This window comes from Bidens hawaiensis, unplaced genomic scaffold, assembly GCF_021521415.1.
Source record: "Bidens hawaiensis isolate Kalapana, Puna unplaced genomic scaffold, B.hawaiensis_p1.1 tig00052241_1, whole genome shotgun sequence".
In the NCBI taxonomy this organism is placed as follows: domain Eukaryota; kingdom Viridiplantae; phylum Streptophyta; class Magnoliopsida; order Asterales; family Asteraceae; genus Bidens; species Bidens hawaiensis.
The window spans coordinates 1-63,614 of record NW_027506213.1 but is presented as its reverse complement, the minus strand read 5'-3'; the positions used below and the strand labels follow the sequence as shown (position 1 = coordinate 63,614).

The window sequence follows — 63,614 nt, the reverse complement described above, 5'->3', positions numbered from 1 at the left end:
AGCTGTAACTCCTCCTAGGTCATTGGGAGGGGTACCAGCTGATGTTACTACATTTCTCGTACCCACTGGAACAACGTCTGCCAGTGGGGTAAAATGCGTTCGAGTTGATGAACCACCCAAAGTAAAACCTCCGGGTGTCACAACATCATCTTGCTCATCGGGAGTAAGGTTCTGAGCGAACAATGACGTTTCTCTCTCACGTGTTTCTAGGTTAGTAACATGTGGGGTTTGTTCTGAGGTCCCCGTCGGCCCTTTAGGAATTTGATTCATATGGTAACTTCGAAAACAAAAATTGTTGTTCTAACAAAAAATACGGATGGCGCCAATGAAGAAACACGGATCCTCTCCCCACTAATGGGTCCTGGATCCAATGAGTCAACAGGGTAGGATACGGTTAACTTTCAACACGATATGAACCCAATTGCCTAAAGTCCAATGACAAGCACCTGCAAAACATACACCGTGAGCTCGCTACGGGAAGGACAAGAGGGGGGGCTTCCCGTAACCACCCTCCGGGCTCCGGCGTGAGAATAAGTACTGTTCTGTAGAAGATAAGCACTTAAGTAACTTGAGAGAATACAGTGGGAGTGAATGAATACCTCATGATGATTGAGAGGGTATTTATAGCCGAAGGGTGTGGGAAGGTGATTGGGCCAGCTGTCCCTTAAGAAGATACATGCATAACCATCCGGACACGTGTCCTTATGTGATAGGTTCAGCTTATACGTTGCATGTGCATGTATAACAACCTGGACACGTGTTACTTTCTCATTGGTTAATGGGAGAATATTGGCCATGTGCACGGTTATAACGTCCTTGCCAGGTGTTACTGGCTGATTGGCCGAAGGATCACGTATTGCCCAAGAAAGCATCTTAGTAAATCTTCTAGAAGTTAATTGGTTATTGACAGCTGCCCCGGAGCACTACTTTGTGGTCATCTACGCGGAAGGATATCTTCTTGCGTATGACCTTTGAGGGTGCTATGATGCTTCCGCACGCGCTATGAAGGTGTTTCTTCCTCAACTGATTATGCGGATGGTTTATATGTCCCGCGGGTGCCTTATGAGGGACTTCTGATTGACCCGCGGTCATTACTTAAAGGTAATTGGGTCTTTTTGGTACCCTACCTCTATACCGTTATTTTAGAATCGTCCATGGTTTAATGAGTTTTAAATGAGGTAGTGTAGTGTACGTATGATGTATGATTTATTATGTGTGATGAGTTATATATGATGTATAACGACATATGTTAATAGCTTGTGTAGAAACAAGAAACCACGTACCAAAAACTTTTATCACTCAATTTATGTATAAGTTAATAAAAATAAAAATAAATACAACGGAAACAAGAAAACAACAGCACAAACAAGCGAAAACCATAAGCGTTTGCTCACCTCGTGAAGTTGTAAACTTGTGATCGAAGTAATCTACTACTACGTATTAGGTATTGTTTGATATGCATGAATGAGAGGCGGAATAAAATGAACCATTACGATGGAATAAAAAAAGATTCGTTTGGTTAGTCGATAGAATGGAATCACCCATTACCATGTCTATTACATTCCCCTAAAACACCTCAAATTCATTCCATCCACCCCCCTTGTTTTTTTCATTACATCCATCTTTCACACTATATCACATCCACCACCCTCCCACCACCACTACCATTGCCCTCTCACCACCACCGCATGTACTGCTGCCACCACCCACTGCCCGCCTACGCCGCCGGCCACCACCATCACCCCCTCCTCCGCCGACCACCACCACCAACTGCTTCCGCCGCCTGCCACCACCATCACCCACCTCCGCCGCCTCCACCAACCACCCCCCACCACCTATAAGCGCCTCCCACTACCACCACCACCAACTAACCATCACCGCCCACCACCCGTCGCTTACCACCGCCACCGCCACCACCACCCACTATCACCACTACCTACCACTACCAACAATCGCCACCGCCACCCACCGCCACAATTACTGTTTGTCGCCCACCACCACCATCTCACCGCCAATCACTACCATTTTTATTTTATTCCGGTATTTTCAAGCTTACCAAAAAATAAAAAATAAACTAATAATTTATTTCATTCCCACATGGTAACCAAAATATGTCAATGGAATGGTAATGAATCATTCCATTACCTAGTCCATTCCTCCGCTCATTCCATCCCATAGCCCATTCCATTACTTCATTCCATTCCATTCCATTATTTCAATCATCTTCGATTGAAAGTGAGCCCAACTCAAAGCTAATTGCAATTGAAGTTAAGCGAAGCAGATGCGGTCGAAGAAACCCCCACCCATTGAATGGCTATTTCCATTCCACTCTTGGTGACACTTCCATGTGCTAGCCCTATAATCACCATCAATTTCTCGAATTTTCACATGGATTCAAATTCGAATGATGTTCCGTCATCGCTACAATTTAGTTATATTTCGTCAATGGTGGACAGTGGTTCTTCACCTAGGTTTAATTTCCATCAGGGTTCAGTTATAACCAAATTGTTCTTACAATCGCCACAATTGTTACTCACAATCCGGGAGGTTGTTCGGTGGTTCTTTTTCCTCAATGGTGCTATATTCATATGGGTTCGATTGTAATTGATTTGGTTACTCGCGATCATCATAAAATTTATGTTCACCGTATGGCTAGGACTATCCAAGAGGTCATTAATATATTTTTGTTTATTGGTTTTTCCAAGTCTACTGTTGTTGATTTTTGTCTTCATCTATTTGATTGATTATTGATTCCATATGATTATTAGTTTTGTGGCTAAATGGTTTTGTTTGGTTAATTAAAACTATTGGTTGCTACTCACATAAAATAGTTAGTTTATATAAACTATATCATAGTAAGGGGGTGTTTGGAAATTGGGATTTCTTATTTTACTTTTTTATAATTTTTTATTAAGTTAATATGTTACAAAAGTGTAACTTATGAATTTTTTCTCTCACAATATAAGCAATCCCAAACACCCAATTACTTCTCAAAAAGTTTATAAATTATAAGTTGACGAAAATAAGCAATCCCAACCCCCCCCCCCCCCTCCCCTAAACTTCTCAATAATAATTTCAAAATAACTAATTGACATATGATAGTTTGTTACTTTATAATTTTTTGTATGTGATTGTATTTATATAAAGGTTTTATAAAACATGTGAAAATGCATATCTACCTATTTTAATAAAAGAAATTAATTTAGAACACATTTAACTTGGATATTCATTTCTAGACTAAATATCCCACTCAAATTATTCTTCTATTTTTTATGAAAACATATTTATATCAGTGCAATCAGAACATAAATTCATCATTTAATTAAATAATTAATTAACTAAATTATAAGGATTAACAATATGCGAGTATTTATGCCAATATAATCAAATTTTTTATATCTTTATCGAAATTAGATCTCTTTTTCAAGTTTTGTAAGTTTCTTGATTATTGATTTCTTGAATACCCCCTTTCATTAGCGTGCCTATTTGTTCTTTTTGGATTTTTATTATTTTTAGTTTCGTATGTTTTTCTTTGCACCAATTTGGATAGTTGAAATTCAACTCAATTCACAATTAGCATCAGCCAAGTTAGCTTGCCACAATTGGGTGAGGAGAGTCTTGTATTTGCTTAATTTCTTCTTAATTATATTTATTTGCCGTTCGTCATTTTTCATGGTAACATATGATATTATGTGGGGGCCCGAGTTATCAAAATAGTTTTCTAGATTCATTAGTTAATAATACATGTGTGAAAGCTAATTTAAATAGAAAATGAGACAAATGATAAAAGTTAACGTGAGAAAGAGAATGAGACGAACAATATGACTAATTATTATTATATATTATAAAGAAGAACTTTGGTGACGCTCTTTAACGATTGGTCCATTTGACAAAGTCTGATTGGGTAAGTAATTATTTTTTTGTTTTTAAAGTTATAACTTTTTTTTTTTTTTTTTAGTTCCGGTAACGTAATGAATGAGAAAGAAACTGGTCAAATTCGCATAAAGTGACTGCTTATTGTTTTAGTTCCAGTACCACCGTAACGAAAACCGACCAACAGTCATTCTTGTTTTAGTTATGGTATAGTAAAAAACCGGCTGAATTCACGTCGACTTATCATCTCAACGCTCGAGACCAACAACGCTTGAGCTTTACCACCACCCAGATTTTACCAACATGCCCGGCGCGTTAAATTCCTAGTTATAATAATAATTAAACAATCTAAATCTTATCATATACCAAGTAATAAAAAAAACCCCTAGTGCCACTTGGCATCTCCTAACACCTCTTTATCATATGTGACATTATATAAGGCTTTCTAATCTCCCACTCTGTCACATGAGAACTAATTAAATACAAATAAATAATAAAAACTCATAATAAATACAAACTAATAATCAATATGGATTAAAAATAATATTATCGTTACTAACATTATTTATATCATCATTATTACTATTTTATAAAAAAAACCATGGCGTGGGAGTGGAGGGAAGCGAAAGGTCGACAGAGGCAAGGAAGGGAGACATCGTTCTTCGTCTCTAATATCCCGGATGGGGTTACTATCAGAGATCTATGGGGGGCGTTCAGGCAGTGTGGTGCCATGTCTGATGCTTATGTGGCAAAGAAGAAGGATATTGGGGGGCATGGGGTTTGGATTCATCAGGTTTAAAGGGGTGACGGATGCAGAGAGATTAGCAGAGGAAGCAACCGGTACTAAAATTCATGGTGCTTCGGTATCTGTTACTGTAGCGATGTATGATAGAAGGGGAGTTGCGGTGGATAATAGGAGGAGTGTGCAACAAGATAGGGAGCTGCCGATTAGAAAGGTGAACAACAATGAGATGACTCAGTCTCTCAAACAAGTTGGAGTTTCTTATAAGTCTATCGTAGAAAATGGGGCGAACACCAAAGAAAGATCTCCAAAAAAGGAGATAGAATTAGAAAACCCTAAAGGTTGTAATCCTAGCCATATTTTGGGCAGGACAGTCCTTGGGGTGGCAAGGAGTCCTCAAGCTGTTTGTGAGGCGAATAAGATGATGATGGAGGCGGGGTTTCATGATGCAGCCTTATCTTATATAGGTGGGTTGAAGATATTTATCGTGTTCAAAAACAACGCACAAGCAAAGGAGTTTTTGTCAAAAAGACTAAGATTTGGGGGGTATTGTTAGTTGAAGCGGAGGTTTGGAAGGGTCAGGAGATAGCATTTGATCTTGTTGCTGGATTAAAAGTGTTGGGGATGCCGGTTTTGCTTCGAGATAGCTCGAACTATGATAAAATTGGAGAGTTGTTTGGATCAAAAGTGTGTCCATCTGAATTTTCTTGGCAGAGATCCGACAATTCCTCGGGGGAGTGTTTCGTGCTAACAAATATTGGAGGTAGGATTGAGGAAGAAGTTGTGGTCAATTGGAGGGGGAAGAAGTACTCGGTTTGGGTTGTTGAAGAATTAAAGACGTGGGTGCCTAATTTTTTTGGGGACTCCTCGTCTGCATAGACAGAAGGGACATCGTCGGATGAGGGAAATTCAGTGGCTAAAGAGGTGGATATGGAGGAAGGGGAGTTTAGACCTCAGTCGCCGGCGACGCTAGTTACTGAACCTTCACCGGGAAAAGGGTCTATGGAGGGTGTAAAGAGGGTAGAGGAAAAGTCAGGGAAAAAAGCGGGGATCATGCATGTCGGGGCGGATGTCGAGATGAGTAATGATGACGTGTGCTCGAAGGATGTTGGGAATGACAGAGATGATAATCAAGCTGACGGATCTCCTATCCTATCTGGTGTGCATAAAAAAGTTAATGGGCTGGATAGTGGGTTAGGTGATGGGCCTGGTTTGGGCCATGGTTTTACACCTGCTTCTAGGAAACGACCTAGGAAGACTAGGAGCCCAAGTTGGGAGAACTCACTAAACTGTGAGGATAAAGAGAATAATAGTCCGGTTTTTATCCCTCCTCCTAATTTTGATGTTGAGATGGGGGAACAACGAGAAGAGGGATCTCTTACAGAGGGTGACGGTATTTCGTCGACGTTGGGAACAGTTGGTAATCAAACGGTGGTGCTCGAGTCTCTTGTTGGGGACGATGTAAGAACTGGTGTGAATAGTAGGGTGGAGCGTGAGGTAGAGGCTACTATCAAAATTGGAGAAGATCTCGGAGTGGAATGGAAGAACCATAGCGATCAGGTGAGAGCGGCTGTTATTGGTGAGGGTGGTTTTGTTGGTTCCTCATGAATCTTTTATCAATCAATGTTAGGGGAGTAGGCGGGGCGGATAAAGCTGATTGGGTTAGGGGTTTGAAGATCTGTAATGGTGTGCACTTTGTAGCTATTCAGGAAACAAAGTCGTGCGGGATCCCGCCGTTTTTGGTAAGCAGATTATGGGGGAGATCTATATGTGAGTTTGACTCTGTGGATGCGGTTGGGAGATCGGGTGGTATCTTGAGCATTTGGGATCCTACCTACTTTCTCAAGACCGGTGGGTTCAAGCAGAGACGGTATTTGGTAACTAGCGGGGTTATAAAACCGCTGGGCTGTGTGTGAATATTATAAATGTCTACGCGCCGAACGATATTAACGAGAGAAAGGCTTTGTGGTAGGAGCTCTTAAGGGTGAGAGGTTCTTTGCAAGGGATGTGTGTGTTCCTTGGGGACTTCAATGAGGTTCGGGGCCCTGAGGAAAGGCGTAACTCGGAGTTCGTGGCGGCAAACGCGGTAGCTTTCAATGATTTTCTTGAATTAGCGGATCTCGAAGAGTACCAAATGGGAGGGGGGTGCCTTTACATATATCTCGGATAGAGGAGACAAGTATAGCAAACTAGACCGGGTGTTTGTTTGTAAAGAGTTTATGGGTAAATGGCCGCTTGCGTCACTCACGCTTCTTGCGAAGGAGAGCTCGGACCACCGTCCCCTTCTTCTCAACTCGGTTGCTTCAAATTTTGGCCCTGTACCATTTCGTCTTTATAACTCATGGCTAGATCTAACAGGTTTCGAAGGTTTTGTGGTTTTGAAATGTAACAGGTTCAAATTCTCGGGTCCGACGGATTTGGCTTTAACCACCAAACTTAGATGGTTGAAATATCAAATAAAGCAGTGGCTGGCAGACCATAAACAAATGAAATTGAGGCTGTATGAAATGCAAAAGGAGAAGATACAGAAAATTAAGGCCGTGGGGGAGTCACGGGTGCTTTCGGAGTCTGAACTTGAGACTAGAGCAGAATGTAAAGCATTTGTAAAAGAGTTTGAAAGTTTAAAGTACAAAGATCTGAAACAAAAGTCGAGTATTCGATGGGTGGTGGATGGTGATGAGAATTCGAAATACTTTCATGGTGTAATAAATGCAAATTTGAGCGGTAATCGTCTACATGGGCTGATATGCGATGGCGAGTGGGTGTCGAATCCAAGTCTTTTGAAGGAAGTTACCTTTGACTTCTTCGAAAAGAGGTTTCGGGAACCGAGTCTGAACCGTCCGGGGATACGTCTCCATGGTGTAAACAGACTAAGTGAGGCGGATGCAGTGTCATTAGTGACATCATTCACGATTTTGGAGATAAAAGAGGCTGTTTGGGAGTGTGATGGAGATCGTTCACCGGGGCCGGATGGATATAACTTCAAATTTCTGAAACGATTTTGGAACTGTTTGGAGGGTGACTTCGTGAGGGTATTTGCTGAATTCTTTGATGCTGGGTCGTTTAGTTTCGGTTGTATGGCCTCTTTTATTGCTCTTATACCGAAAGTAAAAGACCCGGTTAGTCTTAACGATTTTAGGCCGATTAGCCTTATTGGGATGTTAAATAAGGTTATCTCAAAAGTTCTCATCCGTAGACTAAAAAAGGTTATTGGGATTCTGATTTCGGAAGAACAATATGCTTTTATTGCCAACAGAAGCATTTTGGATGGCCCCTTGGTATTTAACGAGACCCTCGCGTGGTTAAAAAAGACGAAAAAACAAGGAATGTTCTTTAAAGTTGATATCGAGAAGGCCTATGACTCGTTAAATTGGGTTTTTCTGGATTCAGTTTTAGAACAAATGAATTTTCCGGGTAAGTGGAGGAGGTGGGTGTCGGCAATTTTGTTGGCAAGTCGGGCTTCGGTTTTGGTTAATGGGTCCCCCACTCGGGAATTTCAATGTTACCGAGGTTTGAGGCAGGGAGATCCGTTATCCCCATTTTTATTCGTTATTGCAATGGAAGCTCTTACATGTCTAATGAAGACGGCTCTGGATAAAGGGTTATTTAAGGGGCTTAGGTGTGGGTTAGAAGGCCCGGTGCTCTCTCATTTATTATATGCGGATGATGCGATATTTATCGGTGAATGGGGGTTGTGTAATGTCATAAACTTGAGTAGAATATTAAGATGCTTTTTTCTTGTTTCGGGGCTTAAAGTAAACCTTGCCAAGTGTTGGTTGTTCGGTATTGAAGCTAGTGAAGGGGAGAAAACTTTGGCTGCGGAGATCTTAAAGTGTAAAGTTGGCGAATTACCGTTTATACACTTCGCTCTCCTAGTTGGGGAAAATATGAATGGTATAAAGGCGTGGGGCCCGGTGGTTGAGATTTTTCGCAAGCGGTTAACTCTTTGGAAGGCCAAACATCTCTCTTTTGGGGGTCGCATCACGGTTATTAAGTCTGTTTTAAATTCCCTCCCATCGTACTATTTTTCGTTATTTAAAGCCCCGGAAGGGGTGTTGGAGAAGCTCGAAAAGTTGAGACGGGTCTTTTTTTGGGGAGGGTCGGAGGAAAAGGCAAAACTTAATTGGGTCGCATGGGATAAAATTGTGGCTCCCATTGAGTTTGGGGGGCTTGGTCTTGGTCGCTTAAGAGACGTAAATGTTTCATTACTTGCTAAATGGTGGTGGCGCTTTAAAAATGAAAAGGGTCGGTTGTGGTGGAAGGTGGTGTGGCTAGTCATCACTCCTCAAGGTCTTGGAATGCCATTCCAATGAAACTGACGAGCCCGTGTCCATGGAACCAAATTGTAAAAATAGACTATAGATTGATGGAGGTGGGGTTAGATATCCATAATTGTTTCCAGAATGTGATTAATAATGGCATGGGGACTTGGTTTTGGTTAGATTGGTGGTTAGGCCCGGTTCCGTTGTACTCTCGATTTCCTAAACTGTTTTTGATTGAGAAAAGGAAGGATTGTGTTGTTGCTGATAAATTGTTTATGGTGGATGGCTGGGTGTGTGGCCGGTGGGACTGGACCCGGGATCCAACCGTAGGTGAGGAAGTGGAGGAGTTTCGGGAACTTCTTCAATTATGCCTTGAGGTAAAAATTAATTCAAGGAAGGATAAAATTGTTTGGAAGGTTGGTGATATGGAAGAATTTTCAGTTAAGAGCATTAAAGAATGGATCTCGGCAAATACTTATACGGCCTCGGAAGTTGATTTTGTTTGGAACCGGTTGGTTCCAAAAAAGGTGAGCTTTGTGGCTTGGCGAGCGGCACTTGCTCGACTGCCGACGTTCGATGCTTTGGAAAAAAGAAATATCCCGGTTGTTTCGAAGTTTTGTCCGTTTTGTGGAGATTTTGAAGAGTCGGTTGAGCATATTTTTGTTTCATGTGGGTTGGTTCAAGCCTTATGGTCTATGCTTACTCAATGGTGTAGAGTCTCCGACCTTTTCTTATTTAGTTTCCATGATGTGTTGAATGCCCACAAGTTTTTGGGAGTCTCAAAAGTTAAGGCCATGGTGTTCCAAGCGGTGTGTCTTGCAGCCACGTGGTGCATTTGGAAAAAGAGAAATGATTTGGTCCATAATGGGAGTTCGGTAAGTCTTCCAGGTTTGGCTGAGGAAGTCAAGGTGGTAAGTTACCTTTGGATTAAAAATAGAGGGAAGAAGCGTGACTTAACTTGGGAAGATTGGTTGTAAGGCCCCGAACCCGGTAGCCCTACTTTAGCGTCGGATTTACCCATAAACAAAGTTCTTACAAATCAGAGTTAATTAAAACTTTCGCGGAATATAAAAACTTTCATAAAACATTACAGCAATCCAAAACTTGCCTTAATTAAACATTCTTGTCTTTCAAAATAAACGTCAATTAACATTAAAACATCTTGAGTCTTCAGATGCCAGTCTCCTATTCACCCACCATGTGCCCGCTCAAGCTAGCTGTCTCATTCTACTCACCTGCGTGCATACTAAAAGTCAGCTACGCTGAGTGAGTTCTAGTTAATCGGACGCCATACAATACATACACATACATACATATCCGAAGATACATATCCATACTTAATCTGTTACCCTACTACCATACATACATATCTACAATCACCAACCTCAGTCTACCGAGAGTACGTTCATAGTCCGCCGTCTATACCTGTACTCAAGATCGTGAACACGTATAAGGTCCGCAGTCCTTACCTATGTTCACAAGTTTGGTACGTGCAAGGTCCGCAATCCTTCCCTGTACCATTCTACTATAACAACACGTACAAGGTCCTCATTCCTTCCCTATGTTGCAACCTAAACCATAGCACGTACGAGGTCCACAGTCCTCCCCTATGCTACCACAACACAAATATAGCACGTATAAGGTCCACAGTCCTTTCCTGTGCTACCACAACACAAATATAGCACGTATAAGGTCCACAGTCCTTTCCTGTGCTGACGCCTATTTACAATACGTATACGGTCCGCAGTCCTTATCTACGTTGGCGTCTATACCTATAACACGTATAAGGCCCACTGTCCCTATCTGCGTTTACATCTATCATCTATATCACGTATAAGGCCCACAGTCCTTAACTACGTCATCACCTGCCAAGTCGATGTCCAACAGAAGCTAGAGGGATTTGCCATCCTAACTTACTACGTCAGACGTAGAACTCACGTACCATTCTTGTACCTGCATACACTTACTTCGCATATACAATAAACACATCGTAGCATAAGAACACTCTAGGCGTTCCTCACATCATTCAATTAACAATCATGCTCCTTGTCGGTACGCGCAATATCCGAAGATCGTTCACGCCCCGACAAGCATTCATTTATAACGATCATACATCATCCATATATAACATTCATATCTTCATTTACAACCTGACAGTACGCGCAATATGCGAAGATCGTTCGCGTACCGATAGTCAATCATTAATATCTATCACATATATCATATATGGCATACACTTACCACTTAAGGTAAGTGTATTAACTAAACACATCGAGTATGCACACAGCCCCGAAAACATAACAAGGTGTGGGGCTAGAAACTCACCTGAATGCAGTTCCTTTCTCCGTTTATCGTGGTTCCTCTCTTTAACTGTGCTCTGCTAACTGTATATAGGTTACACGTATCAATACTCGTCCTATCGTATCAGATTATTTCAACTTAGTGCTAAGTTAAACTCAGGTGAAGTTAACCTCAGGTGAAGTTAAGCTTAAGTGAAGTTAACCTCAGGTGAAGTTATCAACAGGTGAAGTTAACCTTAGGGGAAGTTAACCTTAGGCGAAGTTAACCTTAGGTGAAGTTAACCTTAGGTGAAGTTAACCTTAGGCGAAGTTAACCTTAGGCGAAGTTAACCTTAGGTGAAGTTATCAACAGGTGAAGTTAACCTCAGGCGAACTTAGTCAGCTGGCGAACTTGACAACCAGCGAAGTTATCATCAGGCGAACTTAGCTGCAGCGAAGTTGTCCAGATGCAGCTACTGTTCGTTCTTTATCCCCATAATCATCTTCTTTTCTTAACCAAATAACTCGATTTAGGTATCAACGGAATCGTCTAAGCAGCGCCTACAAACTCTAACCATTCAATCGTTCAAAACATCGGGTGTACAGGGTGCGATTTATGTATATACATACGGGTTTTTCATAGTAACGATTACCTATCAATCTGTAATCAATTTCAGTAAGTTTAGCCTCGTTGGATTCGTTTTTTTTACCATAATAAAATAGATCTATGATTTCTAGACTAAATCCGAACATAAACGAACAAGTTCTCGACATAAACGTACCGTAAACGAGTCGAACTACGAACACGAGCTGGTCTTTGATGTTGCTTTGGTCCGTCACGAAGATCTAGCACCAACAAGCTCGGGTTCTCGTCTCCGGATCTTGGTTCGGGTTGTGTGTGTGTTTTGGTGGTGTATGGATTATGTGTGAAATGAATGGAAAATGGGGATTAAGGTTTATATAATTATGGATCATGGGCTTATGCCCATGACCTCTTCCTTCATTCCCAAGTCCATAACCCATATCCATTACCCAACACTAGCCCGAACCATACTAGCTTCTACTCTATTAATTATTTCCCGACTAACCCGAGTAAACTTTCCCACTGATATTAATTTATTTAATTATAATATTCTTAGAAATTTCGGGATGTTACAAGTTTTCCCCCCTTAAAGAGGTTTCGTCCCCGAAACCTAACTTATTCCTCGTGAAATGAACACTTCTTATATTCGCACACTTTATTGATTCGCCCCCGCTTTATGGGTTATCCTTCTTACTCCCGACTTGCAGTCATCGAGCGGTGATCATGTGTTTTAGCTGTTAAGGTAGCTTCTCCATGAGACCCTCAATGTACCAAGACTCATCTCATCCTTCCAAGGGCTTCGTTTAGTACTTTTAACACTATTGTCTAAAACGACATTTTATCATAACATAATAATCATTCATAACCAAACTCAATATATTACACGTCACTGATAAACATAAGTTTTAAACCTTAACACAAAACAAGTTCTTAAGCAAATGTAATTTAAACAAATAAAACCATTGCATGAGCAATTATTCCTTCATCAAGTGTTCCTCTCTGCAGTTTCCCCAAGTCTTTATCCTTTCGCATCTCCCGCCCCTGCTTCCTTGCAATCCCTAGCCATGTGGTCAGCTTTTCCGCATTTGAAGCACTTTGGACGATCAGGGCATTCTCGAGAGTAATGTCCACTCTTTCCACACCGATAGCACCTGTCTGCCCCAGTCTTGCATTCTCCCTGGTGCACTTGCCCACACGTCTTACATGCATCCTTGTTCCCAACCTTGGCCTTCCTCTCATCAGTTGTTGTCACCATCTCGCCAGACCGCTTAGCAGAGGTAGCCCATTTCTTCTCCTTCTTTTCCTCCACCACCACATCGTCCTCAGTCAGGTCAGCATAAACCACTTCTGCAAGCTCAACAGCAGAGTCAAAAGTAGCAGGTTTATTTGCCCTGACTAACATGCGGACCTTTTGTGGCAATCCCCTCACATAACATTTGATTCTCTTGATCTCAGTGTCAACCATATCAGGCACCAACCTAGATAGTCGGTTGAATTCAGTAGTATACTCACGATGCGCCATCATACCGGCCTTTAAATTCAGGAACTTCATCTCCGTTTTTTCAACCTCGGCATCTGCACAAAACTTCTTCATCACCAACTCTTTCAGATCGTCCCATCTCAACGCCTTGATCTCATCCCTAGTCTTTCTCTGCTCCACACTTTCCCACCAATACATAGCTTCTTCTTCAAATGGCTGAGTAGCATAACCCACAGCTTGGTCGGGACGGCATTCGCTAATGCGGATAATCTTGTCCATAGTGGTTATCCATTGGAGAGTAGCGATTGCGTCTCCCAAACCAGTCAGCTTCGACGGGTCGCATCCTTTGAAGGACTTGTAGTTACACCCACCTCGACCTCTCCTTCCATCACCAACCTTGACAGATCCAGCTTCACTCGAGTCACCCTTCCCTCCCTCACCATCCTTCCTACCATTCTCTCCTGATCCTACAGTAGTTCTCCCAGCAGATCCTTCGGGATTCCCAGTCTTCATGGCAGTTGCCACAGCTTGGGCAATGGCAGCTAGAACAGCAGGGTCAAGTTGATGTCCTTCATTGTTGCTCGGGTTTCCTCCAGCTGCGCCTCCTTCGTCTCCGGTGTTGGAAGCTTCTTCTACCGAGGGTTGCCGGACAAGACGAGGCCTGCCACGACGTCCAGTGCGACCTCCAGTTCCAACAATTTCTCCAGCTCTAGCCATTAGTATTCTAAAAGGGAAAACACAAACGTCGTCACTCTAGGAATTATTTAGCACATGATTTGTAAGGTAAGTAGCTAATGACATTGATCAAGTGTAATTAACTATTTGCATTACTCCTCAGGTTCTACATAATTCCTTTTATGATTTCACTTGTGCTAGTTTATACTTTTAAACAGTTAATCCATCAAACAATCAATCAATTAATCCTATCCCTAACATTATCGTTCATTAACTATATACCTTACCATTACTGAGCTTGCTTGAGTGACACATGGCTATCTTGAATTGGCATCTTCTTTCTTGTCTTACTAAAATCTCATTCTCTATTCGAGTCTAAGCATGTAGGATGCTTAAATCTCTCGAACTTATGCTCTGATACCAACTTGCAAGACCCCGAACCAGGTAGCCCTACTTTAGCGTCGGATTTATTCATAAACACAGTTCTTACAAATCAGAGTTAATTAAAACTTTCGCGTAATATAAAAACTTTCATAAAACATTACAGCAATCCAAAACTTGCCTTAATTAAACATTCTTGTCTTTCAAAATAAACGGCAATTAACATTAAAACATCTTGAGTCTTCAGATGCCAGTCTCCTATTCGCCCACCATGTGCCCGCTCAAGCTAGCTGTCTCATTCTACTCACCTGCGTGAATACTAAAAATCAGCTGCGCTGAGTGAGTTCTAGTTAATCGGACGCCATACAATACATACACATACATATATATCCGAAGATACATATCCATACTTAATCCGTTACCCTACTACCATACATACATACATACATATCTACAATCACCAACCTCAGTCTACCGAGAGTACGTTCATAGTCCGCCGTCTATACCTGTACTCAAGATCGTGAACACGTATAAGGTCCGCAGTCCTTACCTATGTTCACAAGTTTTGGTACGTGCAAGGTCCGCAATCCTTCCCTGTACCATTCTACTATAACAACACGTACAAGGTCCTCAGTCCTTCCCTATGTTGCAACCTAAACTATAGCACGTACGAGGTCTACAGTCCTCCCCTATGCTACCACAACACAAATATAGCACGTATAAGGTCCACAGTCCTTTCATGTGCTACCACAACACAAATATAGCACGTATAAGGTCCACAGTCCTTTCCTGTGCTGACGCCTATTTACAACACGTATAAGGTCCGCAGTCCTTATCTACGTTGGCGTCTATACCTATAACACGTATAAGGCCAACTGTCCCTATCTGCGTTTACATCTATCATCTATATCACGTATAAGGCCCACAGTCCTTAACTACGCCATCACCTGCCATATCGATGTCCAACAGAAGCTAGAGGGATTTGCCATCCTAACTTACTACGTCAGACGTAGAACTCACGTACCATTCCTGTACCTGCATACACTTACTTCGCATATACAATAAACACATCGTAGCATAAGAACACTCTAAGCGTTCCTCACATCATTCAATTAACAATCATGCTCCTTGTCGGTACGCGCAATATCCGAAGATCGTTCACGCCCCGACAAGCATTCATTTATAACGATCATACATCATCCATATATAACATTCATATCTTCATTTACAACCTGACAGTACGCGCAATATGCGAAGATCGTTCGCGTACCGATAGTCAATCATTAATATCTATCACATATATCATATATGGCATACAGTTACCGCTTAAGGTAAGTGTATTAACTAAACACATCGAGTATGCACACAGCCCCGAAAACATAACAAGGAGTGGGGCTAGAAACTCACCTGAATGCGGTTCCTTTCTCCGTTTATCATGGTTCCTCTCTTTAACTGTGCTCTGCTAACTGTACATATGTTACACGTATCAATACTCGTCCTATCGTATCAGATTATTTCAACTTAGTGCTAAGTTAAACGCAGGTGAAGTTAACCTCAGGTGAAGTTAAGCTTAGGTGAAGTTAACCTCGGGTGAAGTTATCAACAGGTGAAGTTAACCTTAGGCGAAGTTAACCTTAGGTGAAGTTATCAATAGGTGAAGTTAACCTTAGGTGAAGTTAACCTTAGGCGAAGTTAACCTTATGCGAAGTTAACCTTAAGCGAAGTTAACCTTAGGTGAAGTTATCAACAGGTGAAGTTAACCTCAGGCGAACTTAGTCAGCTAGCGAACTTGACAACCAGTGAAGTTATCATCAGGCGAACTTAGCTGCAGCGAAGTTGTCCAGCTGCAGCTACTGTTCGTTCTTAATCCCCATAATCATCTTCGTTTCTTAACCAAATAACTCGATTTAGGTATCAACGGAATCGTCTAAGCAGCGCCTACAAACCCTAACCATTCAATCGTTCAAAACATCGGGTTTACAGGGTGCGATTTATGTATATACATACGGGTTTTTCATAGTAACGATTACCTATCAATCTGTAATCAATTTCAGTAAGTTTAGCCTCGTTGGATTTGTTTTTTTTACCAGAATAAAACAGATCTATGATTTCTAGACTAAATCCGAACATAAACGAACAAGTTCTCGACATAAACGTACCGTAAATGAGTCGAACTACGAACACGAGCTGGTCTTTGATGTTGCTTTGGTCCGTCACGAGGATCTAGCACCAACAAGCTCGGGTTCTCGTCTCTGGATCTTGGTTCGGGCTGTGTGTGTTTTGGTGGTGTATGGATTATGTGTGAAATGAATGGAAAATGGGGATTAAGGTTTATATAATTATGGATCATGGGCTTAAGCCCATGGCCGCTTCCTTCCTTCCCAAGTCCATAACCCATATCCATTACCCAACACTAGCCCGAACCATACTAGCTTCTACTCTATTAATTATTTCCCGACTAACCCGAGTAAACTTTCCCACTGATATTAATTTATTTAATTATAATATTCTTAGAAATTTCGGGATGTTACATTGATGTTGATTCAATGTGTAATACTATTGTTGTATTTTGGTGTTTCTTTTGTTGTTGGCGTTAGAGGTGCACAAATCGGTTTTTTAAAAAAAACCGGTTCGGTTATTAATCGGACCGGTTTTTTTTTGCCCGAAAAAAAACCGGTTCGGTTAATAACCGGACCGGTTAATAACCGGTTTTTGTATGTCAAAACCCTAACCGGTCTAACCGGTTAGGACCGGTTTAGAAACCGGTTAGAACCGGTTAATAACCGGTTAACCGGTTTTTTTTTTTAAAATAACCGGTTAATAACCGGTTTTTTTCATAATAACCGGTTTTAAAAAAAACCGGTTTTTCCATTAACCGGTTTGTTAACCGGTTTTGGCTCTAAAACTTGTAACCGAAATACGAACCGGCGGTTTGTAAACCGGTCAAACCGGTTTTTAAAAAACCGGTTTTCGTAAAAACCGGTTTCCGGTTTAAACCGGTAAACCGGTTCCCGGACCGGTTTTTTTGACCATCTCTAGTTGGCGTTGTACACTCTTTTCTAGCTACTGGCTAGTGTTTAATATATGTTTTTTTAGTCGTTCAAAAAAAAATTATTACTATTTTATAAGTAGCAGGGCCGGCTTCAAGAAAACGGAAATTTTTTTGGGCCAAAGGCGAAATTCTTTTTGGCCTTAAGAAAAAGAAACATTTTGTTAGGTTTAAACAATATAATTTTAAGTGGGCTTACTTGGTTATGATTTGAGTTGTGTAAAAAACTTTTGTATAAAAATAAGTTTTAAAACGTCTCAAATAAAAATAGAACTCACAAGCTCGTAGTTATATGTCATAACTCTTTGCCACTAGACCAAGCAAGTGTTTATGTAATTGTGTTGAAACATTGATTATACATATTTTTTTTCATAAAAATACATATAATTTTTTTCTAAAAAAAATATTTCGGGCCTAACAGGGTGTCGGGCCTGTGGCCGTCGACTAGCCTGCCACACCCTTGGGCCGGGCCTGATAAGTAGCCTTTTAGTAATCAACAAAGACGTGTGAAAAAGCAATAAAGTAGTTAAGAAAATAAGGATAGATCATCGGAATTTTATAGGTTTATGAGTGCAAAAGAGTATTTTGTCATAGTAATTTTTTACAATAGATTAGTTAAATTGAATCAAGGTTTTTGAACAATTTGGAAAAAAATTAATTTCAAGTTATAATATCTAGCAGGTGTAGTTTAGGAACAACGTTTTTTTACTGCAAAATATTGTTAATTGATTCATAATTTGATACATGTCGAGGTGGTTTTTCAAAACATTTTTATTTAAAAAGAGTTAACGGGCCAAAGTGTGTTTCAACTTTTAGGTCATGACTTTGGTGACCAATCGTTGCGGTCATGACTTTGGCGACAGATCAAAAGATTGATTTGGAAATTTAAAATTTGGTTTTGGATTAGATTCAAAGTCAATATTTTTTGTCATGATATTTTTTATTTGATAGATGTCAAATTTCTATAAATAATATGTTCGGCATCTTGGTTTCTTTTAAACTACTAACGGGTTAAAGAAGAATCAATTCGTTCAAAAGTTTGAAGAGGTACATATGTTTGTCTATTTAGGTTATACGTTAGCCCACAATAATACCTCACTGTATTTGTATGTATATTTGTCTGAGTCGTTAAAATTTGTGACATGACGTGGTGATATATGACACTAGAAAAAAAACTGTAATAATGTCGTCAATTTACAAAAGTTTGAAATGATTTATGGTTCAAACGTAATTTTGGGATATTCATGTTTATTGAACATTTCATAAATGTGCTTATGTAATTTAAATTGTTAAACTCGTGAAACACACGGGTAGTTAAGCTAGTATGAAATATTGAAGTTAGATCTTTTAATTAATTTTGAAAAAATTTACAATAAAAATAAAAGAAACATATCATTTGAATCATAGAAAATGATTGAATAGACACCATCCATTGTAGTGACTCCTAAATAAGACTAAACAAGAGAGTTCAACTATAGCATGTGCCTTGTTCTACATATATCATTTCAATTTCCAAGCGAGCTTTCATAAAGCGATACATATTCACCAAAAGTGCAGGTAAATGGGCATTGAAGTACAAATCCAAGACTTTAAGAGGTTCACCTACTGGAAATAGAGCTCTTCTCTGCAATTATTGCATTTCAATAAGTTAAAAGTGTGTAAGCCAACCCGAAGGTTTGGACTGGAAGGATCAGACAACCCTAATTTATATAATTTTGTGAAAATCGAATCACCGGAGTTGGTATAAGAAGCAGGCATCCTCGTGATCAAAGGACGTTAGGATTTCGAGCACCTGAAGTAATTAATGGAGACCGTCCAAACCAAGCTTCAGATATAAATAGTCTAGGTTGTGTTCTATATTACTGCATTGTAAGTGATGAAATGTTGTTTGGTGAGAAACATTACACTCTCGACGTAAATACGGTCACTGGGACATTTCACCTTCAAAAGCTAAGCAGGCTTCTAGAATCTCGTCACATCATTTCCAACTTACTTTCTAAAGAACAAGAGATCAGGTACATAATTACTATTTGAGTCACGTTTAGGAGTGCAAACTAGCTGAAACGCCCCAGTAATATTTAGATAGACAAAATCATTAGAAGGTACATCGGTCTTCACTTGAAGAAGGTTAGGACCGGTTTCTAAGACCTTATACAACGTGGAATCATCTTGATTATCATAACTTATATGAAAGTTAACAATTCTTTTAACAAGTACCAGATGTCGAGTGATGCAATGTCTCCCTTCGAAGATGATTGTGCCATGCCTTACGAGTTGTATTTTTCTTTCTAGGATTGTTGATATTAAACTTTAGAAAAAAAATTTCTGAACGTGCGTTTTATGTGGGTTAGCAAGTGAGATCAGTGTTTACAATTCTCGCTCACATGGAAGATCACTTTTAAGACAAGTATTGGCATTCACAAATCTTATTCGGTGTCGCCGTGTCGACTTTTGAAATTGATGGTGTGAAGAAAGATGTTGGAGTTTTGAGGCTTTGAACAAATAGAAAAATAGTTTGATTAGGAAATTTAGGCTATGAATGAATCACCAAGTGACATGTGTCTCCGATTATTTTCTTTTATAAGAACATATATATATATATATATAGATATATACTGAAATTAGACCGATTTGTCCAAACAACAATGTAACATAATCTTTTGATTCTCCGACGGTTCCGTTTTGTGTGTGTGTGTGTATTGAAATTAGATCGAATTGTCCAAACAACAACATAACATAATCTTTTGATTCTCCGACGGTTCTTTTTTGAACCGTCAAGAACAAGATGATGAAACAAATATTTGATATAATATGATGTTGTACCGGAGGAGAAGGATCCATGTCTGATGATTATCAAGTGTGAAACAAGAGATTGAAAGCAGGCTTGTCTGTGATTTGGACGGCGGTGATTGAAGAGAAAGAAAGACTTCAGAGTGTTTAGGAAAAGTGTGAGTGGATAAAGTGAAAGGGTTTTTGGTTTCTCATTTATATAGGGTTAGTCTATCTTGCGATAGAGTTAAAACCTCTCAAATGTTAAACGATTTTACACCCTCAACCCGGGAACTCTAAAAATATTTACAGATTTAAACCCGAAATTAAGAAAAGGTTAGTGTAAATATCTAACATGTTCGAGTTGAATTGTGTTAAAGAAAATATCAAACATGAACATAAGACGATACCGGTCTTATCGAGAGTAAATGATCACTACGATAATAAGGTGAGAGTAAGACAAGAAAGTAAAAACACTTATGAATGGTGTGGGTGTAAATGATCATTTACTTTGTTATAATCATAAATTATATATTTATGCATATATTTACACCAATCACATCTATTAGTATTATGGTACCCTAGATGGGGCAATTCCCTATCCCTTTTCAGAAGGTTTTTTCTAATATGATTGCGAGTACTGTTATGATAATGACCTCTAACCGTCTTTCCCTTGGACCATTTTTTGTCTTCTACTATGTAGATGTACCTTTAGCGTTAGTTGTTCTAGGACGATACACTTATAGGTTGAGAAAACGTGGATTTGGGTCTCTCTTGTGCCTAAAGCAGAAACTACACTAGATGTTTTGTTTACGAGAATTAAAACGAAATCAATTGATTGTTTTATGTGTAACTAGTTTTTCTACCTGACGCGTTCGCCAGAGCAGCTGTCAAAACCCCATCGTTGAAACCCGGGCCTATAGGTAAAACTCAAGTGTTACGAAGATAAATCATCACGAATTCTATCAGTACCGGCTACTTTCGTTACGATATAGACACCATTGGAAAATTTTGAGCGTTAAAACCCAAAAAATTAATTTGTCAAGTTAACATATAAAATCATTAATACGTAAGACAACAAATATTTACGACGATGTTTATTTGGTTGGAAAACCTGGGCGGTGGTAAAACTCAAGCGTGTCGGTCCCGAGCATTGAGACGATAACTTGACACTAATTCGGTCGGCTTTGTTTATGTACGTTACGGTATCGGAACTTAAAAACGAAAAAATATAAAAATGAGGTGGACCAACGACCACTTTGGGGGGGTGTCAGTAAATTTACGCATTGGTAAAACCCGAGTGTTGTCGGTCATTGGCTTTACATAAGGCATCGAGTCTGCGCCAACTCGGTCGGTTTATTTCAGGTTTATTATGATACCGGAGCTAAAACTAAAAAAGTTGACGTTTGGTCGGTTTCCATCACGTTTATTATGGTAACTAAACTAAAACGGAAAAAAACAAAATTCACCAACTAATACGGTGCCAACAAGTGGCCCAATAGGCCACTTGCGGCACCAAAGTTGTTCTTTATATATAGTAGTAATAGTAATTATTATGGCTTATTTACTGTTTGAGTAGGACTTACTTTGTTTTTCTTTTCTTTTTTACTAATTATTCTGGCTCTAATAATTAAGGGTTTATATTGGGTTGTTGAAGCAAACATTTGCTCGAGGTAGCCAACAAGTATCAATCTTGGTGTTACATGAACTTTGTGAACAAGTAAAATACATAATTAAACATTACAATAAAGTTATTGTTTAATTTTTTCTTTTTAAACGACTCCCTCTTTTAAAAATGAGGTTGTGTCACCTCAACCACAAGAGATCATTGGTTTGTAGTTTAATCTTATAACAAAAGGTTTTGAGTATATTATTGTGAACCGCTTTAACTAAAATTTTGAAATAATGTACAAAAATAATCATATTAGAAGAGTGAATAGGGCGTCCAAAACTCATATAATATATAACAATTATTACAATAACTACAATATAATAGGCTGAGAAAACCACAACTTCAACTTTAAAAATTGAAACGACATCCTACCTCACAAACCTCATTCTTTCTCTTTCTTGTCTTTCTTACCCTTTCACTCTTTATTTCATGAATCGAACGGACATAAATGGAGCATGTTCGTGTTTCTTGTTTATCTCTAACCGAACAAACAATTAAACACAAACAATTAAACTAACAAGGATTTCTTTGTTCGTATTCGTTAATTTTTGTAAGTCATGCTTGCGGTGCGCGCATATAATGTATATATGTGTGAACCCTCTTGTGGTCAAAAGTGAAATTGCGCTAATTTTGATGTTATTTTACTAATCTCGTGTCGGAAGGTTAATCAAGCATCATGCGGTGGCGTTCATAGCCGAAAGACAAGGGTATATGCACCAATCGGGCGGTGTTCCGATGGTTGAGTGTTATGTGTCTCATGTCCAAGGCTTCATGCAAAACTACTATCGAGCTGGGGGTTTCACCGGAAGCAGCCTCTCTATTCCTACGGGGTAGAGACTAAAGACAAGGCTATCTACATCTTACCATCCTCAGACCTTACCATAGCTTTGCTATTGGTTGGATATACGGAGTACGATGATGATGATTCATTAATGTTCGTCCATTAATCGTATAAACAATCATTTCATTATTGTAAACAAACGGGCATAAATGAACCGGTGAATAAACATAACAAAGTTAAAACCAATTAAAAGTAAAAAATGAACCACAATTTGTTAACCTCAAAGGGTTATTAAAACTAGATTAAATTATACAGCTCGAAGAAAAAAAAAGAAAAAAATGAGATTAAATTATAACAAGCCTAAAAATATTAAATGATTATATAAATAAATGTAAACTATTGAACATAAATGAACGTAACAAGAAACATAATCACTATAAACATTCATCAATCAACATAAATGAATGAACGAGACATACGTTCGATTCGTTTCACTAAATTAAGTAAGTTTCTTTTTGTTCATTTAGTTTTTAAATAAACAAACTTATATATTAGTTAATTTAATTAATTTAATTTAACATGTATAATAACAAAAATAATAATAATAATAATAATAATAATAATAATAAGAGTTAAGTGTCATTTTAGTACCTGTGGTTTGATCGACTACGCAACTTTAGTACTTTTATTGAATTTTTCGCAGCTGGCTATTCCATGTTTCAAAAAATGGCCATTTTAGTACTTTTTGTAACCCCGTTTATTTTTTCCGTTAAGTCAAGGGCATAATGGTAACTTTAGTTATTTTATTTATTTTCTTTTTGAGTTAAGTGTCATTTTAGTACATGTGGTTTAGTCAACTACGCAACTTTAGTAACCACATGTACTAAAATGACACTTAACTAAAAAAGAAAATAAATAAAATAACTAAAGTTACCATTATGCCCTTGACTTAACGGAAAAAATAAACGGGGTTACAAAAAGTACTAAATGGCCATTTTTTGAAACATGGAATAGCCAGCTGCGAAAAATTCAATAAAAGTACTAAAGTTGCTTAGTCGATCAAACTACAATACTAATAATAATAATAATAATAATAATAAATGGTGATCTTTAGACGGAAGTGAATCATCCGTGAAATCACACTATTGATTTAGCTTATCGTCAAACTCTCGTCTTCAAGGTTTCTTCGAAAGCATTAACAACTCAATTTTGACTGTTAAATAGTAATAAATAAATGTGGTTATTACAAAAATGGAGAACTAGAGGTAACATGGAGGAAGACCCAGATTCATCTTCAGATTCAGTCCTCCAGTCTCATCCACTCATCGATAATGATAATGATGATGATGATGATGATGATAAGCTGCTAATACAAGCCCTCGCTCAAGACCTCCAAAACCTAATATTATCCTGCACACGTAACGAACAACATTCACTTGTAGCAATAAACAGCCAAGCAGTAGATGAGGAGGTGGAAGTGGATCCGAATGAAGTTAGGGTTTTAGAAGAACGAGAAGCTGCTGAGATTGAAATAATATGTGAAGCTTATGAAATTGGGGATTATGAGAATAATAATAATAATAATAATAATAATAATAATAATAATAATAATAATGAAGAAGAAGAAGAAGAAATTAGGGTTGAGGATGTGGAAGATCTGGAGAATGAGAGTTTAAGTGTTGGTAAATCCAAAGGTTATCATTATCCGCTGAGGCTAGATGCCGAGGATTGCGCGTATTATATCCGGACAGGGATGTGTAAGTTTGGGTCAAATTGCAAGTTTAATCACCCTATCAGAAGGAAAAATCAGGTTTAATTACATTATAAATGTTATGTTATGTTAGTTGCATCTTGTAGTTTAAATTTTAAGAATTGGATTTTAGTAAGTTATTGAAAAAGATTTGATTTTTAGCAGCATACTAAGGAGACAAAGAAGCACAAGGAAGAAAATGGGCAGACTGACCGCAAGGTATTTACTGTCTTTATTGATTCAGATGCACTGTTGTACGGTTTTAATTTGGTTCGATTTATTACAAATCACGGTTGTGTGTCGCGATGATAATGCTTGGTTTACTTATGGCGAACATTGATATTGATTAAGATAATCTATGATCTTCAACCTCCTGTTTGTATAGTTAATCCTGACGTCTTGAGTCGTTATGATCGGTGTCTTTATGCCTTTGCGCCTTTTTACAAATATATCTTTGATGTTATGTTCATTGGATTATCAGTTGCATCTAGTAGTTAATACGTTGGATCTCAGCGACTTTATAAGTTACTGAAAAAGACTTGTTTTTTAGCAGCCTACCAAGGAGCCAAAGAAGCAGAAGGAAGAAAACGTGGAGAGGCAAGGACAGACCGAGCTCAAGGTATTTACTTTCATCGTTTAATGATATTCCCATGCAATCTTTATTGATTTAGATGCAGTAATGTACGGTTTTAATTTGGCTTGATCCATCTCAAATCACAATTGTGTTTTGTCACGGCTGATGATAATACTTGATTTGTCTATGTGCATAAGCTATATAACTGATGCTATGTAGTACACTTTCGTTCATAGCCCTTTTTGGTGGATGGAGTGCTAACCTTGATATTTATTAGGATAATCTATGATCTTCTGAGTTCACCCTCCTGGTTGTTGGTTAATCTGACAATCTTTAGTCATCGTGATTGGTGTGTATATGATGTTGCACCTTTTTACAAATCTGACTTTAGTTTAATGCAGTATCATATATCTTCGGTGTTATATTCATTAGATTATCAGTAGCATCTAGTAGTTAAAATTTGAAGAAACCTTACATTGGATCTCAACTACCATATAAGTTATTGAATAAGACTTGTTTTTTTTTATTATAATTGTTGGTGTGTTTATTGAATTTAGTTTATTAGTATATGGTTAATAGGCCCCAGATAGGTTTCTCTAGGGTTTATAGGTTTCTCACTTATATATTAAGGGCTCTCCCTCCATTCTGATTACAACATTTAGTTAAATATTAATTGTCTCTTTTACATTTTTTACCAGCCTATCAAGGAGACAAAGAAGCAGAAGGAAGAAAACGTGGAGAGGCAAGGGCAGACTGAATGCAAGGTATTTACCATCACTGTTCATATACGATCTATATTGGTTCAAATGCAGTGTTTTACGGTTTTAAGCTGGTTTAATTCATCACAAATCACAATTGTCTTTTGTCACAACTGATGATAATGCTTGATTTACTAATGTGCCTAAGTTATATAACTGACTTGAGTTTACTGCAGTATTATACATCTTCCGCGGGCTGTAAGCTTGGAAAAGCTTGCAAATTCAATCATGGAATAAGAAAGACCGTTAAAACACCAGTGGCAGGGTACAACTTTGTGGGCCTACCAATCCGACTGGTATTAAACTATTTACAACCATAATTATATTTAATATAAAACGTTTTGTTTTTTGACTTAATTTCCTTACAGGGAGAAAAAGAATGCCCTTACTACATGCGTCATGGTTCCTGCAAATACAGTCAAACCTGTCGGTTTAACCATCCCGATCCCACTGCAGTCGGAGGCAGTGATTCTCCCACAACGGTTCCATTACAACCCACACCCCAACCAAATATTCCCAGTATGTCCTCATGGTCAACCCCAAGACCACCCGTGATGTACCCACCTACCCAAACCATGGCCCCACCAAATCCAGATTGGAATCTTTATCAGGTGAATGAAACTGACTGATTAATATTTAGTTCATAATTTATTAAATAATTGACTTATCTTCTTGGTTTTGACTTGTTTAGGCTCCTGCTCCGGTTCCTGCTCATTTATACCCGAGTTCAGAGCAGGGCCTACCTATACCACCGGCTTTCTTCCTCAACAATCCACCGAGTGATAATACCAGCATGTATACTCATCATCAGCAGCAGCAGCAGCCTCCTATGTTAGTTTCAGAGTATCCCGAGAGGCCCGGTCAACCTGATTGCGGTCACTTTATGAAAACTGGAGTCTGCAAATACCGGGCCTCATGCAAATATAATCATCCTCCGAGTCGACTTACCAGAACTTCAAAAGTAAGTTCGTCTTCATATGTCCTTTACATTACTCTAAGAAAGTTTAGCTTTCAATCATAATGCATAATACATGAATAACATAGGTGTCTTAGCTTTATGTTATTTCAAATAGGTTATATAAAAAAATAGAGTTAATGGCCATTTTTGTCCCTGTGGTTTGCTACTTTCGCCACATCAGTTCAAAGTTTGAAATTTTGTCAATTTAGTCCTCATAGTTTTAAATCTTAGCCAATTACGTCCCATCCGTCTAAAGACATCCAGCTATGCCGTTAGTTTAAGGGTATTTTTGTCTTTCTTCTTTTTATTTTGAGTTAATGGTCATTTTCGTCCCTGTGGTTTTATACTTTTGTCACTTCAGTCCAAAGTTTGAAAATTTATCAATTTAATGTTCAGTTTAATTCTTTTTTTTTTGTTTATAACCCTGAAGAGCATAATCCAACCCCAAAACAATCGATCATCAACTAAAATAGGTCTGCATTTTCCTGTCGACGACAGTAATCATGCCCCCTCCCCTCGTATTTAGTTTCTAGACGGTTTATAAACTCTCCCCCATTGTGGAATTCATTGGTAAAGTGGTCAAAGCAATTCCCTGAAATCGAATTGTACAGAAAAAACTAAAAATCATTTCTTTGATGAATGCATAATAGTTAGGGTTTAGAGATTAACATATCGTAACGAAAATCTGGGTCGAAATCAACTATTATACATTAATCAATGAAACATTTTTTTTTCTGTACAACTCGGTTTCAGAGAATTATCTTGATCACTTTACCATTGAATTCCACCATAGGGGAAAGTTTGGGAAATGTCTAGAAACTAAATACGAGGGGGGGTATGATTACTGTTGTCAATAGAGTAAATGCATACCTGTTTTGGAGGTTGCTCGATGGTTTTGGGCTTGGATTATGCTCTTCAGGGTTATAGACAAAAAATCTTTTTAAAAAAATAAACTGAATTAAACCGAACATTAATTGGACAAATTTTCAAACTTTGGACTGAAGTGGTAAAAGTATAAAACCACAGGGACTAAAATGACCATTAACTCAAAATAAAAAGGAGAAAGACAAAAATACCCTTAAACTAACGGCATAGCAGGATGCCGTTAGACGGACGGGACGTAATTGACTAATATTTAAAACTATGAGGACTAAATTGACAAAATTTCAAACTTTGGACTGAAGTGGCGAATGTAGCAAACCACAGGGACGAAAATAGCCATTAACTCAAAAAAATAACTAAAAAGGGAATGGGTTGGAAATCACCCATTGTCAAAAGTAGGTCTGTAAACAAACCAAATATTCATTGAACCGTTCGTGAACCATTCAGCAGGAAATCCGTTTATGTTCGCTTATTTAATAAGCGAACGAACATGAACAAATATTTTTGTTTAAGTGAACGAGAACATGAACACGTTTACTCATTAATATAGTAAATAAAATGCAGGATCAGAATATATGCACTTACTTCAGTAGACATGGAACATGCAAATATGGGTCAGCTTGTAAGTACGATCATCCAGTAAACTATAACAGCAATCCGAACACTGCAGGAGAAGGGTATGATTGGTCAAACGGGCCTGGGTCGGTGTTTCAACAATCCGGGTGATCAAGTGGTGCAATTTACCATCCTCGGATACAAGTGTAATGTTTTACTTTGATTTTGTTGGGGGATATTTAAAAAATTGTTTAATGATATCAGGATATGCTTAAATTATTTTCATGGTCAAGTCTTGTACTGCTGCAGCCTATGCTTTTGTTTGAGCCAATGACTGCTTTGCCCTTGAGTATTCAGTGGCATGCAAACAGGCAATAGATTATAGGGCAAATGTTGAAAATCCTATTGCTTTTGTTGAGATCTTGAATCAAAGTTGTTTTACTTTTTTTATATGGTCGAGTCGTTGAACTTATAAAACCCAACGAAAAGGTCTGTTTATAGACTCGAATCATACTAATGACATCTTTGTTGCTTTTTGTTGCAAGTAACCCTAACAAATGGATTGATAAGACAAGGTTCAGTTCAAACAACTAATCGGTTCAGATCATAAAATAGACTGTTAGGTAGCTGATTAAGGATGAACCTATAACTCGTGATTTCTAATGACTTGTCCTTAGGTTGGGCGATGAGAAATCTTGCATCTCAGAGAAAAACTTGTTTCGACTTTGATGTAATGGATTGACATTTGATGATGTTTGTCTCATGTGCTATATTAGTAAATATACAAATGCTACATCTCGTCACATATTCTATTTCCAACCAGTACCAAAACAGGTGGCCATTAGCTTCCTAATCCATGATCTTAAGTCTTAAGTCTTAACCTTATATTTATATTATATTAATGTAGTTTGTACATGATATCTGATTTATGTCACATGCCTGGCGTTTCTAAAACACATCATGGCAAATGGGTCTTGATCAAAACATCATGCCGGGTTCAATCCGGTCTGCACACACTTTTTTAGTGAGTAATTAATGTGTTTAAATCTTACAAATAATTCATGTTCCAACTGATGTTTGCCTGTTTGGTAGGATTTTAAGTGTTGAACATAGTTCCAACTTCCAACACATATGAAACCAACACCACAGACATCCAGTCATAATTTGATTTGCTCACACATAAATATGCAGAAATATATAAATGTTTTAAACAATTTCAGGTATTTATATAAAATGTGACTAATGCAAGTGTGATCATTAGTGCAAAAACCATTCATCTTTATTATTATCCCACTAGTCACCTTTTTCTAAAACAAATCAGACAAAAAAAACATTATTTACACTAAGTGGTAAAGCAAGAGTACCCATTGAGTTCCTTCCTCATGCTAATATTAAAAAAATTAATTTATAGGATCTTTGAGGTGATGAGATTAGGAAAGGTGCGAGCGGGATTAGTAACTAAGTGCTTCACTTCGCAGAACTCATAATTGTCAAATGATATACTAACATGAGAATATCATAACCTTCAAGAAACGAAATCGGTATCAAAGTGCTTCACTTCACAAAACTGGTGAAACAAAATTTGCATAATGCAAAAAGAAAAACAAAATCATTCTACTTTTTTTTATTACTAGCAGTATATATATGATATTTAAAACAAACACGAAGCTAACACGGATCAGATTCTTTGTAGGGAAATAACATCATGTAATTTCACTCCATCTTTAATCAGACTTAGGGACATCTTTCTTCGGCAGCTCCTTAGGTTTGGCCTTCTCCATTTCCCTATAAAACCAAAACAAGTTCAAATTGAGATTTGTACAAAATACTCCATATAAACAAATTCGGCTGATGAATCTGGATCGTTTTTGTTTTACCACATAGGAAAAACTATACAGTAAGCAAGCCCATTGGCATAAATTCAGACACTGTTGAACACTTGTAAAAGTGCTCCAGATCACTAATTTGAGCTAATAACTGGCTATAAAAGGTTAAGATACGATCCCTTACTTCACCATACAACTAACTAATACACAAATACCAACAACACATCAACAAGTTACCACATACAGTTGAGACTGATTCCCGCTGCTAATCCTGCTATTGATCAAGGACATTGATTGAATTCTAAACTATCAGTATAAGCAGCATTATATGCATAACTTTTTATGAATACCGCAATACGAATCCTTAAAAATTATGACCTAAAAACGCATATAACAGATTAATATGCCATCATAAACAACAGATTTGGCAACGATTTATTCTGTTGACGATGTTGAAGATTAGCCTAAGTATAAGTCTCGAGTACTTATTACTTGGTGAATATAGCCAACCACTCGGACTTCATACTTAGCCAAATATGTAACTGTTCGTTAAGTAATAAGTACTTAAGACTTATACTTAAGCTAATCTTCAACAGATTCAAGCTGTGTCACTAGTTATTGCATCCTCCATCAATAATTAATAAATTTAAGAAACCTAGGTTTTATACATTAAATTGATGCATAATTTCATAATCGATCAATATCATAACCTAAAAGTAACTGTATGTGTGTGTGTGTGTGTGTCTAATAATTAAAAGAAATCATACTTAGCAGCAGAAGCAGATTCTTCCTCGAGCCAGTGGCGAATTTGACGAACGTTCCGTTTGAAAATCGAAGCAGACTGTTTCACATCGCTTCGCATCAGTAATATCACTGCACTCACTCCCGCCACGGTCAGTATCAGGTTTGTTAACGCCATTTAATCTCTCAGTGTTTCAAACCGGATGCAAATTGATAATTTATAGTTACAGTACGGTTGGAACGACGGCGTTTGGGATTGGTTAACGGCGGCGAAGCGACGGCTTGAAGGAAAAGAAGTCCAAACTGGAATTAATGGGAGTCCTTCATTGACCCTTGCACTATTGGTAGTTTTCAGTTTATCACCTTTGGTTTGTAAATGTTTTACGTTAGGTCTCTATAGAGTTAACTAGTGTTTAGACTCGTGTTTTGTGACGGGTTGTATGAGGGATGCCGGAAAAGATGTATTTGTTTAACCTAAGTAAGACACACAATTAACTAACTATATCTAGTGTTAAAAATTATCTTTAACTATAAGTTAAATAAACAAAGAATTATATGTGTAAAAATTAAAAGAAAACAATAATTATTAGAAAATATAGAATAAAGCTTTACTAAACTATAACTCTATTAAGGTTTAGTGGTAGACACGTAAATCACTTAAAGAAATAAAAAGTTATAAAATTTCATGGACGCATGATATAAACACTATAAATATAAAACAAAGCAAATTAGAAATAAGCCTTTTGTGTATTGACCAGTAATAATCTCACATTTAAAAATCTTTGTCAACGGTCCAACAGTTCGATTATTCTTCTCAAAATGGACCCCGGTTAAAAAACACTTAATGCCGTTAAGTGTTTTTCTGAATTTTAAACCGATATTTTATAGCTTTTGATCGGGAGAAATATACGAGAATCGACTGATGTAAAAGTTATCACTTTTTCATAAGACATATATTCGTGTTCATGTTTGTTCGTTTAAAAAAATAACATGTTTTTGTTCGTTTATGTTCGTTCGTTAAAAATCTAAAAAACTTACATAACTCAATTGAAAGAGCCCAACAATTATAAAATATAATGAACGTTACAAACTAATATATACGTATTAAATTAAAACAAAACTATGTTAAAAATAAAACAAATCATTACAAAATATAAAATAGCAAAACGATTTAAAACAAAATCTGTATAAACCTTGTATTATGGGGGACTCAAACTAGTTACTAAATAATTATTTACTTCCAAAACAAAATGACGTTTCATTTATTGAACTTAAAAACTTTTCTAAATTGTTCGTAGCATTTACCAATTATTATGATGCCATCTAATTTGTTTATTTATCTTATTTCAATCGTAGAATGAAAAACTATTAAAAAAACCATCATTGTTTTTTAAATGTAAAACATCAACATGTTTAGCTTGCTTAGCAAATAGATTAAACAGGCTATATTCGGGTTAAACATTTTATAAATATCTCCATGTTAGAACCGATAATTTTACATGAATATATATGTTTCTAACTATTAATCTAATTGTAAAGATACATCCAATGACAATTATAGAGATTAGTCAGAGAAAGTGTGATGTTCTAACATAAGTTGTTTGTACAAAAGAATTGAAGAATGGTACATAGGTTAATAGTTGAAGAATGGTACATAGATAAATTGTGAATATGTGAGTGACTTAAATGTTGTATTTTAATATATAGATGATCCTATTATCTTTGTTTATCATTAATCTTCAAAAACCATACCAATAAAATAATTTTGAAAGAACTCACGTTACATATTAGGGCCAAAAAGACCAATAGATTGTAGATGGACACCATTTGCTACACAACTACCCTCTATTTCAAATCTCGTCTTATAGTCACATAATTTGTCTAGAGTTGTTCGTTTCCACAATCAAAACATCTTGTCTTCTCGTTCGTAGCAACTCTTTCCCCAAGTATGCCCATGTTAGCCATAGATGGCCATGGACGGCAGTGTTAAAGATGATCATTCTTCCTCATAACTTTTTCCTTTTTGTTCACATATTTCACAACATCTACCATGAAGTTTTTTTCTGTAACAATATAACTATGCTAGGAGGAAATTACAAGCCTCATATTTTCAGCCAAAATTATTTTCTTATATCAAGTTATTTTAAAAATATATTTGTTTATACTTTTAAAATATATAATATCTAATGTAAACTTAGAGTCTTTTACCAATGAAAGGTTGGTGGTCCATTGACAAAAACAAAAGTCTTGAGTTCAAGTCTCTACATAATTTCATCATATCAAAAAAATCTATTATAAACTTTAATAAGTTTTCTAAAAATACAATGTATTTGATTCACTTTATAGAAAAAAATTATACACTTACAAAATATTTTTGATCTCATGAACCTTAAATTATTTTACAAACTTTCTATACGCTTAAATTTAATATATATATTTTTTAAAGGCTATTAAACTCCGGGTAAAACTGTGAAGCCTGATAAATTGGATGTGGCTCAATGGTAGAGCGCTCACTTTACTAGTAAGAAGTAGGGGGTTCAAACCTCACTATCACCAATTTATATGGGAGATATGAGGGATGACCCTGGCTTGCTAGAGTTCGAGTCTTGATCTCACCCGGTTTTACCGACTCGTCGCTGTCGTGTCGTCTGGCGGGCGTGGGAGTCGGGTTTTATCCGGTGAATTCCTCAACAGGTGGACCGCTAGGGGCTCCGTCCGTTCGAACTAGTGGCCGGCTTGGGCTATCTTTAGCCAATGGGGGCCGCGTACGGAATATCCGGTGTTACTTAGTTGGTTGTTAAAAAAAAAAAAAAAAAACTGTGAAGCCCGATTCGTAATAATGCCCATAATTAATCCCTTAACTTACCCGTCCGTCAATCGTCATTGATCACGTGATTTAAGCCTCTGACTATAGTAAAGATTTTTTTACACGTTTGCAGACTCACAACTCCTAAAGTAAAAATAAAACTCTTCACTTCTAAACCTGACACACACCGTTTTCGCCGGAGATTCTGCCGCCAACACAAACCACCGCCACCGGAATATCCACCGGCGGAATTGCGAGCACAACAGCAACTACTTAAACCAACAGTTCACCCGATTCTCAAATCCGTTATTATAACAATGTAAGTATATGCTGTATACGCTTAAAACGTTCATTACTCTTGTGTATTTAGAGTTTAATGTGATGATTGATTGTTACCCACGAAACGGTTAGTACTGTCTTTGTTTTTCTGCAATTTTGAAGGGTTTAGGGTTTTTTTATATCATTCACATTTATATTTTTATTTAATTTTATGGTTTGTATGCGTATACTTCCCATTGGAAATTTGATGTTTTGTGGGAAAATATCGTCTAGACGTATAGTTAGAGTGAACGTAGTGGGGGATAGGTTGTTGGTTTTTTAGGTGATAAGTGGCTAAAACAAATCCCCGGGGGGGGGGGGGGTGATTTTTGGCTTGAACACCAAAATGAAAATAGCTCCTCTGCTGACGTGGCGCCACGTGTCGAAAATCCTCCCCATTTTATAGCCCTCTACTACGCATAGCCTTACAGTGAATTGTTTTTTTTGGTTTAAAGACAGGTATAATTTTTGGTTTTACTCTGTAAAGAAAGGGTTATGTAAAATTAGTATGTTTTGTTTATTAAAGTTTAAACCAAATTTAGGTGTATCCTGTATAGCCATTTTAGTGGTAGTAATTGACTACATTGACTTGGGTCAAATGAGGCTCTTTTATTTAATTTGAAATGAATGTTTAACATTTTGGTTAAAGATTACCATTGAACATCTGTTTTTGAATGCTTTTTTGGGCAGAGTTGAATTGAATCTTGTGTTAAGCAGGAAAAAGTTTGATGCAAGTATGTTATGAGCATGTTGAATTGATGGCTACTGTTAGTTTGAAAATAGAAGTTTGACATTGATCATAAAGCATCAGCTCGTGATTCTTGACACTTCAATTTCATATTTGTAGTTTTAGATTACCGTTTAATTTATGTTTTCGGTTTTGTGATTCTTTTGTAGATCCTGACAACCCTTGGCTTATACTAAAACACCATAGAAGAAAATGGTTCATATGGGAAAAGCGTGTGAAGAATGCACTCAACACTGCCTCACGATGCATAAAAAGGAAAGAAATCCAGCATCTATAATGACTACATTCTGTAAAGTCATGATGGGTGACGATTATTCTAAAACTATGGTATTTAAATTATTAATTTCTTCACATCACTTGTTTTTTATTTGTTGCCCTTTGGATTCTTTTTGCCTCAAATGTCATTATATATCTTCTTGATAAAATATGTCATTGATAGTATTCATTTGCAGTTTCTACCTCCAAATTTTGCGTGTCGTGTAAAAGATCGGGTTGGTAAGACGACACAACTAAAGGATTTTAATGGTGAGGAATGGGTCTTAGAGTACACAATGATTGATGACCGTGTGGCTTTTCAAGGAGGATGGGATACTTTTGCATTAAAACATGAGCTACAAAAGGGTGATATCTTGTTGTTTCATTATATAATGAAATCTCACTTTGTTGTCTTGATGTATGGACCAACTGGATTGCCTGAAACTCGCCACTATGGATCTCTTAACCTCCCGACGAAAGAAAACAAGAAAAGTAATAATAAGTTGACCATGAATGGTCAAACCTCATTAAAAGTCAATGCTATTTGCAATAACACATCACATGAATCTTCTTCTAAAGCTGAACCTCTTGTTCATGAAGTGAACAGTGTGAAGGCAGTTAATAAAAAGGGAAAGGAGGCCATGATGTCACCAAATGAGAAAGCAATGAATGTTTCAGTTCCTGATTACGTGCGGTCCAAGAGTCCTACAACTCTGATGCCATCATGTTTGGTTGATAACAACAACAACAACAATAATAATAATAATGATAATATTAATAATAATAATAATAATAATAGTAATTTGCAGCCGGTGGCGGTGGAAATGGTATCAGATGTTGGCCAGAAAAACAATGTGGCAGCCAGTGGTGGCAATTCAGAGGAAATTGAAATTAACAGAGTTCAGAAGTCGGTGGCATCAGATGGTAGCCTGAAAAAACATGTGGCGGCCAGTGGTGGTGGCGGTTCAGATGAATCTGCAATTAACAGAATTCAGAAGCCAATCTTGGAATCAAACGGTGGCCAAGAAAATAATGTGGCAGTGAGTAGTGGCAGTGCAGATGAAACTGAAATTAACAGAATTAGGAAGTCGATGGAATCAGGTGGTGGCCGGAAAAACAATGTGGCAGTGAGTGGTGGTGGTGCAGATGAAACTGAAATTAACCGATTTCGCAAGTCGTTGGAAAATCGAATAGAGGAGGCGGATAAGAAACGCAAGGAAAGCACTGTGGTTCATAGTGAAGTCACACACAACAATTCTATGCATAAGAGGTTGAAGCCTGCTAGTGTTCCAAGTAAGTCACTTTTTTATTAGTTTGACTTTCTTGGTCAACTCTGTTATTCATAAGTTATGTTGCATAAAGATTGTCAGAAACCGTCTTTTTAACATGTCTCTTATGTTTAAGCAGTAATACAAGGCCAGCCCGTTAAAGGAGAGCCCTTCACTGGAATCTCTCCTAAATCAATGGGTATTTTTGTAATTTACACCCTTTGTAACTGTTTATATTCTTACTCATAGTGTGACTGTTTGCTAACATTGAACAGATAAATGGTTAGAACGGGCAAAACGGGAACCAATAATGAATCGTGGCTCTGGTGGCTCGATAAAAATGGAACTGGCAACTGACCATGGCTCAGGAGGTTTAATAATGAGGACACCCAAACCCGAGCCGGAGGACTATGACGAGACACCCTTATCTGGTTCCTCCAACACTCCATTTTCTGCAATTATGAGTAGCTACGAATACCTTGTATGTTTCCTGTTAACCTATATGTTCAATCTTTTATAATATGTTTTGTAAAACATTTAAAAAAGTTAAAACGGTTATATGCAGGAATTGCCGAGTTCTGTGAAGTGGAAAGATAATAAGGTGATTCTTCTCAGAAATGGGGCGGATCGATGGCCGGTTTTGTATCAGTTCAAGTATGATTATAAGGCGTTGACACAAAACTGGTCGAGATTTGCAAAGGAAAAAGGGATTAAGCCAGGAGACAAATGTGACTTTGTGCTTGTAAGTGCGTCAACTAATCGCTATGCTTGTAACGTGTATGATGTACACGTTACTCGTCAGTGAAGTGTTAACTGTGGCACAATGGTTTTTGGTCTTTTGCACTCTGCCGTTTTGTAAATTGTAACTAGGTTTTGGTGGTTGGTCTGAATTGTGGAACTGGTTTTTTGTGGTTTATAACAATCCTACCTTTTGGTTACTTATGTTAAATTAATAATACATAAGGCCATAAGGGGGCTTTAACTGTCAATAATTTTCAGCTTGCACAGAAAGTGAACACCCAATGTTTGTTTTCTTTATACCTTTCTTTCTTGAAGCAGTGGTTCGGGACCTTCAGCCTTTTCGGCTGTTTTTGTTCTGTCACATATAGTCACATATATTGCTGGAAGTATAAACGTGTTTCTTTTGTACGACGGGAAGTATAAACGTTTACAGGTCTGTGTTGCTTTCATGTGAAGTTTGCAACACTCAAAAGAGTTATTGGTTGTTTGAATTGATTTTGAAATCATATACTTATATATTGAATGTCTTTAGTTATCATATCAGCATCTTGATCATTTATGTTGAATGCTAGCAACACTTGGAACAGTTCTTGCTTGGTGTGTGTATATATATGTTATGTTATTTTCTTAAGTGGAGTTACACCAATTGAAATGCCTTCTTTATAAAGGCGTAGAAGTGTACTACTATATAACATTATCGATAAAGGAATTTGCATCATTACAAAAAAGAAAAGAAAAAAAGGTTACAGTATAACTAATGCAAATAAATGTCTTGAGAAAAATTTATAGACATCATTGGTTACGCTTAATTTTTTTTTGAAACCTCAGTATATTGGTGATTATGGGTAGTGGTAGAGCTTCTTTAGGGTCAGAACCCGAAACCCCCCCCCCCCCCAACCCTCTCCCCGTTTTTTTCCTTAGAAGTGTACTTGAGATAAGAAGAAAGATGTGAATTTGGAACTTACCTTTTCCGATCAAGATCTAATGAAAAAGATGGCTTAGTTTTCAATAAACTCAACCTTTTAAATCGTAGATTTTCTCATTTGTTTTATAACATTAACTAGTTTTACTCCCTCCGTATTACAGGGTTGTTTTATATTATTCGTTTTTAATATTTATATACTATTTTGGATTTTAATTTATCTATTGTAAGGAAATTAATAATATACTTAGGATTTGATGATGAAATAGTTCACAAATAAATGAGATTTTATAACTCGGTTTAAAAGTTATCCGGGTTTGGTGAGACCAATGACCCGTTTATTTTTTTATTATAAAATTGTTTTTAATTATAAATAATATCTACTTTAAAAAATCAGATATTATTTTTTTGTATATACTTATTTTATAAGATTTTCAAATCTAGTATTTGGTGAGATTAATTTTTAATTTAATTAGATGTTATATACTGTTTAAGGGCTATCAGTGTTTAATGAGACCCATACCAGTGAATTCGGGTCGAATGCATGAGAAACCTCAATTTAAAAATAAAGCAATATGGTGGTTTGATAGAATGTAGGGAGCAACCAGAGAGTTTTAAAAGTTTCGTTTATATATATTTAAGATTTAATGATTAAAAATATTGTTTTGTAAAATGAAATCATATTAGAGTTTTTTTTTTACAATATTTAACAATATACATAGCATAATATGTTGATGATAACATTTAAAATTATATTCTTTTCAATATTTAAGAAGCACGCTTTGTTGTTGATTTTTGGATTTCACCAAGTGTTTTGGATTTCACCATGTATGTTGTGAAACATATTCTAACAACGTATATTAGTATAATATGTAAATTTTTATTTTTATGAAAATGAATAGATATAATATAAATAGAGTTTAAAGGAAAATGAATAATTTAATCATGTTATAAATATAATATAAATGACGTGTAAAAGGAAAGTAAATAATTGTTGATTTATGACATATATTAGTTTTGGAGGTTGATCTATGATATATATTACTTTTGGAGGGGAAAAAACTATGTGGATTAACCATAAAGCGACACGTGTCCACAATTATTTTACTTTGTTAGAATAGGTAGATGAAATGAATCACTACTCACCGATCACTTCACCCTATAAAGTCATAGTCTAGATGTTCTGGCAATCTACAAATTGTGAAACACAAAAACAATATTTGAATATGACACTAGAATTGGCTTGATGCAAAACTACTATTGAGCTGGAGGTCTCACCGGAAGCAGCCTCTCTATTCCTATGGGGCAAAGGTAAGACTGTCTACATCTTACCCTCCTCAGACCCTACCATAGCTTTGTTATTGGTGGGATATACTGAGTACGATGATATATGATTCCTTTGAAGGTAAATTACCCAAATAGACAAGTTTGACTAAAGAATTACCAAAATAGACATGTCTATTTAGCCTACATCTCTCCAATCATTGGTTTTTTAACCAATAAACAACTGCCACGTCACCGAAGCCGGCTAAGGCGGCTAAGCCTTAGCCTCCACTTTATGGGCACGGAATTTTATAAAAAGTAAACGGGTCCCACCTTTAACCAATAAAATTCGACACGTGTCAAATGCGGCTAAACTTAGCCTACATCTATGGTTATTTAGCCGGCATCTTTAACTCTTAGCCGGCTTCGGGATACGTGTCTATTTAGTTAGCCGGCTCCAAAGATTCCTTCTTAGCCGGCTCCAACTCGGCTTGTAGGCTAAGGCTTCACTTAGCCGCCTTCAATCTTTTCATTTAGCCGTCTAATTTTAGCCGCCAAAATTGAATATTTTACCAACCTTATTAAATATTTAGCCGACTTCACTTAGCCGTCTTCTTAGCCGGTGTAAATTTAGCCGCTAAAATTGAATATTTTGAAACACGAATCCTTTAAACAATTACGAATAATTGACACACCATCTTTACTATTCGACGGTAAACTGTCTGGCATTTTGACTGGTTTTTTATCATATATGGATTCCGGGGTGAAAAACATATTACTATCTGGACAATTAGAATACGGCTGAGACGGTTGAGAATAATCGACAGGAATATTTAAACCAATAGGAATTTCTTCATTTCGAAAAAAAGGTATTCGGCTAGACGAACCACTCGAAACAGGTATCTTTGACAAACCAACAGAAACACGTTTATGGTTGATGAACCAACACCGATTTCTTGAACAACAAACAACTTAAACATTTCAAAGATATTTTTAGACGCCGTTTCTAAAAAAAATTTACATCCCAATCTTTCACTAAATCGATTGGATCAGTAAATGTAGACATCTTATAGGATAATCTTGTAATATTTTGAAGATCACACTCTTTTGAAAATTAAAGAAATTAAATAATCGTAAGTAATATTTGTACTTATCTGTAAATACGTTTCATGCAATCAACCGGAAGGTATTCAACAACCCGATCAACAACATGCCAATTCCCACCACTATAAACGACGACGTTAACAAAAATATTTTTTTAAAAAATGAGTATCTTATGATAAGAAAGTAAAAAAGTGAGAGAGGGTGAAGATGATTTTATAATATGTATGGAATGTGGTTGTTAGTTTTATAAAAATGGTTGGTGAAAAATTAAATTTGGGTAGTTAAGTATTTATTGCTGATGGCTAAAACGTGCCGGCTAAGAGAGAAAAAATTGACGGCTAAGCGAAGCCGGCTAAATAATTGTGAGTAGGTAAAATATTTAATTTTGGGGGCTAAATTTACACCAGCTAAGAAAACGGCTAAGTGAAGGCGGCTAAATATTTAATAGAGTTCGGCTAAGTGAAGCCGGCTAAATATTTAATAAGGTTGGTAAAATATTCAATTTTGGCGGCTAAAATTAGACAGCTAAATGAAAAGATTGAAGGCGGCTAAGTGAAGCCTTAGCCTACAAGGCGAGTTGGAGCCTGCTAAGAAGGAATCTTTGGAGCCGGCTAACTAAATAGACACGTATCCTGAAGCCGGCTAAGAGTCAAAGATGCCGGCTAAATAACCATAGATGTAGGCTAAGTTTAGCCGCCTTTGACACGTGTCTAATTTCTATTGGTTAAAGGTGGGACCCGTTTACTTTTTATAAAATTCCGTGCCCATAAAGTGGAGGCTAAGGCTTAGCTGCCTTAGCCGGCTTCTGTGACGTGACAGCTGTTTGTTGGTTAAAAAATCAATGACTGGAGAGATGTAGGCTAAATAAACATGTCTATTTTGGTAATTTTTTTGTCAAACTTGTGTATTTGGGTAATTTTCCCTTATGTTTATCCTTTGAGTTGGTTTATTTACATTTAATTTAACCATTCCTCTAATTATCTTTTGATAAAGATAATAAATATTAATAGTTAATGTTATTGTCAATTAAGTATTAACAGAAGTTGAAAACGCCTTTGCTCTCGTTTTTTTTCTGAATGTGAAATTTTACTTGTTCTCGTCCAAAAAAAGTAATATGTAAAAAACTATGAGCCCGACGCCTACGCTTATGAAAATTTTTATACGCATTGAGCCCGCCCCCTGTGTTTTCGTCCAAGTTTCGCCACTGATTCTGGGTCTATATCAATATCTTCTGTACTAACTTTATTAATGATATGTTGATATCCGACGATCAAAACAATTCCCGTCCGAGAGACTCTCGTGTCATACGGCTTGCCATTTCTCGATCGAGAAAATTGGCTCGGGTAAATTAGTATGTATAAGTCAAGGAAGTTCACTCCTAAGAAAGGCCTCCAGAAGGAAGCAAAAAGACTCGTTACACCGCATCTAATGCTGAGTAAGGCGACAAAACACATCAGAGAAGAGAGTATCCCCTTTATTATACCCCCCTTGCGTTCTTTCTTAATAGATGGAGCAAGCGTCACTCGATAGCTCGAAGGTGGATCTGAACAAACCCACGTGATCGCCTTTGTGACACTAGTGGTACACATAAGTCATCGGCGATCATTGGTCATGTGATGTTTGGACATTGAATCGAGTTCTTGTGAATACGCAGAGCCATGTGCTCTTAATTTACGACCTCACCGTGGTATGCACCAATAAGACCACCAAAAGCCTTTGTGGCGCTAGTGGTACACATAAGTCATGGCCTGCTCAACAAGGGCCCCTCTCTGATAAGTTTTAAATCGCCCCTTCCCTTGTAAAAGGCAAAAGCACATTTCCGGTTTGTAAGAGACCATACTTGTGTACAATGACTTTCTACTAGTAAATTTCAGTTTTTATATATTTAATAATATATAAAAACAAGCATGACAAAGTTATTAAAGTCTAACAACACCAAAGACCAAAATAATAGGCCTGACAATTACACACTTATTTAAAACACGATTAAACCTGTTAAATAAAAAAAATACACAATTTATTTTTTAAAATATTTAAAATTAGTTGGGTGGGCTACACTCCATAATTTTCAGATTTTGGTACATGAAACATACAACAGCACGTAAACTAATTTAACACGTCATATTAAAGGGGTGTTTGGGATTCCTTATTTTACCTCCTTATAACTTTTCATTAAGTTAATAAGTTACAAAAGTGTAACTTATAGAACTTTTCCTCTCACAATATAAGCAATCCCAAACACCTTGTTACTTCTTACAAAGTTTATAAGTTATAAGTTGGTAAAAATAAGCAATCTCAAACACCCCATAATAATATTTAATACTTGTTTTCCTAAATGCAAACCATTATGTAATTCCATAAAAGTAGACGGACTGAAATTGAACCTTGTTTAAACAAAAAGGTCAGAAGCTACAAACTTGGTCTGATAAATAATAACCAGGTTTCTCCTTGTGCAAGTAAAGTGTAGAACAAAAACCAAATCTCAGCGATCAATCGAGTAACAAACCAGAAGCCAGCCATGGAAGGTACAGAAGGCACACAGCAACCGCACCTAGTGCTCGCTAACAAGCTATTCCTCCTCACTCATTCCGACGTTGACGATATCGAGAAAGTCCGATTACGTGATGAGGTCATGACCACCGTAGTGGCCGACGGTAACTAATTCCACCGTTATTTAATAGATCTTATGGATTTATTTAACATTAGGTTAATTAATATGCTCATTTGTGTTAATTTTTAATTTGTTAGATATGGCGCCGTTGTACGAAACCCTAGCTGCGGAGTCGGTCCTGGAGCTTGACCAGAAGGTTCTGGACTCGATGCGTGTGAAGATTGAAGAGGAGCTTAAGAAGCTCGATGAGAAGTAAGTTAATGACTCGGTTACTGTACGGTATATAGCATTTTTGTATATAGAGTGATGTAGATATGCTTGAATAGGTTGAGACGAACAGTTTAATTTGGTGTAATGGTGATTATGAAGTAGAATGGATGATTTTAGGAGCAAAAACTAGTTGTGTTATTAGCTTCAGGAGGTTTATATTATGTATGAACTGATGTAATTGTTAAGTAACTTTAGGAACCATGACTTACAGCGTATAGTTTTGTGAAGTTTGTGATGTAGATAGGCTTGAATAGGTTGAGATGAACTCTTTAAATTGGTATGAAGTAGAATTGATACTTTTAGGAGGAAAATGAGTTTTGTTATTAGCCTCAGAAGAAGGTTAATTACAGAAAATGCATAAACTAGTGTAATTGTAAGGTAATGATGGCTGTAAACAAATCAAACGTTCAGCGGGAAGTGCGTTTATGTTTGTTCGATTAATAAATGAACGAACATGAACAAGAAATTCTGTTCGGTTAGTTAAACAAATGAACATGAACAGAGATGCATGTCCGGTAACTATAGGAACTTCGTGTCCATGACTTACAATATGTTATTAAAACAAGTTTTGAAACAAAGTTGAAAGAGCGAGATTTTGTGTGTAGCCTCTGAGATGCATGTGCAGAAGTTTTAGATTCAGCGGGTACAGTAAACTATTTGAAGCATGGTGGTTCACTACACCAGTACACCTCCTTTAGTTACCACTGAATGCGATGCCCTTGTATTGCTTGTTGCTGATGTAAAACAATTATTGAGGGTGTAAATGTAAAGGATATAGCTTTCTTTGTTATATCTATTAAAGTGAAGCTCGTTTTTAAAAACTTTCTAATAGGATGATTATGGGATAACTTTGTATTGTACTGTTGTATGATATGCAATCATATAGTAATTCTGTCAGCCTGTTAGTATTATCTGTTATTAAATTTTGTCTATACTTGAGCACTTGCCATGTTTCAAATACAAGGGCTATCACAGTACCATAAATTCCTGTAGCTAGCATATTTAGATTAATAATATAGTATTTTGATCCAAGCCTATGTTTTGAGTTAATGATTTTGGTCCATTGCAAATAATTGCTAGTGCCAAATACAAGGCAGTCACATCAAGTATCTGATTTATATTACATGGGACTTTGTTATTGCATTTTGGTTGATATACACATTCTCAATCCTTTCAATATTGAAGCTGTATAGGTCATATGATTCTAATATTTAGACATTGGTTTTTTCTGCTTTCTTTAGAATAGCTGATGCTGAAGAAAACTTGGGAGAAAGTGAGGTTCGAGAAGCTCATTTGGCAAAATCTTTGTTCTACATCCGCATTGGTGACAAGGTACAGCACTTTTAGTAATAATAAGTTGTGTAAATCACTAAATTCTATACTTTACTAGCTCCAGTGTGCACAAAGTTTGTTTCACACTTTCACATCTTTTTAAATGCAAACAGGAGAAAGCACTAGAACAACTCAAGGTGACAGAAGGTAAAACAGTTGCTGTGGGTCAAAGAATGGACTTAGTATTTTACACACTACAAATGGGTTTCTTCTACATGGATTTTGATCTTATTTCAAGAAGTATTGATAAAGCAAAGAAGTGAGTTTAACTTATTTCATTTATCCTATTGTTCTTATTCATTATATTCCCTTTATTTCGTTCTCATGATTCTGATGACAGCTTGTTTGAGGAAGGAGGTGATTGGGAGAGAAAAAACAGACTGAAAGTTTATGAAGGCTTGTACTGCATGTCAACCCGTAACTTCAAAAAAGCTGCTGATCTGTTTCTTGATTCTATATCAACATTCACTACTTATGAAATTTTCCCATATGACACCTTCATATTCTACACTGTTCTTGCAAGCATCATTTCATTGGACCGAGTTTCTTTAAAGCAAAAGGTAACCACTATTACAGTATTACTTAACTCGCATGAGAAAGTTGTAAAAAACAAGCCTATAACAAGTGTTATTTATTATGCAGGTTGTGGATGCACCTGAAATTCTGACAGTTATAGGAAAAATCCCGTACTTGTCTGAATTCTTGAACTCTTTGTATGATTGTCAGTATAAAGCATTCTTTTCTGCTTTCGGTAAGTTAATGTTATATGTTATCATATTTGATATCCATTTTTAAATCCGTTTGTTGATGATTTGCAGCTGGCATCACTGAGCATATTAAGTTGGACCGTTATTTGCATCCGCACTTCCGTTACTACATGAGAGAGGTCAGGACTGTTGTCTATTCTCAGTTTCTGGAATCTTACAAAAGTATCACTATTGAAGCAATGGCAAAAGCATTTGGTGTGACTGTTGACTTCATTGACTTGTAAGTAATTCATGTAACGCCTAGTTTTGTCATTTTCAAGTTTCAACCCGTATACTTATGAATAGGTCAAAATTTTCAAATCATAATATTACTGTTCAACAGGGAACTGTCAAGATTTATTGCAGCAGGGAAGCTTCATTGCAAGATTGATAAAGTTGCAGGAGTATTAGAAACCAACCGTCCTGATGCAAAGAATGCTCTGTATCAAGCAACTATTAAGCAAGGGGACTTTTTGTTGAACAGAATCCAGAAGCTTTCCCGTGTTATTGATCTTTAAGCGTGTAAGGTTTATTATAATCGATTTCTCCAGTTCGGAACTATGTTTTAGTCTCGCCAATTTCGTCTTTGTAGTATTTGCTTTCAGTACTGGTCAAGGAGATTATGTCGATCCCATGCGATTACATATTTGTGTACTTCAAAGTTTTCATGAAAATTTTATTTGACACTCGATGAATGCTTGTGCATGCTGCTCCCTTAAACAGGATAGTCAAGATAGATGAAACATCAATGGCTGTGAACTATGAGAGTACACTGCGCATCATAATGCTTCTAATTATACTCTTTATGAGATTTGTTTTCTTTCTCACGAATGTATACCAATCAACCATAACAGCCATTACAGCGTGCAAAAAAGCCCTTTTGTTTATAAAAAAAACATTTTATGCTCACTTCGAGTCTTCGACATCAGGATTCAATGCATTAACATGTTTACAAATTCAACTTTAGCAATTACGACCGGGGTCCAAGTGACAACACCCTCGATTTTGCCTTTACTGTGCTTCCATCAGAAGCACATTAGATTGGTCTTATTTTCACAATCGAGTTTCACTTGGAATTCTCACAGAACAGAACATCCCATTCTTAGATAGAACCTTTCAGTCTTTACCCAATGCCCCAATTAAGGATTTTGTATACCCACGAAATACTTGAATCTGAAAACGAGTTTACGTGATTCATAAAGTATCCAAGTCATACAAAATCTAGAGTGATTGTTTTTTTTTTTATGTTGGTGCAAAATTCCTATCTGGCATATTTAATGAAAGTAAGAAACTATTGACTTTGGATGGCCTTGATGTATGATTGATTTGAGATCATCAAAGCAGGGCTGGGAAGTGAGTTACATATATAAATTTATAATATAATATAAGCCTACTGAGTCCTAATAAAACCAGTCAAACTCCAAACTAAGCAGTAAAATAAATAGAGTTTTACTTAGAGAGAATGATGGTGGCCGTTCCGAGAGGTCATAACAGCCGTCTGGTGTGAGGGTGGGATAGGAAGTTGAGACTCGTAACAAATTCAATATCTGAAAGCAACTGCAAAAGCTTTGCTGGAAGTCCAAGATGCGCTACTGTACTACTATATTATCTTATTTTCAAATTGGTGGTTTTAATTTCTAACTCCAAAACATACTATATAAATATTAAAAACTTCTTTATAAGATGAAAATATAACCACCATAAGTTTTTTGGTGTCAAAACAAAGCAAACTATATATACATTTCATATTTTAAATAACTTCAATACCATATGTTGTAAAAAAGTGGGTTTCTTAAGATTTATATGTTTGCAAAAATTTGTCGATAACAATGTTATGCGACGATTGTATAAGTTCTGGATGAGACTCATTATAATAGCATCAAGTTACTCAAGGTTGTACGTGAAATTTAAATGTAGTCCAAACATCAATAATATTGAACTACACTTATATCTTTCGCATAGCTCGTTACCTGCTACTACAAATGATGATCAGGCCCAACCATATTAGCCAATGTCGCCATATATATTATAAATCGAAAGAATTCCATTATATATATTAAAAAGCAAATGGTAGTTAACTCACAACAATTACTATTCATGAAAACTAGCCACTTATTTTAATACACATGTAAAGAGAAATTGACTTTTCTTCTAGGTAGTTACAACTTCAACATTTTTATATTTTTTATACTAAAAACCAATTGTATATATTTATAGTATATTGTACTAGGGATGGACGTTCTCGGTACCGGTACGGTTCGGCACGGTACCGGTATTTCCCGCATTTTGTTCGAAAACTAGTTCTGTATTGATATCGGTACCGAATCGAATATTTCGATACCGGTACCAAATTTTCAGGATCGGTACCGGTACCATTCCGAGCTCATCCCTATGTTGTACTTCCTTTGTTGCATAAGTTGTATTGCTGGTCTTATATATTCTTATATTTTCCTTCCACATGGAACTATATTTCCCATGTTATACGTCCCTTTTTGTTCACTTTTTTTCTTGCTATTTTTTTTTCTTGATGTTGGTTTCTCGGAATATGCTTTCTCGCAGTATTTCTTCATTTCAATATTGCCTTTGATTTCATTTTACATATAATTTATTAGAAGCTTTTGAATTGGCATTTGCAAAATGTAAGCATAGGAAAAAAAAACATCATACGTACACGTATGACAAACGTTGCCACGCGCCGCAAAGCGTGCGGGTAAATATACTAGTTAAATATGAAATATCAAATCAAGTGAACAAGCCTAAGGAGCAAATAAAATGCTACATAAATCATATGGTATAAATTGCAAAATTTTGTTTTAGCAGTGTAATAATGCATTAAGAAAATAATAAAGGGACCAGTTTTATAATTCTCGCCTATCAAAAAAACTAAGCATAATACAACGGTGACTGCATTTCGTTATCTTTCAATCTTTCAATATCAAATGGAGAGTGTGATGGCATTAACAAGGGCCTCATGTACACCGTCACTATCCACCATCCGATTATCATCTTCAACCGGTATTAATATTAACTTATCCTCACCTAAAACCACCGTCTCCGCCACCAACCACCGTCACCTAGCTGCATTTCAATCACAGTCTCATCTCTTCTCCACTTCACTTACTCATGCCGTCAAGAACAAAACCCCGCGCATATTTCTTCCTCACTTAATGGCTTCCCTGGTATATTATTATTATTATTACCGTTCATTACTTCAATTGCTGCAAATTGAAACCCTAATTCGTTTAATTTCAGGAAGTTGAGGAATCCTACATTATGATTAAGCCTGATGGTGTCCAAAGAGGACTTGTAAGTGACCAATTAAGATTAATTAGCTTCAATTTCTTGTTAATTGTTAATGCTAATTACAGGTAGGAGAGGTAATTTCTAGGTTTGAAAAGAAAGGATTTAAATTGAAAGGATTGAAGCTTTTTCAATGCCCTAAAGAATTAGCAGAGGTTTGTTTTCGTCTGCCGGTTTTTATTATTTTTTAAATAATTAGTATTGAATTTTAACTGATGTTTGGAGCATATGAAATCTAATTGGTGAAATCTTATAGGAGCATTATAAGGATTTGAGTTCCAAGCCTTTCTTCCCCAAGCTGATTAGCTACATTACATCCGGTCCGGTTGTATGTATGGTAATATGATTTATGGTGCTTTTACTTACATTATTTTGGCTATTAGAAGTTAACTGGATTACTGGTTTTGAATAAAGGCTTGGGAAGGAGTTGGTGTAGTTGCATCGGCCCGGAAGCTAATTGGAGCAACAAATCCGCTTCAAGCTGAACCTGGAACCATTAGAGGGGATCTTGCGGTTCAAACCGGAAGGTTATAATTTGGTCTCTTTTATGCAGTTATATGTTTTACTTTCTTGTTGAATAAGCTAACTTATTACTTATTATGGTTTTTGGAACAGGAATGTGGTTCATGGGAGTGACAGTCCTGAAAATGGGACACACGAGATAGGTAAGGGCGAGTTGATCATGTTAGATGGCATTTAGAAGGGTAAAATGGTAATTTAGTTTCGATTATGACGATGTTGTATTTGTGTTTGTTTTCGTGACAGCTCTCTGGTTCAAAGAGGGAGAATTAACCGATTGGGAGCCGGTTCAAACTCCATGGTTGGTAGGATGATAAGCGTAGAGGCATTCGGTTTGAAGTTCTTTTACGGCTGATTAATGTATGAGATAAGATAAGATTGCGTGACTGAACTAGAGTTAATTTTGAGGTTCTTTTTACCTTGTAATTTTGTTGGACAAACTGATGGTATTGGTATGTCAATTTGAAACTGGTTTGAATAGGTGCCCAAAAAAACAATTGAAAGCTGGAATTTGGTTTGTTACTTTGTTTATTTACAAATGATTTATAATTGTAGTTCAGATATGACTACGATATATTATGTAATATGCATATTGTTCCATTCTTGACTTTTTTAAGTTTTAGGTAACAGGCAATCCTGGCCATTAATCAATGTGTTGGCCATCATCTTAGCCATTTATTCTATGGGCCACTCTGTTTCCTTCATGCATAAACAATATGCCATACATTATCCATGTGGATTCGAAAACAAGATGATAAAACAATAACTTTCAAAACAGAAATTTCTTACTTCTTCTAGGATTTGAACTCAGACATTTGGTAACGAAGGGGCTCTGCTTTTGAGACCATACCACCAACTCCAAAACAGTTAATTTGTTTGTATGAAGTGAACGATTATTTCTTTGCTAAGAAGTACTGTTCCCGAAGGGTAGTGATCTATAACTAAGAAACACTTTCAACAATTTATTAATGATAAAAATATTACATGAAAGCGCAAATATTACAACTTTTTATCAAAGAAGAAAAATCAAAACAAGAACTTCAAATTACATGAAATTAAATGTGAATATACAAAAGAATAAATTAAAAGAATTGATTTGCTTTCTCAATTAAAAGAAATATGCAATAAAAGAATTGATTAATTAGCTTTAACTATTTTTGTTGTAGCCTAATTAAAATGAATGAATTAATTAATGTTTTAGGTATTTTTCACCGTTGATTTTTTTCAATACTGGCTTTCGTAAATTAATTTGGATGATTTTGTTCCGCTCTTCCTCTTCAACCTCTATCATGTTCTCGATAATTGCTTCAGTTGCAGTCATCAAAAATTCCGGCCAGTCCCTGCATTACATTACATGACAGAATTTCTGTTAGTAAACATGTTATGAACCCGATACATCATACGAAAGTTAAGAAATGTGTGATCAAATTGGTTGTATTCTTCAAAACCTTAAGATGATATAAGATTTGAAGAAGCTAGCTTTATTTATGTCATTGACTTTAATATCAAATCTATACATGGTTAATTGCATCTTTTTAGATTGAGTTCATGGACACTAATTGTATATATACTTTGAAGAACCATTTTTAAATTAAATTGAGATGATATAAGCTTTGAAGAACCATTTTTATGCATAGTATTGTATATATACCTCATGCAAATATGAAATGGGCACTAATTGTTGGTCACACGTCTAGGCCCTAAGTCGGGGTGTGACAACAGACGTGGCTACTATCTTGTCGATGGTATCTACCCGCAATGGTTTGTTTTTGTGAAAGCCTTTTCGTTTCCTGTTGAGACCAATGAAAAGGCGTTCAAGAAGTTGCAAGAATCGACAAGAAAAGATGTTGAGATAACTTTCGGTGTCTTAAAGGGTAGACGGTGCATACTTAGTTGACCGGTTCGTGCAATGAAAAAGCCACGATCTCTAGCTTAGTATATGCATGCATCATATTACACAATATGTTAATAAAAGAAGGTGGGCGTGCAATTTCTCCAGATTGGGTGCCGGATCCTCCTACTCAAGTTCCTGTTCCTGATAATGTGCAATTAGACTTGCGGGATGAAGATATTCACCATCGGTTGAAATATGATCTAGTTGAAGTTGTAAAATGGGTGTTTTTAGTTTTTTTTAGGATGGAAAAGAAAGGAGTAGGAGTAGGAGTAGGAGTAGGAGTTAGGAGGGATTAAATTGATGTTTTTTCTCAATAAATTATTCTTCAAAAATGGGCTGATTACTAAGGATAAACATCTTTCATTTCCTCTAATTTCCTTCCAACTCAGGAAGACACCTAATTAAAAAAAATTTCCTTCCATTCCATTCTCTTTCTTAACCTTCCCTCTCCTTTTCTTTTCTTTCCTTGGTTAAAAAAACTCAAGAACAAGGCGTAAGTTTGAATCAAGAAAGTTGAGACCTGCTTTTGATAACGTTCTCAGTATTTATTTTAATGAAGATGAATGATCTTCATGTGCATGGAATGTATAATCTTCATGTGTTTGGCACGCGTAAGACAACAGCGCGGACTCATCGGAACGGATCTTCTATCGTGATGGGTTTCCAGCAAGCCGGAATTAAACATACGTGTGACTGGCGTGTAGGTGACCCGCAATGTTCGATGTTACGCATATGGCTTGCAGTGGTGTTGCGCTGGAGGCTCCTTATAAAGGAACTCCATGACAACCATCATGAAACCCTAACCTTTATTTGGCAAGCCTGGTTAGGGGTTATCTCCACAAACCCCCGGCCCAATGGACCTAGTTAGTATACAATAATAATAATGTAATTAACATAATAATAATGTAATAAATAAAGTATAGCCCTGTATTTTTTGCAAATGTATGCTTGATTGCTCATCAAATCGTTAACAAAAATAAACAAGAAGCAATTTCATTCTCAAAGTTTTCACAGCACAGACCCTTCCTCAAAGGTCGGGTTTATAGGTATCAGAAATGCAAAATAACAAAAGAATACAAACCAAAGCGATTCACATGTTTGTTTGATATTTGTTTCGTTATGCACATTCACATTACATCATACTGATCGGTCACTTTTTTCGGGACGACAGGGCTGCTGTAAGTCCTTTAGCCATAAGATCAACAGCCGTGGCAGCAATACCTATCACACAATACAGTAACACATTCATAAACCAGCTTAATTCCATCAAAACAAATGCATAAAGATTAAAGAATATATATATATGTGTGTGTGCGCGCGCGCTTACCTTTCTCGAGTAGTCCCCGCTTCTATAATATCCAACAGCAAGAAGATACATTTTTTCTCACTTGCAAAGCGTCGCTAGTGTTGGGCAATGAACCTGCAAAGTAACCGTAGGTAGGTTATAGTTATAGCACAAACAGTTCAAACTTCATCTTAAAAGAGTGAGTTATTAATCACCACAATCATGAAACAGATAATTAAGTTGACATAATGACCTTCGAGCATAGCGATCCCACGTTGTACATCTTCAGGTCGCTTTGAGTGAACAAGAGCCCATGATAAGCGAAGAAGACACGTTCATCAGAAGAATATTTCTCTGCTTCGGAAACCTCACGCTCACAGCCTTGGAAATGTCAATTGGATGACATCTTTAATCAAATGCATAGATTACCATACATATCATATGTTTCTTATTTGATTTACAATTTTATGATGAACTTTCCAAGCTGTTTTACCTCTTACACAACTCATATTAGCTGCAACTCAATGTTTTATTGGTCAGTGGCTTAACATATCCATATCATCAAGTCATCATTAGACCAGTTAGGGTTCTAGATTTTGGTGAGAGGTTATACACACACCACACCACACAATAGCAGTTCTTATTATCTAAGTAACAATCAAGATAATCTGTAATTTTGCTGAAATGTAGAATTCGAAAAACACGAATTTTGATGGATTAGCAAAAGAATAAAAAGATACTTTAAAATAAACATTGAGGCTCTCCAAAAGCAGCTCAACCAAACTCCGATTCCAGCAACACTAGAACGCACCCTAAACAGAATCCTTACACCCTCAACACTATGCTAAGACAAAACTCTAAACCCTAAAACCTAAACTCCGCCTAGCTGCAATGCAGTAAATGCTGAAAAATATTGGTAACTTTATATCATGCAGAATTTGTATATGACAATCTTGACCCAAACTCTTTCGAATGGGTCCATTTAAGTTGTTTTAAAAATTAAATGAGTTGGTTTAGGTAAAAGGTTTTAACTAAATGTGTCAATATGAGTCATTTGAAATTCCATCAATTTATTTTTAAGTCAAAATGGGTCGACATGTTCAATGAAATGAGTCGATGTGGGTTAGTGTCCTAAGGAAATGTGACAGGTTTCGGATCGGAACGGGTTTTCATACAAGACAGGTTTCGGATCGGAACGGGTTTCACATTGGAACGAGTTCGGTTCAGGATTCAAACCAACACGAGTTTTCACCCGTGACGGGTTGGGTTTTGGTTTCTTTTTGGTCGATTCCAGACTCGTTTTTGTCCGTTTTTTCAGTTTCGTTTTCGTTCGGATTGAATTCTTTTAGTTCCGTTTTGATTGTTTTTTTCGATTTCGATTGATGTGGTCAGGTTTTGGCTTTTTGTTTCATTTTCATCGATTTTTTCGGTTCCGGTTCAATTCTCGGTTGTTTTTATTTTTTATTTTTATGGAACGATGACAACGTAGGAAACATTTTAGTGTTTTTACATTTTTTGTTTATGATTTATAATTTGAGTTATAATTTTTTTATTATTATTTTGGAATATTTTTTTGAGGGTTTTTGATCTTAATAGAATACCCCTCAAAATAAATTCAAAAAATAAAAATAAAAAAATCATAACTTAAAAACAAAAAATCTAAAAAAACCAAAATGTTTCCGCCATTATTCTCGTTCATAAAAAAAAACAGTTCGACCCAAACCAAAACAACCCTTTTTTAATTGACCTGTTCTGACCCATGACTCATTTCAACCCATGACTCGTTCGACCCGACCCAACCCAACCCAACCCATATATATATATATATAAACATCAGTATACATTAACAAGTTAAGATTTTGCAACTTAGAAGAAACTAATTAAGATTTAAAACAGTAGTAGCATTAAACACTTAAGATTTAAAAACTGATATCTGGAAAATCGGTTGGCGAATCTAGCAGGTACCGATATTGTGCTAGAGGAGGTCTGATCTATGCGGGACGGATATTTGATTATTTTGGTTGTGTAATCTGAATATATTAACCTTAGGTGGGTGTTAAGGTTAATATATTCACATTACACAACCAAAATAATCAAATTACACAACTATATTATTAAAAACACAAGCAATCTTAATTACATGCATTTAAACTAAAAACATCTTGATGTGAGCATTTCAGTATAGTGTGGGAGCATAAATGTCGCATTACAAACGGATGGGATATTAATAATATGAAAAGTCAACTCTTTGATTTTACAACTTCCATTTATATTTATGGTCAAACTTGAGTCTTTTAATTCACGTTTGTACATGTTGGTCAACTCTGGATTCATAGGGGTTACAGTCCAAGGAAACTCAACAAAAACAACAGTAATTCCCAACTCATAATCACATGGGTATGTGTTTGTAGATTCGTTAAGGTTTAAAACGTACCTCAAACTACAGTGTGTCCCGAATTTTTTGTATTAGTCAAAACAGTCAAGTTTACATATGCCAATACATTAATGTATAAAACTTATGGGTTGTCGTCTTTGCGAACTAGGCACCCATTTTTAATTTCCGCCCAGAGCTGCGTCGAAATGTTCCCATAATTGAATTAGGAGGGGGGGGGGGGGGTAAAACGGGAGTTTCATGGTGTTTCTCTTCGGATGTTTGAACAATAGCGTGAGTACAAGTCCAGCCACAAGTGCGATGGCTGAAATCGTGAATACTAAACATTTGCCACAAGTGAGAATTGGAATTTTGGGTTGGGGCCTGAGTCTGTGACGGGTCTTCTTCGTCCACCGTAGGGAAAAAACAAAGTTTAAAAAAAGCAATCATACTTCTAGCCCAATCAATGACCAACTGAACGAATGGCGCCATTGAATAAAAGACACTATATAAAATGAAGTTTTGTGTTATACTAAGAATGCGAAATCGTAATTTGTAAGCTTTTAAATACTTGAAATAATATATTTAGATGGTGGAGTAAAGAATTAACTAGGTATTCTTAAGCATAAATCAATTGTAACTGGGTCCCACGTTTTTAGAGTCTTCATGTTAAATATATATGTTACTTGTTCATTCATTAAAGTATACACTTTTAATATATTCCTTGTACACAATACAATTATATTGTTATTGTTATTATCAATACTCAAGTATTTATACGTAAGGCTTGAATATTAATTTAAATGAAAATACTCAAGTATAACGTTATTATTATAATAAATAAGGATTATTATATTGACTTAATTTTGAAATTACCTATAATAATATTGATATAATCAATATGCATATGGGGGTTTGACATCAAATAAAATAGAAATAGAATATAAATCGATGGATACAAAGAAGATAGGGAAGTTGTTTGATTCAATATTTCTTGGTGAGATTCCGACATTGTTCTAGTAAGTATTACTATTATTATAATTGGATGATTTATTTTGGTTCTACGGGTTTCAATGATATTTTTATTATTATTAACTTAACCGTTGTTTACTTGTAGCATAATTCCATTACTTACTTATACCGTCGATCACTCGATATATATATATATATATATATATATATATATATAGAAAATGGTTCAAATAAAAATAAATAGTTTCCTAAGAATGGTAAGAACCAATAGATTTTTGACATGTGGCATTACAACCTATGGTTAAAGAATAATTCTAGGAAACTATGTCGGTTATAATGGTGAAAGAGTAATTCTAGGACACTATGTCGGTTTTTTGTAATTTTAAATCTCAACTATTGATTAACATGATCCAATGGTTGTGATTTATTCCTAGTCTTCCTAGGAAACTACTTTTTAGAATAACCCTTCCCTATATATATATATATATATATATATATATATATATATATATATATATATATATATATATATATATATATATATAGGTATTGGATCATTTCAGAAGTTTTTTTACAGTGAGAAGTGCGAGAAGTGAAGGTGTAACTCCATTAATGTCTATCATACCCTCCATTGAAAGATATTGAAATGAGATGAAATGCAGTCACTACTGTTGTATTATCGTCTGAGTTTAGATAGGTGAGAGTTATAAAATTGGTCTCTGTATTGTTTTTTAAATGCAGTTTTACACTGATAAAACAAAAATCAAACATAAGAGTTATGTTTTTGGTTATTATATTTCTCATATATTTCATGTTATACATGAATGGTTGGTTATCTTGTAGAGTTGTAGGTTGTAAATATTGATCTTGTATAAGTTTGTATGTGACTTGATGTGAGTTAATTGATTTGTAATACGTTTAAAAGCCTCGCAACAAGTGTATACTATTGCATTTGGTAAATTACGTTATTTTTGTTTTATTTTCGCTAGCTCCCTTTTTGAGTAATAAGTTTTCCCTTTCAAATTTGTAGACTAATGTTGTATAATTTTAGATGTTTTTTCCCCATTGGTTAGGCTGATTGGCTTGCCTGTCCAAGGTGGTCTCATAGACATGGCTAACGTATTCTATACAGGCCCGGCTCAAGGGTAGTGCGAGCCGGACACACGTGCCGGGGTACGTTTTTGTTCGGGGGCACGTCGGAATACAAGAGGGTCGATATCGTTATTGTAGATTGACCTTTCAATCTATCATTGACAAAACAACAGAACTAATAAAAAAAAAAAATAATAAAACACATGCCGGAAATTTCCCAGTGACCGAAGCCAAGTTCAATGTTAAAGAAGTAATGGAAGCCTAATACCAATAAGCTATAACCTACTATTTTACCTATTAATAATATTTAAATGACAACAAAAGAGTAGGGGGGAGATGACTTATTTTAAAATATTAATTTTATAATTTTTTATTTATAAAAGTTAAAATAAAATTTTACAAAGTGGTTCGGCTACCTATCATTTTTTGTATTTGTATTTATTTGAATTACATAAATATTACTAAGTTACTTTAAAAGTAAAATTATTTATAATTAGTCTGAAAGTATCTTTATACTTTTAAGAACATAATAAGAAATTAAAGAATTGTTTTTACTATTTACATTCTTATGACATTTATTTGATTTTTGATAACAATTTTCTATAATTAAAATAAAAGATATAATTGAATTACTAGTTTTTTTAACTACCAATTTCAAATAACATTAGATCAAGCAAGACACTAATAACCAAAATCAGCAACCAACTTATACAATGAAGTTATACAAATTTTTCCAAACGATACTAATAAACGAAGATCAAATTTTTAACCAAAATAGCCCAACAAATTTATAGCCTTCATGGTCTTTAAATGTTTGGAAACAATTTTCATCAAAAGATTTCTCAGTTTTATCAAGGCGCATACATAGTGTTATCATTTATCAATAGATTTAGAGTTCAGGTCACATGATAAACAACAGGGCCGGCTCTAGGGTAGTGCAGGTCAGATGCTAAGTGAAGGTCTGTAATTTTCGGGGATATATATAGGGGTGAGTTAACGTACAATAATGACTTATCATACATTAGGTACGCGACATTCCAGAGCGTTTGATTAAAAAACGCGCTGTGGCAATTTCGTAAATAACCCAATAGTAGTTCGCGATTAATAATTCGTCGATACCAAATCAACTCTGATCCAAATTCAGAACTTGTCGCTCAATCTAATCCAATTTCTAAATTCTAATCACAACTTACGGTGTGAAATCTCAAAAGTCAAAACCCAAATTTGAAAAGAACGTCACTGAACATTAAAAATCTTCAAATTGATCAAAAATTGATGATTTTAATCAATCGAATTGATGTGTAAGAGGCTTTAGAATCATCAATCGATTATGAAAATACAGATTAACACACTTAATTGAGCTTTTGATTAGGGTTCATGTTTAAACGTTCTGCTCCAAAGTTTAAACGTTCTGACCAAAATAAACACCAAAATGATGATTTAATCAATCGAATTGATGTGTAGAAGCATTTAGATTCATCAATCAATTATGGAATTGCAGAAATAACGCACTCAATCGAGCTCTGATTAGGGTTCAAAATATTATGTTTAAACGTTCTGAAACATAACTGAATACCTTTAAAACGTTCTGACCAAAAAATAACATCTTTAAACGTTCTAATACATTCAATTGAAGCACTGGTTGTTCAAAAAAAAATGAACATCTTTAAACATTCTAATACGTTCTAAGAAGTTCAGGTTGTTTAATAAAAAGTTTAGAAGTTCTAAGAAGTTCTGGGTGTTCAAAAAAGTTTAGAAGTTCTGATAAAAAGTTTAGAAGTTCTAAGAAGTTCTGGATGTTCAGAACTTCTAAAACTAACAAAAAAAAAATAAAATTAAACACATGTAAACATGAAATTGAACACTGAAATCACTTCATATAATCTCATAATCATCAAACAATCATCAATCGACTGTTAATTTGATCATTGATTCGACCATATAAACAAACTATGGAACGTCTGCAACTGGGTTTCTTCAAAAACTCAAAATTGATTAATTGAAACTTCAAATTGATGATTAATTGGACCAATTTCAAAGTTTAATTGATCAATTAGTTCAACAATTTCAATTTCAATTTCAATGTGGGCAATTTAATCAACTGACATGTGTCGGAAGAAGATGGTGGTCGCGAAGGTGGATGGTGGACGGAATCGTTGAACGTCGATGGTGAAGGTGGACGGAATCGATGGGAGAAGAGGTTGAAGGAGGCCGGCTCGTGTAACTGTGATTTTAGGTTAGGATGGTTATTGAAGATGGACGCTCCGACACAATGCTCCAGACACTCGTGTACCTATTGTACGATAAAACGATTTTCGTATTCCATCCTTTACCTATCTATATTATATATAAAGGAAGAGTGATGGGTATCCATGGTAATTTCACAATTAGAGTTCAAGGACAAAAATGTCATTTCATAATAAGGCAAGAAAAGTAATTTGTCAATGTATTCCATCAACTCTTAAGCTCTTAGTACACACATCATGAAGCTTCAATTTTTGAGACATTACTCTTCAATCCTTTAGAAAACATAAAATTATGGTTTACATGTGTTATTATTATAGATTATTATTATTATTATTATGGTGACTATCCACATATTATCATTATTATGGTGACTATCCACATTCTTAACTCTCATGTGTCATTATGTTTCTATTAACTTTGTTAGCATATATATAGTGCATTCTTGTGCTTCTATTACATAAACATACATACATACCAATGAATAACAACCTCATACCCTCTATACACTATTTCTCAAGGTTAAGTTGAGGCGATTTGGGATAAGAAAAAAGATTATAGTGTAAAGTTCGGACTAAACTAAGCACGCTTTTGGTAGTGTTGGAATTTGTACAAACACTTTTGGTAGTGTTTGGAAATTTGTAGATTTCGTTGGTGCTCCTTTTACTCTAGCATCATATTACGTCGAAGGCGGATCATCAAAGCACTTTTCCCAAAATTAAGAGGCTTGCTTTCTCACAGCCTAAGGTGATTATTTATTACATTATATTATTATAATTCAAAATTTCATATTTCATAAGTTTAAATGTTAGTGACTCAGTCGGTTCACTATTGCAGGTCCTACACGCACTGCTTGAAAAATTCACAACCTCAATGGCTACATACATTCAATACCAAGCCGACAATAGTGCACAAGCAGTTCAAATCTTTGACTCATGGGCCACCGAGCTGAGCCCGACTGACTTTGAAGAATTCAGTTTGCCTTACTTGAAACGAATCGTGGACACGGTTAAACAAACTCACCCGGATCTTCATTTAATTCTTTATGCAAGTGGGTCAGGTGGGTTGTTGGAATGGCTACCTTTGACCGGGGTGGATGTGGTTAGTTTGGACTGGACCGTGGATATGGCTGAGAGGCAGGAAACGGTTAGGTTCTGATTATAGCGGTTCAAGGGAACATAGACCCGGGTGTGTTGTTCGGGTCAAAAGATTTCATCACCAATAGGATACATGATACTGTGAAGAAAGCAGGGAAATGTAAACATATATTGAATCTTGGTCATGGGATTGTTGTAGGCACACCAGAAGAAAATGTTGCTCATTATTTTGAGGTCGCTAAAAGTCTTAGGTACTAAAAAGAGTGCTTTTTGTAGACAAATACTTTAAATTATTTGTTACATGTTAGTATTGTTGCATTGCACTTTAGTTTAATATGTCACATGTTGTTCATTCTTTCCATCTTACATTAACTATTTATGATTTGGGCCAATATATTAAGTAACTTTGGGAATTGGCTTAATGGTTTTTCATTATAATGTTGAAAATAAAAGCTAATCGTATCCATAACTCAATAATGAGACAACCTTTCACCTTGCTCTACAAGTAACTCAACAACTAAAGAAGAGTTGCCTATAATGGTGTTTCTTGATGAAACGAGCTATAGTAGGGCGGGTCGTACACAAGTTGAAATTCTATATCTATATTCTATATCTATATCTATATATATATATATATATAAAAGGAACAGTGATGGACAATTGAGTAATTTCATAATTACATGACAAGGACAAAAATGGCAATTCATAATTGGGTAGGAAAAGTAAATTTGACAATCACTCGATTCGTATTCAAAGCGTTTGATACAAGTTGATTAAGCTTCACATTTTATAAAATTACTCTTGCATCCTTAGAAGATACAAAAGATTTATGGTCTTTTAACTAATGATATTTATAATTTAATAACTACATTAAGTGCATATAATAATTATTAATTACATTATCACATTAAGTTCATATAAGATAAAAATACTCAAATATATATATAATCTATATTATCTATATCTATAGTTACTATATCTATACTATATTATAAAACATATAGCATGAGCATGTTAAGAATTTTTTTTAGAGCTTTTACATGTCTTCATTCCTATAATACAACAAATACACGGGGCGTGAATCAAATAGATGGATATTATATAATTGTCTTGTGAGTTAAATTAACAACTTTAAAAGGTGATATTAGCTAGAATAGAAGTTAGGGTTCAGGGTAATATAATTATCTTCATGATTAGAAAATATAATTTGATAGGTTTATTTGATAATTACACATATACACAACGTATGTTGTAATAGATTGAATGGACAATTATATCATGATTCTAGAATATACCATGTGTATTGAATTCGATGCATTCCTTTGTGAACCATATAATAATTAATAATAATAAACGGAAGTTGATTTTTTTGGTGCATTGTTGGGGAACTGAGACAGTTTCATTAGCTCCTTAGGTATTATAAGATGAGACCATGAATCGAACCAGATCGAAACATTCAGATGTCGACGGACACCACTTTGCGGAACGTCGACTGCAACGAAGGATAGCCTACACAAAACAATTAGTATCCCTGCCACGCTAACACGACCAGTTTAAGAAAGTCATTTTTTAAAAGTGTTGTTAACTCGAATACCGTAAAACGGGTCATTTTATAAGGCAATTTAAATTTCGTTTTGAAAGGTGTCATTTTAAAAAGCATGTCGATTTGGTTGGCTCAAAACAAATCAATATAAAAACGTATTGATTTGGTTCGGGTCTTTACGGGTCTTTTTGAAATCGTAACGATTTGGTTTGGCTCAAAATTGGTTGTTTTAAAAAGGTATCGATTTGGTTCAAGTCAAAGCGGGCCATTTTAAAAAAGTTGTCAACCTGGTTCGGGTCAAAACGAGTTATTTTATAAGTGTGTTAATTTGTTTCGTTGATTTGAATTTTCCTCAATTTTTGCACACATTAATCTTTTAATCCTATGGGCAACTGCTGAGATAATAGTAAAAGAACATATAAAAATGAATACAAGTCGATAAATAGATTAAAGTTTAGGGTGTTGATATTTGAAACATAATTGGCGGACCCAATGCGACTTGTATTAGCATAAACCCATCAGGTGTACGACGCCTTTCACACGCCGGTTGAAAAATAATCTCTACAACAATATGTCAACATAAGGCAGGTTGGATTACGTAAAGAATTGTTTTTGAGTTTGATACAATTGTCGCTTTGTTGCTTAATTATTTTTAAGGTTTTGTTAAAATTTATATTTATATGAGTTGAGATAATTTAATAGGTAATATTGGAAAACAATGAAAATAGTATATGGTCTTTCGTTGTTTCATTTAATTCCTTAAATAGCTTCTCAAACTCTATGGGCGCGTCCGTTTCAAGGAATGGAATGGAATGAAATTGGAATTTGCATAGGATTTGGAATTTAAAAGGAATTGGATATGGAATATGAACATTCCAATAGGAATTGGAATTGGGGGGAATTGAAATCGCAAATACATTATAGTGTGTTCGTTTGACAAAATGAATAGAAAATCAAGAAGGTTTTTTTTAACAATGATAACAGCGAAAATATTTTAGTTTTTTTAGATTTTTGTTTTTTATTTATTATTTTGCGTTATGATTTTTCTTAATTTTATTTGAATTCTTTTTTATGGGTTTTATATTAAGATCAAAAACCCCTTAAAATATTCAAAAATAATAATAAAAAATTCATAACTCAAAAAATAAATTAAAAACAAAAAAGTAAAATGGCTAAAATGTTTTATTCGTTGTTCTCGTTTAAAAAAAACTCGAGATAAGATTCCAATGAATTTCCTTGAATTCCTCCACATTTTGGAAGGATTTTGAAATCCATGTATTTAAAGGAATTTGAAGGAATTGAATTTCAATTCCAATTCTTTGAACCGGAAACACACCAAAATGAAATTAAGATTCCAAATTCCAACGAAAGAAACACGCCATGTCATGGGATTTTAATTCCAATTCCTTTGAATTCCCACGAATTCTGTGAAACAAACACACCCTAAGTGGCATTTTAAACTAAAATGTGTAATGTTAATATACATTTTAACCGTGCAAAGTAATTAATATAATTTGACTATACATTAGACTTAAAATATAATTTACGGGTATGGATAAGAAAATAGTTGTTATCAAACCAAGTAACATTGAAAATTCATAATGGAAATAAACCGTTTTATGTCACATTTGCTCAAAATAAAGAAGATGAGAATGACAAAAGTCCAGGTATATGTTGGTTTTTAAGTGTATGAAAACCATTTTCTTGGGTTTATCAGTTGGTTGAAAATATTAAACCAAAATATTAAATGTAGCTTAATCATTCTGTTAAGGTATATTTAATTGATTATTGATTCATGTAACTAAAAATATTTGGGTAAGACGTTCATGCGTCCAACATTGGTAGATAATGTTATCAAGTTAGTTCATGATCAAGGAAGTCAAGGATAATACTTCAGTTAGTTTTACTCTAAACAAAGTTTATGGTATTATTCAATTTAACGGTTCATCAATATTAATTTATATACTAAATTATATAAAAAAATATATATACTCTATCTGGTTCTTGACTCTGGTTCGACTGATCCAACTGGTCCTACGGATTATACCAACAAACACGTCATCGGCAACACCTTAATATGATCTCGCCGCAACGCGCGGGCACTTATGCTAGTGTATATATATATTATATATATATATATATATATAGGGGAAGGTTAACATACAAATGAAATTAACGTGCTAAACGTGAGAATCAAGTAGAGTAATTATCATATAGTACATAATTACTCTATGATAATTACTCTACTTGATTCTCATGTTTAGCACATTAATTTTATTTGTATTTGATCCAAACCCTATATTTATATACATATATATATACA

The 63,614-nt window shown here is 35.8% G+C and overlaps 6 protein-coding genes and 1 pseudogene across 11 annotated transcripts; 6 read left to right on the top strand and 1 right to left on the bottom strand.

Moving 5' to 3' along the window:
• The first annotated feature begins 8,981 nt into the window (after positions 1-8,981).
• LOC143617114 (uncharacterized) lies at positions 8,982-9,854 on the top strand. The gene has a single exon (XM_077089772.1). The coding sequence runs from the start codon at positions 8,982-8,984 to the stop codon at positions 9,852-9,854; it is 873 nt and encodes a 290-aa protein (XP_076945887.1).
• A 13,855-nt stretch (positions 9,855-23,709) lies between these two features.
• LOC143617112 (zinc finger CCCH domain-containing protein 43-like) lies at positions 23,710-28,874 on the top strand. 6 transcript variants are annotated; one of them, XM_077089765.1, is made up of 9 exons: positions 23,710-24,356; positions 24,459-24,515; positions 24,847-24,915; positions 25,569-25,634; positions 25,805-25,924; positions 25,997-26,239; positions 26,320-26,589; positions 28,033-28,229; positions 28,701-28,874. In XM_077089765.1, the coding sequence occupies exons 1-8, from the start codon at positions 23,781-23,783 to the stop codon at positions 28,192-28,194; spliced, it is 1,563 nt and encodes a 520-aa protein (XP_076945880.1). In that variant the 5' UTR covers positions 23,710-23,780; the 3' UTR covers positions 28,195-28,229; positions 28,701-28,874. The 6 variants fall into 6 exon arrangements, with proteins under 6 accessions (XP_076945880.1, XP_076945879.1, XP_076945883.1 ...); XM_077089764.1 differs by lacking the exon at positions 28,701-28,874 and having other exon boundaries at positions 28,033-28,589; XM_077089768.1 differs by lacking the exon at positions 28,701-28,874 and having other exon boundaries at positions 24,462-24,515; positions 28,033-28,588.
• Positions 28,875-29,747: 873 nt separating this feature from the next.
• On the bottom strand, positions 29,748-30,887 carry LOC143617113 (uncharacterized). Its single transcript, XM_077089771.1, has 2 exons — positions 30,617-30,887; positions 29,748-29,808 (listed from the first exon to the last, which is right to left on the bottom strand). Exons 1-2 carry the CDS (start codon positions 30,766-30,768, stop codon positions 29,748-29,750), a joined length of 213 nt encoding a protein of 70 aa, XP_076945886.1. The 5' UTR covers positions 30,769-30,887.
• A 2,549-nt stretch (positions 30,888-33,436) lies between these two features.
• LOC143617118 (uncharacterized) lies at positions 33,437-37,043 on the top strand. The gene is made up of 6 exons (XM_077089775.1): positions 33,437-33,715; positions 34,612-34,789; positions 34,915-36,010; positions 36,125-36,184; positions 36,261-36,466; positions 36,551-37,043. The coding sequence occupies exons 2-6, from the start codon at positions 34,655-34,657 to the stop codon at positions 36,788-36,790; spliced, it is 1,737 nt and encodes a 578-aa protein (XP_076945890.1). The 5' UTR covers positions 33,437-33,715; positions 34,612-34,654; the 3' UTR covers positions 36,791-37,043.
• A 5,378-nt stretch (positions 37,044-42,421) lies between these two features.
• On the top strand, positions 42,422-45,669 carry LOC143617117 (26S proteasome non-ATPase regulatory subunit 6 homolog). The gene is made up of 8 exons (XM_077089774.1): positions 42,422-42,669; positions 42,764-42,878; positions 44,138-44,228; positions 44,342-44,487; positions 44,569-44,788; positions 44,871-44,979; positions 45,047-45,215; positions 45,318-45,669. The coding sequence occupies exons 1-8, from the start codon at positions 42,534-42,536 to the stop codon at positions 45,490-45,492; spliced, it is 1,161 nt and encodes a 386-aa protein (XP_076945889.1). The 5' UTR covers positions 42,422-42,533; the 3' UTR covers positions 45,493-45,669.
• A 2,207-nt stretch (positions 45,670-47,876) lies between these two features.
• Positions 47,877-49,487, top strand: LOC143617115 (nucleoside diphosphate kinase 2, chloroplastic-like). Its single transcript, XM_077089773.1, has 7 exons — positions 47,877-48,153; positions 48,227-48,280; positions 48,343-48,429; positions 48,531-48,611; positions 48,689-48,801; positions 48,890-48,939; positions 49,040-49,487. Exons 1-7 carry the CDS (start codon positions 47,914-47,916, stop codon positions 49,105-49,107), a joined length of 693 nt encoding a protein of 230 aa, XP_076945888.1. The 5' UTR covers positions 47,877-47,913; the 3' UTR covers positions 49,108-49,487.
• Positions 49,488-58,769: 9,282 nt separating this feature from the next.
• LOC143617119 (uroporphyrinogen decarboxylase pseudogene) lies at positions 58,770-60,058 on the top strand (annotated as a pseudogene).
• The last annotated feature ends 3,556 nt before the right edge of the window (positions 60,059-63,614 follow it).

Coding starts and splice junctions, on each gene's coding strand:
- LOC143617112 (XM_077089765.1), top strand. CDS start 23,781: ATGTGGTTATTACAAAAATGGAGAACTAGAGGTAACATGGAGGAAGAC. Junction 25,925..25,996: donor TGGGCCTACCAATCCGACTG/GTATTAAACTAT, acceptor ATTTCCTTACAG/GGAGAAAAAGAATGCCCTTA. Junction 26,240..26,319: donor CAGATTGGAATCTTTATCAG/GTGAATGAAACT, acceptor TGACTTGTTTAG/GCTCCTGCTCCGGTTCCTGC.
- LOC143617114 (XM_077089772.1), top strand. CDS start 8,982: ATGGAGGTGGGGTTAGATATCCATAATTGTTTCCAGAATGTGATTAAT.
- LOC143617113 (XM_077089771.1), bottom strand. CDS start 30,768: ATGGCGTTAACAAACCTGATACTGACCGTGGCGGGAGTGAGTGCAGTG. Junction 29,809..30,616: donor GAATCTGCTTCTGCTGCTAA/GTATGATTTCTT, acceptor TTGGTTTTATAG/GGAAATGGAGAAGGCCAAAC.
- LOC143617115 (XM_077089773.1), top strand. CDS start 47,914: ATGGAGAGTGTGATGGCATTAACAAGGGCCTCATGTACACCGTCACTA. Junction 48,281..48,342: donor ATGGTGTCCAAAGAGGACTT/GTAAGTGACCAA, acceptor TGCTAATTACAG/GTAGGAGAGGTAATTTCTAG. Junction 48,802..48,889: donor CTTGCGGTTCAAACCGGAAG/GTTATAATTTGG, acceptor TTTTTGGAACAG/GAATGTGGTTCATGGGAGTG.
- LOC143617117 (XM_077089774.1), top strand. CDS start 42,534: ATGGAAGGTACAGAAGGCACACAGCAACCGCACCTAGTGCTCGCTAAC. Junction 44,488..44,568: donor AGTATTGATAAAGCAAAGAA/GTGAGTTTAACT, acceptor TTCTGATGACAG/CTTGTTTGAGGAAGGAGGTG. Junction 45,216..45,317: donor ACTGTTGACTTCATTGACTT/GTAAGTAATTCA, acceptor ACTGTTCAACAG/GGAACTGTCAAGATTTATTG.
- LOC143617118 (XM_077089775.1), top strand. CDS start 34,655: ATGGTTCATATGGGAAAAGCGTGTGAAGAATGCACTCAACACTGCCTC. Junction 34,790..34,914: donor ACGATTATTCTAAAACTATG/GTATTTAAATTA, acceptor ATTCATTTGCAG/TTTCTACCTCCAAATTTTGC. Junction 36,467..36,550: donor TGAGTAGCTACGAATACCTT/GTATGTTTCCTG, acceptor GGTTATATGCAG/GAATTGCCGAGTTCTGTGAA.